This window comes from Macrotis lagotis, chromosome 4 (assembly GCF_037893015.1).
Source record: "Macrotis lagotis isolate mMagLag1 chromosome 4, bilby.v1.9.chrom.fasta, whole genome shotgun sequence".
Lineage (NCBI taxonomy): Eukaryota > Metazoa > Chordata > Mammalia > Peramelemorphia > Peramelidae > Macrotis > Macrotis lagotis.
This window is the reverse complement of record NC_133661.1, coordinates 276,364,289-276,436,377: the sequence shown is the minus strand read 5'-3', so window position 1 is coordinate 276,436,377 and position 72,089 is coordinate 276,364,289.

The following is a 72,089-nucleotide window of genomic DNA, read 5'->3' as shown; positions in this document are numbered from 1 at the left end:
CTTTGAACAAAGTTCAAGGACTATTCCCTTCAATTTAGTAAAAAAAAAGATATCTTATTGTCTGATCTTGTTATCTCGTATACTTTTTGTTTCTTCCTTAAGGATATGATTTCTCTCTCATCACACTCAATTTGGATCAAAGTACAACATGGAAACAAAGTAAAGACTGACAGATTGCTTTCTGTGGGGGTGGGGTGGGGGAGGGAAGTAAAACTGAGGAAAAATTGTAAAACTCAAATAAAATCTTTGATAAAAAAAAGCTGTAAGTATAGAGATGTTCAATGGGGCTATGCTTAGCAATATGTATGGAGACAATATGGTCAGAAGAGCAACATTCAAGAGAGATCCTAAATTGCTATAAATATTTTTTCTTGAGAGTCCTCTTTCTTTCATTATCTTGTATATAGTCCTAGTAGTTTTATCTCTGGGTAAAAGTATCTATAAAGTTTAGTTGCTTTAGGGACATAGTAACAAATTACTTTCTAGAAAGGCTGGAACAATTCACAGGGTCCTCCAACTTTGCCTCAATGTGCTTGTTTTCCTAGAGAAATTTAGTGGGAGGACAATTATGTTCTCATTGGAGCTATGGGATATGGAATATGCCTGAAAAGCAGCTCACAGGACTCATTTTCCTGGACTTAAATCAGAAAATTTCTTTATCTGTGATGGAAGATTTCAGAGACCACCAGAAAAGAAAAACTACTTCTCAAAGGAATCACAGAGACTAAGAGCCTCTATATTATTTGATGTTGATATAGAAAAAGTCTGGGAGTATCCAAATCTGTGTAGTCTATAAGACTTGAGAAAAGAGAATTAAAATGGACTAGTTCAATATGCCAAGTATTCAAGATATTCTTGGTTGTTTACTAGGTCTCTGAGGGTTTTGGGTTGAATTTATACAGTTTATAGCTTTGGATCCTACTGACAGAGGAAGACAAAGAGAAGATGGATTTCCTCTTCCCAGTTGGATTTTTAACCACTTTGAATGTTGTCCATATCCCCAAGAGAAGCAAGAATATTGTTCACTTCTCAATAGTTTTTAATAATAATAACCAGTATTTGTATGGTGCCTTCTATGTGCCAAACTGCACTAAGTACTTTATAAATATTATCTTATTGGATCCTCATGATAATCCTAGTAAAGAAGATGGGGTATTGTCCCCCATTTTATAGAGAAGAAAACTAAGGTTAAGTGACTTGCTCAGAGTGACACAGCTAGTAGAACCTGAGGTAGAATTTGAACTGATTTTCCTGATTCCTGGCCCAGAGCTCTATCTACTGTGTCACCTAGCACTTGTACTTTAGGAAAAAGTAGTGGGAGACATGAAATGCATGGAAGTGTTATTGTATGTGAATGCTCTGATTGAATTTAGAAAGACAGAGTGAGGAAAGTATTTGATCAGCTAGAGGAAGATTTTTAATGATGATAATAATGTCCAATTATATATTACTTTAAAGTTTACAAACTTTTTTTTATTTCACAAAAACCCTAGGAGATAAGTGCCATTTTTATTAGCATTTTTAAGATGAAGAAACTGAGACTGAGGGAAGTGTAGTAACTTACTCAGAGTCATATGACAATGTCTGAAGCTGGATTTGAAACCATGTCTTCTTGCTTCTAAGTCAAGCAGCCTAAGAAACTTTTAATTTATAAGTGCCTGCTTTTCCATAGTTCACAAAGTATCTCAGCAAAGAGTGAACATGGATACAGAAAAGGTATAAACACTCAATCACTGATCAATGCAAAGAACCTTTAAAATAAAGACTTTTCTCAGATTTGGTGGCTATTACTGCAAATCTATGAAGAATTATACTATTATTGTTAAATCACTTAGTGATATATGATTGGATAGAACCAAAAGTAGGCAGACAAGAAAGTTCAGTTGGAGCTAAACCTTCTGAAGTCATTTGAAGATGTTGGTAATAAGAAATGAGAATAAGCTTTTTTAAAGGTTTGATCGAGTTGTCTCAAACATATATCACTGTTGATCCATGCAGACCCAAGCATACTAAAGCTAGTTTAGAAGTCTTGTGAGCACTCCTATACCAAAAGAGTGATTTTAATCACATCCATTGCATTTACTAGTAGGGAAGTGCCTATTCTGTGGTAGACATATGGAAAATATAAAGGATTCAAAACATAAGGGAAAGAAAGATAAAAGACCAACCCTGCTCTCAGAGAGGTTATAATCTAATACAATTAGCTGTCATCAGAAACATAAGGATAAAATGGTGATAAACAACAGATATCAGATCTTTTAGGAGGACTGGGAAAGAAAGAGGGGAGAGATTTTTAACTGTTCATTTCTACCTCCTGATCAAAATCCTGGCAGCTGTTTCCTTTTGATGAAGATGGTCTTTTTCATATCCAACTCTTTATTACCCCATGTTATATTTTCTTATTTACTGAAGTGGTTTGCCATTTCCTTCTTTAGCTCATTTAATGAGGAAACTGAGGCAAACAAGAGTTAATTCATGTGACCAGATTATACAGCTAGTATATGTCTGAGGTCAGCTTTGAACTCAGGAAGAATTCCTAATTCCAAACCCAGGCCACCTAGCTTTTGTCTAGGAACCTCTAATTTACTTCCCTTTTTCCATCAATTAGTTCCCACAAGCAACCTAATTACTATGTTCCTCAACCTACTCAATTCCTATTACCTATTTCTGCTCTTTCCCATTTTAGCTACACACAATGATGATTTTACCAACATTCATAAATGTATTACTTCCAAACTCAAGAAATCCATATTTCCTTTATTTGACCATACCTATTTGACTTTTCCCCTATTTCTTCCCCTACAAAAATATACTTTTGGTCCTCAAAAGGGACTTCTTATCCATGACTAAGGTATAGATTTTGAAAACAAACTATTTAAAGAGTTATTGGATGGAATCAAGAAGTCTAAATCATATCTTCAAAACCTTAGAAAGACTTAGACCTGTCTTAGTATTGTAAGCACATTCTGCTATATATGCTAAAGACCTTGAGGCCACAGGAAAACTCTCATGAAAAGTCAGAACATGGTATTTAGAATGCATTCTTGTAGTGCTACCAGAAATGACACTGCTGGCTTTGTCTCATTTTTTGAATAAGAGCCACACTAGGCATTTTTGTCTTGACTTGTAATGTGGAGTTTCACAGGATGGAGAAGATGAGTATGTCTCTCAGCTGAAAGATCAGTCAAATGAGGAAGTGGGCTATGGTTTCAGTTCAGAAAACTCATATAGACACAAGTAACTACAGGATGCCCAAGTTTATTGTCAAGATCTTTATGAAGGTGATAAAATTATGACAAAGTAATCCTACTAAATGATAGTAGGCCAATGGAAAGTTGCCCTACACAAAACAGTGGAGAATTTGGAATAATTTATTTACAAAGTATTAGAATATAGAATATTCAGGGTCTTTTAGGAACAATGCACTGAAAGCACTTATTGCCTGTTGAGAGCTAGTTGAGCTTTGGTAATGAATAGCCAGCTAAGCAGACTCAGAAAACCAGGTGCAAGAGGCAGTAGAAGCAGGAGGAAGATGATGATTCCAGTGACTATTCCAGGAAAGGCATTCAGAAACTCAAATAATTATTTGCCAGCTCCAGGGTTAGCTCTCTTTAGACAATAGGGAAAGATTAAACTAGGAGTTAGTTTCTTTTCAACCTATTATTTCATTTATGGAGGCTTCTAATGAATAGGGACATCCACAGAAGACTGTGAGAACCAGACAGAAACATCCATAAGCCTGGGATTGGGACTGCTGATTGGTGAGTTTGTGGATGCTGAAATTAGCTTGAAGTTCTGTTTATTCAGACTATGGACAAATGTTAACTATGATGTATCAAGAAAAATGAGAGTACTTATTCAATTGACCAGAAGTTCAGTGATGGAGTGTACAAAATATATATTCTACATCTTATAGTCTTATTATACTTTGTAAATGAGTATTCCCAAAATCTCAGACTTCTAGATCAAGATCTTTGAATACTTTGCATAACTTGAATTTTGCTATTATAGTATATTTTGAGGAACAAATGAGATATAGTTTCTCTTCCATATTTTGACTTTTCCCTTTGTAGCTTTGATATATTATGGGTTGACATAAGTTAAATGAGAAATTTGGGGGAGTGTTGCTGAAGCTACAAATGACATGCAAAGGTCAGCAGATGACACAAAAAAGTTTAGAAATTCAGAAATGCATAATATGTATGCATAGTGTTGTGTAACATCAACATATCTTAAATTTGAATACCATAACAGTTCAGACTTCTCTGATACAAAGGTAGGGTCAAAAAATTTTACAAGGATTATCCAGATCACAGGGGCAATGCACCCCTAATCCCCACAATGTGGAAGGGATAACTGTAATGTGCTTTGCATAATTTGAGGTGCTATATAAATATTATTTATTATTATTTCTGTTTCATTGATATGAATGTAGTATTGATATGTACTTAGATATGAAGTGTTTTGTATTTACAATGCTTCTTTGGGCAGCTAGGTGGTATACTGATTAGATCAGAGGCTCTGGAGTTAGGAGAACCTGAGTTCAAATCCAGCTGCAGACACTAAATATGTGACCCTCAGACAGTCAGTGAACCCTATTTTACTTCAGTTCCTCATCTGTAAAATTATTTGGAGTAACATATGACAAATCACTCCAGGATCTTTGCCAAGAAAATCACAGCTGAGATCATGGAGAGTCAGACATGACCAAAATGACTCAATAACAATATTTCTTTGACTAGTATTCCAATTTATGAGTTTGTACACGTACAAATTATTGCTAACTATAAATACGTGGCATAGCATATGACCAATATATTTACTCAGTATAAATTAAGGAGGGTATAATTTTGGAGTTGTGGGAAATACCATAGTCATGGCAGCTGCAATATAATAGAAAAAAAGGAAGTTATTAAACAGATAGAAAAGGTAAGAGTGAGGGAACTTATATATTCAATAGAATGGGAGGCCCTGTTGAGCAGGAGTGCTCCTAGAAACATGGTTTGATCTGACTGAAGCCTCACTGAGCTGAGCTATAGCAATCTATTTTAATGAAAAAGAGTTCTTTGCCTTGGAACTAGACCAGCAATTGAGTCTTGCACAACAGGTATCCTGCAGTACTTTAGCATTTGAGTGTAATGGCAAATAAAGAGATTCTAGTGGCTGGTTTGAGGAAATAACACTACAAGACTTAAAACAGAAAGAACGTTCAGTATGTTTTTGCATTAAATAAGTTCTTCTGCAGAAGGTGATTTCTGCTACACTACAGAATCCTATATGTTATATGCGGTCTGAATATATATTGTTTTGCACATAGTTGTTTGCTCGCTATCTCACCTATGACTGTGAGATCCTTGAGAGCAAGGACTTTGTTTTACTTTTCTTTGTATCCCCAGAACTTAGCACAATGGCTGGAGCATAATAGATTAATAAGTTGATTTATCTTGACTTGATTTGATGCGTCATGTTTACAATAGAATTATAAATTGATATGTGCTATGATTATGTTCTCTAATGCACTGCATGGATTATATGAGCTATGACTAAGAGTGAGTGACTCTAATGATGATGTCAAGTGTTACGTATTTGCATGTGCTTTGTACTGAATCCAAGTGATTGAACTGTGTGAGCTGTATTAACTAAGTAAATTATGTGATATGCTAATTTTGTTACACAATTTGGGAAAGATGTCAGGTTGAATTCAAATTCTCTTTAGACTTTGACTGACTATTCCTAGAGTCTAGCATGTTTCCCAGATCTTTGTGGACAAATTTTGGAGAGACTTGGCTATCTTTGCTAATGTTCTGCCATCTTGGTTTTTGCCTCTCTTCCAGCACTACTTTTCACTCATTACCACTGGTTTCCATTGGATGTGTTATCTCTGTGAAATAGTGCTTTGCTGCATATGAAAGATTAATCTGATTTTGTGATGTATGCTCCATCAGATATGTAACTGTGAAATTATTTTCCATTTCTAGCTTTTGGCTTTAACTTAAATCTTTTAATATATCTTTCTCATATGAATAGTAAACTTTGATAGTTTTTTTATCTTCTTATTCAAACCCTTGAGGCTTTGTTAGAAAGGAAGAGAGTCCTTGTCTTAGCCACAGTTCCAGCTAAAACCCTGCTTAAAGAAAAAGAGAGGGGAAAAAAACTTTCTGACTTTTTCTCCTTAAGGAATGAGTTTTCAGTTCCTCTCCAGAGTCTTGAACAAAAAAAACCACTTTTGATTTCCAACAAGTGATTCTTTTTCCCCAAATACCAGTCTCATTAAGATATAGAATGGGATCCTCCAAGCTACCTAATGCCCTCAGGCTAAATTTGCCTTCTGAATATGAACATATTGATAATCTGGGTTTGAGTGTCTAAGGGTGACCTCATTCTAGTTTATGATAATCATTCTATATTCCTCCCAATTTTCATCTCCAAAGGCTGGAGTATTCCTGTGCTACTACCAAACAATTCCAAAAACATTGAAGGATTTTGGAGTACTCCAGTTTCTCAACTCCTAACCCCTTCTGCACTTCCATGTATATGAATGGTCACAAGCAAAGTATAGCAACAAAGATAAGCCCATAGGGCAAGCTCACTATTCCTTCTAACTGTCCAGTCACATTCCTGGCTTCTCCTATGTAGGTCTTTGTCAGGAAATATGATAAAAGTGATAGTAAGCTATTTTTTCCACATTCACAAATGGAGATGTCTTTGAACATTGTAGATGGAATGATCACATTGAGCATTGCAGTCCAGGGAGAGACCCTGAACCAGGTCAAGAACAAATCCAAGGTTCAGCATAGAGGTACCTGACCTTGTATAGGATGCAAAAGTGGTACTAATTGGCACTTATTCTCATAACCCAGTTTTGGGTCACAGATACAGGGTAGACTGAGGAGGATACCTATGCTTGGGGGTTGTGTTTCAGAATGAGGAGTGAGCATAACTCTTAAGCTGCATTCAGGTAAAGGAATAAATAGAGAAGCAAACAGAAGTTTGACTTTGACTTCAGGAGTAGAATAGGACCTTGGGTTTCTAGTTCAGTGTGAAATCTATAGTGGAAAAACCAGGGTGGTAATTTTAGACCAAGGGGAAACTGAAGTTCTGGCTGATATTTGCTAAGTATAGTAGCAGTGTCCTTGAAATACATCCAGAAGCAATCCCACAGGTATGGAACTTTTATAAGTTAGATCAGGAAGGCAATGAAATGATTTTGTCCTGGAACTTTGATAGCACTGCAGCAACAGAACCCTAAAGAACACATTCAGATCCAGCATTCTCTCCAGAAGGCCTAGCATAAACATTGTAGTAAAGAAATAGTCTCAAAGAATGAGTTAACAGAAAAGAATCCTAATTAAAAAAAAAACACAAAACTATTGTAACTGGGACATTTCAAGATATAAATCCAAAAGAAAAAAAAACTCCACAATATCTGTAAAGAAAGTTTCAAAGAAAAACAGAAGTTGGATTCAAGTTCAGCTGGAATTCCTGAAAGAATTAAAGTAAAGCTAGGTGGCACAGTGGATAGAGCACCGGCCCTGGAGTCAGGAGTACCTGAGTTCAAATCTTGCCTCAGACACTTAATAATTACCTAGCTGTGTAGCCTTGGGCAAGCCACTTGACCCCATTTACCTTGCAGAAACCTAAAAAAAGAGAATTGAAGTAATAGTTTTTAATGTTTTTTAAGAATTGAAAAATATTTTTTAACAAATGAAATATGAGTACTAGGGGGGAATTTAGAAAAGAAATGAGGGCTATAGAAGAAGGAATTGGAAAAGGAATGAAGTTTGGCATAAGATGTACAGAACTTTTCCTAAGCAATCAATTCCCTGAAAATTAAAATGGAATAAACAGAAATTAATGACTCCATGAGATAACAAAGTCAAAAGACTGAAAAAAAGAAGAAAAAGTGTATCTCATAGCAAAAGCAATTGACCTGCAAATGAAATCAAGAAGAGACTAATTGAAGAATCATTAAATAGCTTGAAATCTATGTGGAAAAGATACTAGATACAATATTTTAAGAAATCATAGAAGAAAACTACCTAGAACTTTTAAAACTAGAAGCAAAGTGAAATAGAAGAAATCCACTAGTCCTGTTGTGAAAGAAACTCCAAAATGAAAACTTCCTGGAATATTATAGTTAAAATCCAACACTTTCAGGTCAAAGAAAAAGCACTACAAGTTTCCAAGAAGAAAGAATCAAATATCAATGAAGCACAGTTAACATCATATAAGTTAGCAGAGAGATTGGAATATGACATTCCAGAAGACTAAAAACATGTTTACTAAAGTCATAATTGAATTTTAACAAAGAGTAAACTGAGGCAATTCTTTGAATAAGATGCCATTAATTCTCAAGGGCATTCTATCCTAATGGGACAATGGGACACTTCTACCAAAGACACTGAACAAGAGGCTAGTTTTCTTTTTAAATGTCTTGAACAAAGAACAGAGCAGGATATTGACATCATAGGATTAAAGGCAACATGATTGGTTACAGAGCTGAGCCTCAAAGAACAATATGATTGATTGGAAGTTTGATGATTTGGGGGTAGCAATGATCCCCTTCCCTTCCCTCATAACACTAAAAAATATTCTTTGTGAGGATTCCAGGGTGAGATAGTGGTCCAGATTTTTGGACATGAAATCAGATACCCTTGAAGGATATCTGGAAGGAGTAAAGATATCAGGTCCAAATTGCCTTTCTGTTCATTTATATACTCCAGGATCAATTAAATTCCTTGAGGCAAGAAAACTGGATTTTTAAATTTAACCCACTATTGAACAGCTGAGTTCAGAGATGATCAATGACTTAAGCAGTTACAAAACAAATCATCAATTAATTATCAATAGGATCAATAAGCAAATGATGGAGGATCACTTTTAATATTCTCAATACAAGAATAATTTATCCAGGAGAAACTGAGTATATTCTACGGAGGGGAAATGGATGTTTAGTGAAATAGAAAACTTCCAATCATTCCTGATGAAAATACCAAAGCTACATAGAAATTTTGGAGTTCAAACATAATAGACAAGAGAACATAAAATGGTAAATGAGGGTAAATAATCATAAGGGTAAATCATAAAGATTAAATTTACATTATAATATGGAGTGATGATATATATCCCCTAAGAACATTATCATTATCAGAGATCATAGAAGAAGAGGACCTGAGAGTGACTCTGATGTAAAAGAAGAGTAGAAAGAGAGAAAGAATATACATTGGGGTTGGGGGAAGGGAGAAGGATGGAGAAAACACATGATAGTGATGCACAAGTAGAAGTATACAAACAAGAAGGAAATAGTGGGGATTCAGTTTCATCTGAACTGGTCCAAAGTAGAGATACACACACACACACACACACACACACACACACACACACACACACACACACACACACAATATGGTACTATCTAAGAGCATGATGTTTCTCCTTTGTTCTCCATGATATCAGGGAGGTGATGCTATGACAAGTACATGAATTGGATTTGAGTGAGGGGGTGCAGTGCTAGGTCACCAGCCCCACTTTTTCCTCCAGAGTCATTGGGGTCCAGTGGCCAGATATGAATCAGGATGGATAGAGATAGCCTTGGATGCAAGGCAATCAGGGTTAAGTGACTTGCTCAGGGTCATACAGCTAGTAAGTGTAAAGTGTCAAGTATATGAGGCTGGATTCAAACTCCCATCTTCCTGACTCCAAGGTCATTGATCTATCCTCTGCATCACCTATCCCTTCCCCCATATATACACACAGAGTTTAGTATAGAAATACATTTCATTCAACTAGGAAACAGGTAGGACAAAAGAGAAGGGAAAGGAGGAAATAAAAGAGAGAGTAGTTTAAAGGAGGGATGAGTTCGGAACAAAATGAGCTCTAATGAAGGATATACATTCAAAATATTCAAGTTAATTTCAATATTCAAAAATATTTATAGTGATTCTTTTTATGGTGGGAAAGAATTGGAACTGGAAGACTTGGGGAATAAATGGTTTTTATATAAGAGTGTGATGGATCTTTACTATTCTATAAGAAATTAGGAAAAGGATGGTTTCATAGAAACCTGAGTACATGTATAAATGGATACACAATGAAATGAGCAGAACTATGAGAACAATTTAGGCAATAACAATAATGTGATAAAGATAAATGACTTTGAAAGATTTAGAATCTCAGGTCAAAGCAATCCCCATCCACAATTCCAGAGGACACATGATAGAACAAGATAGTTCCTGACAGAGAGGAAATGGAGTACAGATTGAGACTCAAATTTTTAAGACTTGACCAATATGGAAACATTTTTAGTTTAATTATATACATTTATATAGTTTTGCTTTTCTTTCTCAATCTGGGCATGGGGACAGGAAGGGAGGTAAGAGGAAGAGAAAGCAATTTCTTATTAATTCAAAAAATAAAATGTAATTTAAAATGTAATTTTAAAAAATTAGGTCTGATAAGAACAACTTACTGACATCACCAGAGGAATCTAGGACCCACAGTTTGGGGGGCATGCACATACTTTGGTCCTAGCTATTGCCTACATTTGGACCTTCCCATTCCTGTCCCCTTTGTCTACTTTTCCATCTGATGATGTTGATTTATGGAGGCATGTGCCTCCACAATGTAATACTACTTTTTCCTCACTATCCTATTAATTAAAGATTTTTGTTTTGTACAAACTATGCCTTTCTACTGTCTATCATAAAGACATCATTAGGTATTTATGAGGCATGGTTTGAGTAGACAGAGACCCATTGTGTATCTTAAATCTGAGATAACCTTCTTTGAGGTAGTGATCCTTTATGTTGAGGGGTTCTCCTAGGTTTTTCTTCCTCTTCTCAAGTCCTTCAATTTATCCTTTTCCTTTCTCTTCAGTTCCTTCTTCTATTCCTCTTTCTCCTTGTTATCAGATCATTTAATTAATTTTAATATTTTATTTATTAATTTTATTACTTTCAATCATCCTTTAATTTGATTTGTTCTTTTATTGAAGACTTTCTCCTCTATTAGATAGAATTCTTTCTCCTTCTTTTGAAATTTCTCTCCTCAAAATTAATATCTGACTTTATTATTTCAAATCTTTCGAAAAATTCAGAATGTTTTTTTTTCTTTTTCAAGATCTTCTATTACCCTTTTGCTCATATAGCCCTTCTTCTCTAATGAAAAAAAATTAAATGAAGTGAATGAAAAAATGTTTATTAAGTATCCATGATGAGCCAGGTACTGTGCTAAGTTCTGGGAATATGAATGTAAGAGTGGCACTGTTCCTCCCCTTAAGAACCTTACATTGTAAAAGAAACACATGGTAGAGGAATCTTGCTAGGGAATGGAGTTTTCATTTCGGTACTCATAAGAGTTGTGATGAGAGTTATAGGAAAATTAGAATGATTACCATTCCTCGTAGCACTGATTTTATTACTCTTCCCAGAATTTGGGAGAAATTTATGTGGTGGCAAGTTAGGACTGGCTTTCTTGGTGGATGATTGAAAGAGATTCAAAGTATATTCGGGTACCAACTAGAAATAGAAGGGTAGATGAGTTTTCCCCTCTCTCATAAAAGAAACCTGAAAAATCTTCCTTCATACTTTCAGTTTTCAGTTCCCTAAAAATCTGCTCAATTTCCTCTGTTTTTCATGGAATTTATTTATGAACCTATACATATAGAAATAGAGTAAATTTCTCTAAGACTTTTAATTCCTTCATTTCCCATTGGCTGCACTCATTCTGGAATTCTTTGACTTTTCCACCAGGGCCCTAAGTTAGGTATCTTCTTTTTCTACCCCTTTCAGCTTTCTTTTGTGTGTTGTATTCCTGATTAGATTGCACACTCTTTGGCACTAGCTTTCTTTATGTTACTTTCTGTCCTTAGACTTAACACATTGTTCAGTTATTTTTTTCAGTCATGTCTAACTCGTCATGATGCCATTTGGGGTTTTTCTTGGTAAAGATACTGGAATGACTTGCCATTTTCTTTTCCTATTCAATTTACAGACAAAACTGAGGCAAACAAGGTTAAAAGTAATTTGGAACAGCTAGGTGGTACAGTGGATAGAGTACCAGCCCTAGAGTTAGGAGGACCTGAGTTCAAATCCAGACTCAAACACTTAATACTTATTTAACTCTGTGATTTTGGGGCAAGTTACTTAACCCCATTGCCTTGCAATTTTTCTTTTAAAAAGTGACTTATCCAGGGTCACACTAGTCAAAGTATCTGAAGTCGGATTTGAACACAAGGAAGATGAGTCTTCTGACTTCAAGTCCAGAACTCTATCGACTATGCCACCTAGTTTGGTATATAACAGGTGCTTAATATATTTTTATTGACTATTAACTGTCTTTGTTTTTATATTTGTGTCTCTACAGACTAACAGTACTTAACACATAGTATGATCATTTTTTAAAATTAAATTTATTTATTTTGAATTTTATAATTTTTCCCCTAACGTTGCTTCCCTCCCCCCACCCCCCAACAGAAGGCAGTCTATTAGTCTTTATATTGTTTCTATGGTATACATGGATCTAAGTTGAATGTGATAAGAGAGAAATCATACCCTTAAGGAAAAAAATAAAATATAAGAAATAGAAAAATTACATAATAATGTTTTTTTTTAAATTGAAGGTAGCAGTCTTTGGTCTTTGTTTAAACTCCACAATTATTTGGATACAGATGATATTCTCCATCTCAGATAATTGTGCCTGATTGTTGCACTGATGGAATTAGCAAGTCCCTTAAGGTGGATCATCACTCCCATATTGCTGTTAGGGAGTGTACATTATTCTTCTGGTTCTGCTCATCTAGCTTAGCATCAGTTTATGCAAATCCTTCCAGGCTTCCCTGAATTCCCATCCCTCCTGGTTTCTTTTTTTTCATATTTTCTAATTTATTTATTTATTTTTTCATATTTTTTATAAATAATGTTTTTTACACATTACTAAAATATTCTCGTTTAAAAGTAAACATAGGGCAGCTAGGTGGTGCAGTGGATAATGCACTGGCCCAGGAGTCAGGAGTACCTGGGTTCAAATCTGGTCTCAGACACTTAATAATTACATAGCTGTGTGGCCTTGGGCAAGCCACTTAACGCCATTTGTATTGCAAAAACCTAAAAAAAAAGAGTAAACATAATACCCCTTCTCCCCAAGAAAATATAGACTCTCATAAGTGATAAAGTAAAGGGGAGACAAAAAATTACAATAATAATAATAATAATAATAATTTTAGGTATGGCCAGGTGGCACAGTGGACAGAGCACCAGCCCTGGAGCCAGGAGCACCCAAGCCCAAATCTGGATACAGACATCCAACAATCACCCAGCTGTGTGGCCCCAGGCAGTCCACCCAATCCCATTTGCCCTGCAACACCCCCCAGAAAATAATAATGATAAAAAATGTGCTTCTGTCTGTGTTCCAACACCACCGGTTCTATCACAGGTGGATCACATTCTTTAGGATAAGTCCATCACAAAAGTTACTTCCATATTTTTCCACTGTTGCCATTGCTGATCGCAACTCCCTCCTTTCATATTTCTCCACTACCATGTACTATATTTTCTCTCTCCTTTCACTCTGTCTCTGTTGTAGGGTAGTTGAGTGGTACAGAAGACAGATCCCCAGCCCTGGGGCCAAGAGGCCCCGATCCCACATACGACCCCTTACCCAGCATCCACCTGGCCCTATGGTCCCGGACAGGCCATCCAAACCCAGCCTCTTGCAAGAAGTAAAAAAGAAAATGTGTTATATCTGACCACTCTCCCCCCATGGTCCATCCACTCCTCCATCACTCACATACCCCCCCTTCCCCCTGTCCCCCTTCTCTCCTTCTTACTACAGGTGTCTATACCACATTGAGTATATATGGTGTTTCCTCTCCTAGTCACCTCTGGATGAAGGCAAAGATTCCCTCATTCCCCCTTGCCTTCCTCCCTTCCATATCATTGCAACAGCTCATTGTAATAAAGAAAAAACCTTATTATATGAAACATCTTAGCCTATTCCTCCTCTCCTTTTTCTTTCTCCCATTACATTTCCCTTTTATCTATTGACTCCATTTTTATACCACAATATATCTTCAAATTCAGTTTTCTCCTGTGCTTCATCTGTAAAATCTCCTTCTACCTGTACTATTAAATGAGAAGTTTCATATGAGTATTATCAGCATCATTTTTCTATACAGGAATACATACAGTTCATCATCATCATTAAGTTCTTCATATTTTCTTCTTCTCCTCCACTCTCTATGCTTTGCCTGAGTCCTGTATTTGAAGATCAAACCTTTATTTTTTTTATTAATTTTTATTAAAGATATTAGTTGAGTTTTCCAATGTTGCCCCCAATCTTCCTTCCCCCCGCCATGAAAGCAATCTGTCAGTCTTTGTTTCCATGTTGTACCTTGATCCAAATTGGGTGTGATGAGAGAGATATAATATCCTTAGAGAAGAGACAAGAATTCTAAGAGGTAACAAGATCAGACAATAAGATATCCGTTTTTTCTAAATTAAAGGGAATAGTCCTTGAACTTTGTTCAAACTCCACAGCTCCTTATCTGGATACAGATGGCACTCTCCTTTGCAGACAGCCCAAAATTGCTCCTGACTGTGGCACTGATGGAATGAGCAAGTCCTTTAAGGTTGATCATCACTCCCATGTTGCTGTTAGGATGTACAGTGTTTTTCTGGTTCTGCTTATCTCACTCAGCATCAGTTCATGCAAATCCCTCCAGTTTTCCCTGAAATTCTGTCCCTCCTAGTTTCCTAATAGAACAATAGTGTTCCATGACATGCATATACCACAGTTTGCTAAGCCATTCCCCAATTGAAGGACATTTACTGGATTCTAATTCTTTGCCACCACAAACAGGACTGCTATAAATATTTTTGTACAAGTAATGTTTTTACCCTTTTCCCTCATCTCTTCAGGGTATAGACCCAGTAGTGGTATTGCTGGGTCAAAGGGTATGCACATTTTTGTTGCCCTTTGGGTGTAGTTCCAAATAGCTCTCCAGAAGGGTTGGATGAGTTCACAGCTCCACCAACAGTGTAATAGTGTCCCAGATTTCCCACAACCCTTCCAACAATGATCATTATCTTTTCTGGTCATGTTGGCCAGTCTGAGAGGTGTGAGGTGATACCTCAGAGAAGCTTTAATTTTCATTTCTCTAATAATTAATGATTTAGAGCATTTTTTTTCATATGGCTATGAATTCCTTTGATCTCCTCATCTGTAAATTGCCTTTGCATATCCTTTGATCATTTGTCAATTGGGGGAATGGCTTTTTGTTTTAAAAATATGACTCAGTTCTCTGTATTTTTTAGAAATGAGTCTTTTGTCAGAATCATTAGTTGTAAAGATTGTTTCCCAATTTACTACATTTCTTTTAAGATCAAACCTTCTGTTCAGCTCTGGCCATTCCAACAGGAACATTTGAAATTCCCCTGGTTTATTGAAAGTCCATCTTTTTCCCTGGAAGAAGACATTCAGTTTTGCTGGGTAGTTGATTATCTGTTGCATTCTAAGCTCTTTTTGCCTTCTGGAATATTATATTCCAAGCCCTATGAGCCTTTAATGTAGTTGCTGCTAAATCCTGTGAGATCTTATCTGCTGCTCTACGATATTTGAGTTGTGTCATTCTGGCTGCTTGTAATGTTTTTCTCTTTGACTTGGCAGGTCTGGAACTTGGCTATAATATTCCTGGGGGCTGGTTTTTTTTTGGATCTCTTTCTGGGGGAGAAGGGTGGATTCTCAATTTCTATTTTACCCTCTGCTTCTAGGACATCGGCAATTTTCCTGTAGAAATTCTTTAAAAATGAGGTCAAAGCTCTTTTTCTGGTCATGATTTTCAGGTATTCCAATAATTTTAAAATTATCTGTCCTAAATCTGTTTTCTATATCAGTTGTTTTTTCGATGAGATGTTCACATTTTCTTCTAATTTTTCATTCTTTTGGTTTTGAAGTATTGAGTCCTGATTTCTAGTAAAATCAGCAATCTCCCTGAGTTCTATTCTTTGTCTGAAGGATTTTTTTTCCTCAGAGAGCTTTCTTATTTCCTTTCCAATCTGGCCAATTCTGCTTTTTAAAGCATTCTTCTCCTCAATAACTTTTTGAATTGTTTTATCCATTTGACCTATGCTGGTTTTTCATATGTTATTTTCTTCAGCACTTTTTTGGATCCCCTTGACTAAGCTGCTGACTTCATTTTCATGTTTTTCCTGCATCTCTCTCATTTCTTTTCCCAATTTTTCCTCTATCTCCCTCACTTGTTTTTCAAAGTCTTTTTTGAGCTCTGTCATGGCCTGAGCCCAATTTCTGTTTTTCTTGGGGTCTTTAGATGCATGAGCTTCTACCTCCGCATCTTCAGATTGAGTGTTTTGATCCTTCTTTGGATCACAGGTGAAGTATTTCTCAATGGTGTTCCTCTTTTTTCTCTTTGCTTACTCATTTTCTCAGCCTGGACCTAGTTTTGGGGTGCTTCCTGAACTTTTAGGACACCCCCACAAGGATCTCAATGTGTGAGGCTCTATCCTCCCTCCTGGTTTGCAAATGACCATAAGCGTCCCCCTCTGCCATGGGGCTGAGGTGGAGGAACCCTGTTGTTCTATGGGGAGGCCTAGACTGCGATCAAGATCTGAATGTGGTCAGAACCCCAGAGTCCTTTTCCAGGGACAGAGGACAGAGCTCTGCAGTCTCTCTTCAATCCCCTCCCTTGGCTCAATGGGCTCATGCCCTAGGGGCTACTGCTTACCAGCTCCACCTGCTTCTGGTTCCTGGATCTGGGCTTTTGTGGCCACCCTGCTCACTGTGTGCCCTGAGGGCTGGGTTTCATGTGCTCTCTCTGGCAGAGGTCCCCCAACTGTTCCCCCAAGTTGTGCCTGGTGCTCTCTGGTGTGTAGATCAGGAAACTGCCCCTGCTGTTGTGAGCTGGGGCTCCCAGAGCCCTGGGGCTGTCTCCAGAAGGCTGAAGTTCCTTCACTCTGGTGGGCCACCCCTCTGGTGGGCCACCCCTCCGATCCTGTGGAGCTGAGCCTTTCCACTCTTTTCCAGGTTACCTTGGGTTGGAGAATTGTCTCACTGGATCCCTCTGTGGGTTCTGTCTCTCAGAAATGTAGTTAGAGTCCTTAGTTTATAAGTTTTGCTCCAGAGCAACTGAGAGAAGGTCCTCTCCTGTCACCATCTTGGCTGCACCACCCCCCCCCCCCGTTTCCATATAGTATGATCTTAACAAATTTTTAAAATTTATTTTCAGTCATATGCACATATATATTTTAAGTTACAAAATTTCTTTCCACCCTCCTTCCCACTCCCCTCCCCTCAGTGGTGAACAGTTAGATTAGCATTGTACATACATATCTTTGATAAACAAAGTTAAAGATTATTTATTTTTGGTATGGGGAATTAGAATTAAGGGAAAGAGGTACATAAGAGGTAATTTTTATAAAGTGTCCATCAGATTCTGAAGGGTTGGGATTTTATGTGTGTGTGTGTGTGTGTGTGTGTGTGTGTGTGTGTGTGTGTGTGTGTGTTTTGTTTTGTTTTGTTTTATTTTGATTGTCTTCCTCTGGATGGGGATATGATTGTCCATAGACAGTCAAATACAATTGTCCTACCTCTCTAAACTGCTGAACAGAGCTGCTTCCATCAAGAATGATCATCTCACAATATTGTTGATGTGTACATATTCTCTTGGTTCTACTCCCTTCCTTCAGTATCAGATCCCATAAGTCATTCCATGCTGCCCTAGAGTTTGACCATTTGTAGTTTCTTATAGAACAATAATATTCCATAGTATTCATGTACCATAACTTGTTTAGCCATAGCCCCCAATTGATGGGTATCCCCTCAATTTCCAGTTCTTTGCCTCTACAAAATAAAGAGCTACTAAGACTATTTTGGAATATGTAGGACTTTCCCCATTTTTTATAATTTCTTCTAGATTTAGACCTAGAATTGGAATTGCTGGGTTAAAGGGAGTGGACAGTATTGAGTGGACAGTATAGTTTTTTGAGCATAGTTCCATATTGCTCTCCAGAAAGGTTGGATCCATTCACAACTCCACTGGCAATGCATCAATGCCCCAATACACCCACAACCTCATCAGCATTGATCATTGTCCCTTTTTCTCATCTTGGCCAATCTGATAGGTGTGAGATGATAACCTTATTATTGTTTTAATTTGCATTTCTCTAATCAATGATGATTTGGAGCATTTTTTCATATGATATATATACATATGTATATATATATATATATATATATATATATAGCTTTAATATTTTCATATTAAAACTCATATCCTTTGACTATTTATCAATTGAGGAATTACTTGTAATCTTATAAATTCTCTAAATATTTTAGAAATGAGACCTTTAATCAAAACTCCTAGTTGTGAAGAGTGCTTCCCAGCTTTCTGCTTTTCTTCTAATTTTGGCAGCAATGATTTTATTAGTGCAAAACCTTTTTGATTTAATATAAACAAAATCATTCATTTTGCAGTTCATAATATGCTTTAATTCTTGTTTGGTCATAAATTTATCCCCTTTCCATAGATCTGATAGAGTATTTCTTGGTCTATTAATTCACTCTTTATGTCTAAATCCTGTTCCCATTTTGACCTTATTTTGGAATAGGGTGTGAGAGATGTGGATCTATGCCTAGTTTTTGTCATACTATTTTCCAGTTTTCCCAACAATTTCTGTCAAATACTGAGTTCTTATCCCAGAAGTTGATGTCTTTGGGTTTGTCAAATAGTAGATTGCTGTAGTCATTTATTGTGGTTTCTCTATCCTAATCCACTGATCTATTATTCTATTTCTTAATCAGGACAAGGAAGTTTTGATGACTCCCACTTTATAGTATGGTTTTAGATCTGGTAGAGCTAGGCCAACTTATTTTACATTTTTTTCATCAGTTCTGTTCCCATTCTTGACCTTTTGTTGCCCCAGATGAATTTTGTTACTGTTTTTTCTAGCTTGATAAAGTAGTTATTTGGTAATTTGGCTGGTATGGCACTGAATAAATAATTTAATTTGGGTAGAATTGTCATTTTGATTATATTATCTCAACCCAACCATGAGCATTTGACATTTTTCCATTTATTTAGATCTCTCTTTATTAGGTAAGAAGTGCTTTATAATTGTGTTCATACAGTTTCTCAGTTTGTCTTGGGAGGTAGATTCCCAAATTTAACAAATACTTTTGGGGTCAGATCCAAAAGAAATAGTTTCTTGTTTAGTAAATCAACATAGGGGAAAGGTTGGCAAGGGATAATTAGAAGCCCAAGAAGAATTCTTAAGCCTCAGGGAACTTGTCCAAGATTAAAGAAGTAGTTAGAGCCAGAATTTGATCCTTTTGTTTTAGTTATATAACTTTTCATTACCTTAATCTACTGGTCAGTGAAACTTTGACAGAGGTAATCTTTGAAGACTCTTTCAGGCATTGGGAGGGGTCTATGGATAAAGAATTTACTGAACCAGAAAATGAACATGGAGACTTAGGAAATGAATCTGGAGTTCCAATAGAGGGAAATTATCACAAATATCACTCCTTCAGTCCTATTCTAATAGAATCCTGGTCAGTAAGAGGCAGTTCAATGAACTTTGTTGTAGCTACAGATCTGGTCCATTCCCTTTAGGACATGGTAGACTACTGTACTTTTAGTCTTATAATAGTACTTAAAGGGTTTGCAAAGCACTTTTTGCAAAGCACATATCTCATTTTATCCTCACAGTGATACTGGGAAGTAGATGCTATTATTATCCCCATTTTTCCATTGAGGAAACTGAGATAGACAGCAGTTAAGTGACTTGCCTGGGTCACAAAGATAGTATCTGAAACTGGATTTGAATTCAGGTCTTTCTCACCCTGGTTCAAGTTCTTTATTCAATGAGCTACCTTGCACAGTGACTGTAAACCTCTTGGGAAAAATGTATGTAACACATTGCGGTTCTTTGAATGATGCAATTTTCCCATTCTATTTTCTCAATATCTTTACTTTTTAAAAGATTTATTTTCTTTTAATAATATTTTCCATTAGGTTACAGGGGTATCAGGATACTGACAAGGGGGAAAGTTCATGCCACCTTTATCTAGTAAATACATCTTTCCAGATAAGTTTTGACAAGTCATGAAGGTCACATCATGGTGCTATGAACATTTCTAACATAAAGTTTATGCTGTCATTGCCAGAAGAGCAACAAACAGAGGCACTTGGAAACCTTCTTTGCTAGGAAAAAAAACCAAAAAAAATATAAAAACAAAACAAAAGAAAAAACAAAACACCAAACCCTAACTCAAGCAAACCATGCCCTTGGGATCAAGCACTACTTGGAGTAGTCTGCCTTATAAATTCATAATTCTCAAGTTGCATTCAATTATAAAAATGAAACAGAGCATGATAATGCTTCTTATAATTCAAAAGAGGTAATATATAAGTCAACTGGTCAACTAGTGAAAATTCAGAGGAATAGATGGTAGGTGCTATCACTTCTGTTATGCCTCATGGTGATATTGAGGAGAAGCCTTTTTGAAGGTAGAGGACAAGTTCTGTGTGAAAGGTCCTACCAAGCCAGAATGTATTCAGCAATGGACATCATCTGAGGGATAATGACTGAACTAAATCCAGGTAATCTTTTTTTTTTAACTATAACCCACAAAATAGGTAAAGTTTGGAATGTAAGTGATCAGTACCAGTAAAGGAATTGTCTATGCTAATGAAATTGAATGTCTTACAAAATTTCAAAGATCAAACTAAGGGGAAAGAGACTCAAAGCCTTATAAGAATGTATGGAGTGCTGACCATGGATAAATCACTTAATTCCTCTGGTCCTCAGTATTCCTATCTATAGAATAGGGAAAATAATACTACTAAGACCTACTGCATGGGACTATTGTGAGAATTAAATGAAATGATGTATTTAGTGTACTTTATAAACCTTAAAGCCCTATATGAATGTTAGCAAGGCATTATGGCATAGTGGATAGAGAGCTAGCCTCAAAGTCTTCTATGACCCTGCATTAGTCACTTCACCACTCAGTGTCCTAAGCAATTTTCTAAGGGCATAATTTGCAAAGAAGGTGCCGAACTTCATTGGTAGAGAATACTTTCTTTCCTGGAAGTTCCCTATACCCTATATATGTCAGTTGTTAATATTATTATTATCATTGGGCATTCTTGTAGAGTAGAACAATCTGGATAATCATTATAGAATACCATAACCATCAACTGAGGGGATATTTAGCTCCTTCAGATATACTGATTTGCCTTTTTTAAAAAATTCCTAGTAATGGATAGAATTGCTTTCTTCCTTTTTGGTCAGGATGCTGGCAGGTGAGAGTTGGTATTAGGCTATTCAGGAAATTCATCTTTCTAGACACCAAATGTTTTGGGTTTCACATTTTAAATATACCTGGTTCCAAAGTGATGTCATTAATTTTATTTTATTTTAGTCACTTTTCCAACTTCCCCATGTATTTATAGAATTTCTACCTATATATCCAGGAACATTTTGTTCTTCCAGGCTCTTGGCAACACTAATTATTATCTTTCTTCTCTTTTCCCCCTCCTATTGTTCTCCATTTCTCCCTTGAATGCCCAGCTTCCTAGCAGAACATTACCTATACTCTCTTACTGCATTAGGTGTCACCATTTTATACCACCTGGTGCTTCATTATTACTGAAGACCATCCCCCTCCTTCTTAATTGTTAGCCTACTCCAAAATTAAGCTGGCGTCTGTCAAAACCTCTGCCAATTCTGCCAGGAAAGGATACTGTGAAAAGAGAAAGGATGTTTCATAACCCACTTTCCTGTTAAAATGGATATTAAAAGGATAAATAGAGACTAGAAGAGGAAAGATTTGCAGTAAATAAAAAATCAGGGCTCACATTGGCTAAATCTCTGTCTCTTCAGTAATAAGCCATTAGACTCTTTAAAAAATGCAGATTGCAGCAGCTAAAATAGAGCATGGTAAATGTAAAACATTATAGATGATGGAGGAAGCATGGTACATTGGAAAGATTGCTGAATTTGAAATCAGATGATCAGGATTTGAATGGAAGTTTAGTTATCCTGTATTACCTTGGGCAATTCACCTATAATGTGGTACTCAGTTTCTTCCTCTGTACAATGAAGAGGTTGGATTTCTAAGATCCCTTTTAGGTCTAAAATGATATAATCTAAAATGCTCAAGATCAATTTTATATGACTCATAAAACAGCCATCTCCATTTGCTGACTAAACACATTAAATGGCCCAGGTCATATCTATTTAAATCTTGTTATTAGAGGCATACTTTTCCAAACAGTCCTGAATACAAATTGGCTAAGAACTCTATTACCTTGTGCCCCAAATTACTGGATATACATAAAAATTCCCACCATAGACTTGTTAAATGAATTTAACCTTCCTTTACTTCAATTTTACCTTTGGTGAAATGTGGATAATAATTCTTCCCCTTTATGTTCCTGACAGAAAAAGAAAAAATGGTACCATGGATAGAGAACTTAATTGGACATCACAGGACCTGGGTTTGAATCCCAATTCAGATATTCTTTAAAATAAGTTTTTAATTATTTTTTTTATTTTAGCAAGGCAATGGGTTAAGTGATTTGCCCAAGGTCACACAGCTAAGTAATTATTAAGTGTCTGAGGCCAAATTTGAACTTAGTTCCTCTTCACTCCAGGGTTAGTGCTCTATCTACTTTGTCACCTAGCTGCCCCAATATTTTGAATTTCTTACACCACCATATGATCCAATATAATCTTCCCCTTCCTCTCCCTGAAAGCCATATATTTGACAAAATTTTTTTAGAAGGAAAAAAGAAGTTATCACAACATTGAAAAATATCAAAAACCTGTAATATATAATATCTGTGGACCACCTATCTCAAACAAAGAGGCAAATCACAGTTGTCTTTTCATCTGTCTTCATTCAAGTGTGATTTGATCTTTATAATTTTATATTATTTTTATTTATATATATTTATATTTTATTATATTTACAAATATATAATATTTATGTTTATTATACATAGTAATAAATATGTTATATTTGATGTGTCATTGTTCTTTCCATTTGAATTGTTGTAGTTATTATGTGTATTGTTTTCTTGGTTCTGTTTATTTTATTCTGCATGGAGTCATATAGATCTTTCCATGTATTCTATACATAAGGTCTTAAAAATTGTAGGATTTTGTTTTCTTTTCCAATCTGTCATTTTTTTCATTTTATTGGATTGTCTAATCCATTCATGTTTAAAATGATAAGATTTAGTTTTATATGTTCCTCCATCTCTTTTAAGTTTTGATTTTCTCCATTTCTGCTGTAAGCACAATTATTATGTTCCTTTTCCTTTCTTCCTTGCCTCCCATCTTTTTTCATTTGTTACCTTTTTCCCTTTAGATTTTTATTTATCTGTTCTTTTTTCTGTTTTTACCTGATTTTATATTTTTCCTCCTTCTTTCCCTCTCAGTTAACAACTTAAATTCCCTTTCCCTCTCCTCCTCTTAAACAAGTCTTGTTCATTAATTTTTAAATATCATTTTCTAGTGCCCCTTTCCAAAAAGAATTTCTCTCAATCTGCTTATTATCCATCTTTCCTTTCTATTTACTTGGCCAGAATTCTCTAATTCATGTCTCCTATAACCATCTGATTGATCTCTTTTTCCCTCTGTATTCATCATACAATCAAAGTTTTCAAGATATTCATTCTACACTTTGCCTTCTTTTCTATTACTTCCTTGGAGGACTTATTACTAGGATTCCCCTCTTCCATTGTATTTCATTTTCAGAAGAAAGCCAATTATTGCAGGTGTCAGAGAAGACACAACCCCATGGTACTACAATTATTCTCCCCCACTGATATACATATACATATACATATACATATACATATACATATACATATACATATACATATACATATACATATACATATACATATACATATACATATACATACACATACACATACACATACACATATACATATACATATACATATACACACGCAAACGCACACACACGCACATACATATACATATACATATACATATACATATACATATACATATACATATACATATACATATACATATACATATACATATACATAAATTTCTTTTTTCCCCCTATATTTGCCTGTAAATCTCTTCCCTGTGTTCATGCTCTCCCACTCCTCCAGTTGCTACTTCCAAGGGTTCTACCTCTGTCACTCTCAGGGCGAGCATGCTTTTGAGGCATCAAATTTCCTAGGCCTTATGCAGTGTAAGATCCTGTTCTCTCTTCATCCATAGGAGAACTCATCAGTGAAATCTTCAACCACCTTCTTTGCCTTGCCTCTTCAATCTTTCCTCACTCCCATATAGGTTATTCTTTTTCTGAGATCACAGATACCATCTTTCCCTTAGCACTCGTTCTTGATTTACTTTAGCACATCACTCCTCTCTATCTTCCCACTCCCTTCCCTCCTTTATGTTGTCTTGCATGTGGTAATGTAGTACCACAAAAGAAGCATTTACCCATAGGTATGTGTCAGATTCTGTCTACAATGCCCCAGTCTCAACCTCTCACTTACCTCTAACATATTTCTACTTTTACCTCTGTCTCCTAGTATACTTTACAAAGAAGTCTCCTATTGGTCATGTTATTGTAACTCCTTGGGTATCTAAATTTATTTGTTCTTGCAATTCTGTTGTTTAGGGTATTTGCAAATCAAATAATCTGTTTATTTCTGGTTTCCTTTTTAAAAATATTTCAAAATCTTTTTATCAATTTATTCTGTATGAATAAGCTCAAATTTTCTCTATAAGTCATTCTGGACTGCATCCTGAGATCCATGCTCTATAAGAACACATTATTCTTTTCCCTCATCCTTTTCCTAGTGGATATGGAATAGTCTTGCATTACTTGGAAATCTTTTCCTTTGTATTTGATGGTCTTTCTCCTGATAGTTGACAGAACTTGTTCCTGAATTGAATTGTTAAATGTAACAATCATTTGTCTTGAAGCAGCCTTGGAGTTTGATTTTTTTCCATGGAGATAATCTATGACTTCTTCAGTTGGGATTTCATTTTCTATTTTCAGAAGATCTTGGCAGTCCTTTTCTCTTGTTTCTCTCATTATAGTGTTAGAAATGTTTGTCCTATCATGTTCTTCTGGGAGATCTATAATATTGAGGTTGACTCTACATATCCCATCTCCAAGATCACTATGGTTTTTTTTTTGCCTTAGTAAACACATTTTCTTTTTTCGTGATTTAGCTTTTTGCTTCTGTTCTTCTAAGTTGTCCTTTACTTTTGTGCACCTTCACTCCTAATATATTGTTATTTTTTGTGTCTTTGGTGAAGTTTGCCTTTGAATATTCAAGTTTTTCTACTCTGCTCATTGTTATTGTTCTGTAGGACACATATATACATACATGCTGTTAATCTCTAATTACAAAAATGAATTCCTCAATTGTATCAAAGGTCAGCTGGAATCAACATTCTGGAGGAGAAAGATTTACATGTTTTATGGAGGTCTTAACTACAGTACAAAGATTTTGCTGGAATCATTCCTCCTGGACATAACTATTATCCCTTTTCTGATACCCTGCCCCATCTTGAATTGAGGGCCATTCCCTTAAAGGACAAAGTTACCAAGTAGCTTTTCAGTTCCTGCCTTCTCATAGCATTTACCCATAGGTATGTGTACTCTCTCCAAAACTTCATTTTGGGGACCTGGTTTTCTAGAACCAGGCCCCCATGTGTAATCAATGAATTTAGAGAAATATTAATAATGTGTATGCTAATTCTGTTTTGCTCAGTCTTGAAGCCAGTCTCTGGTGATTAAAGTTTGTCTCTTATTAGGACAAACTCAGAAGGTTAACAGATTTTTAATGCTATACTCAATACACACATATACATTCTTCTTTCATAATTCTTATTTCTCTTTTAAATTTCTCACTAACTTGTTGTGATCCCATGTTTTCAAATTCCACATGGCCCTCTTGATTCTGAGGAAAAATGTAGCCAACTAAAATGCAGCAGAATATGAAAGAATTCATGTAAAAGACCAACTCTCACCCAGAGGAAATTTTAGGAACAAAAAAAGGTTTATTTAAGTATTTTTGTGGTTAGCAGAAGCTAAAGGAAAGAAAAAAGGCAGTTGAGAGCCACTGAGCTACTAAGAAGGTTAGCAGCAATAGCTTCATGAACAACATCAATGATAAACTGCCATAAGAACATGAGCAGTAGGGAAAGGTGTAAGAATCATAATCCCAAAAGCAGGCTAACTTCCCAAACCTAGAGGAGTTACTCAACTGAACAGGGAGAAAGCTTTTAAAGGGGCAGGAAGATGAGATAATTATGTATATGCTGACAGAGGCAGTAACTCAGAAAGCAGAGATGAGATGAATAGGGATATATAAATGAGAGATGGTAGCTCCAAGACTTAATCCTTTCAGCAGGGATCCATTGTTTTGTTGATAAGGGCTTATCTTTTGCCTGGGGGCAGGGATTTATTGAGTCCTTGTCAAAGAGGGGCAAGGTACTTTACAGAAAAAGTTCATTGACCTCATCTCAATGGCTGGGACAATTGGGATAGGGGGAGGGAGGCATCAGTGTTAATGTAAGAGACATGGTCAGTGCATGGCATAAGGCATATTTTTCTGTTTAATATTTCCTCTACTTTACTCTGTCTGATCAAGTGTTGAATCACTTTCCTTCATTTTTAATATTTAATTATAGATGCTCAAACTCATTTATGAGATCTGGAGATCATATTTCCTCTAGTTACTATTTTCCTGTTGATGTGTCTGTATTCAAGGTCTTTGAGATTTATTTTTCCTGAAATCTTTTGATTTTCAGTCTTCCCTTCTCCTCACCCTTTATATTTCTTATCACCTATTTTTTACTCCCTCACCTCTGTAGTTTTCTTGGGGACTGGATCTTAAAGTCTTAGGTTTCTCCTATACCGGACAATTCACATTTGATGAGCCTAGGTTTTTGCCACAACTTGAAGCAGGAGAAATATTGGAAAGAAAAATATGTTTTGTAATTAGTCTGTTCCTTCTGCACTGACATAGGTCTTACATTTACCATTGCTCAAGGTAATCCTATCCCACTCCATTATCCAATTTATTGAGATGAGGTCAATGAATCCTTAAGTAAAATGCCTTGCCCCTTCCTGGCAAGGACAAGCTCCTATCAAGGAAACAATGGATCCCTGCCCTAACTTGAAAGGATTAAGTCTTTAACCTACCTGCCCTCCCACCTACATAGACATCTATGCTTCCCTATGTTACTATATATATCCCTTTAAAAGTTACCCTCTACTCAGTTGAATTGCTTGCCTTCTGGTGAAGGTAGCCCTGCTCTTGGGGAGTGAGATCCCCAGGTAACCTGTCATGCTCCTATACCTCTCCTTAATACTTATCCTCTCATGGTGGATTAGATTACTTTGGGATCAGTGGCTTCCAACTGCCTTTACTATTTCTCTTCCTTAGCTTACAAGTCAATTAGTAGCTGTTTCTTCTTCACTGAAACTTTATTATCTTCTTAAAAAATTCACTTTTAGGGCAGCTAGGTGGCTCACTGAATAGAGCACCAGCCCTGGAGTCAGGAGTACCTGAGCTCAAATTTGGTCTCAAACACTAAATAATTACCTAGCTGTGTGGCCTTGGGCAAGCCACTTAACCCCATTGCCTAGCAAAAACCTAAAATAACAATAACAACAACAACAACAACAACAACAACAATAATAATAATCTCACTTTCTTTACCTTACTGAACTCCTAAAGAACTCTGTGAATGAACTTGCAACGTTTGTGTTAATTAATATTTATGGTTTTTCTTACCCATATGAGACAGAGAGCCTTGTGATTTCTTCACTGACAAATGAACCCCCACCTATCCTTGCAAGCCCCCTCACCTAGGTACTTCACCTTGCTTCTGGTTTGGTGCCAACCCAACATGGAGCTAGTAGGGATTCTCCTAGTTTCCCTAGTTCCCCTGAATCAAACTGATTTTTTGGGAGGTTAGATCTGCCCCCCACCATGCTGTGCTCTTTCCATAGGCTTAGGAGAGAGCTACATAGTCTCCCACATTTAATGTGTCATGTCTTCATGACTGATCCCACTCCTTCTATTACTTAGGTTTCTGGTCTGGCATCAGAGCCTGATTTTTCTGTAGAGCTCTCTGATACTGGCACAAGATATTCAGAAACTCAGAAGGTAGTACTTCAGAGTTCAGGCTGATGCTCTTGATGGACTACGACCAAGCTGGCTGATGAAAGCCTGAGAAGACTTCTGGATACTGAAGCTGTATTCTCTATAGTACTAGAAAAAGAAAGAGTAGTGCAGAGAAGAAGAGGAAGGGGGCACAGGGGTGAATTTTGATGTAAGATTGTATAATGTCCTTGGGTTTATTAGTATGACTTTGATGCAGTAGCATAGGAGATGGTATTGGGGTATTGAGTGAACGCAGTATCAAATGCATCAGCTCCTGGGTTTGAAGTCTGGGAGTTTACCTACTTTCAGATTTTAGGATTACTAGACAGAAAGAGTTTAAATTGCTTTATCTTTGGTTTATAATTTATTTTGGAGAGGTTTGAGGTGTTATGAGAATTGGAGAAAATGTCTAGTCTGCCATCTTATTGCTTATATAACGTGGATATCCCTATTCTGCTATTTACTACCTCCATGAATCTTGGTAGAGTGCTTAAACTCATAGATTTTTCAATTTCTTCTCCTAGGAAATTAAAGTTTTGGATACATGGAAGGACACACGAAAAAAGATGCTATCTGCAACTAGAGAAAGAACTGAGAAATAAAAGTATGTATAGAATAATTTTGTGTGCGTGTGTGTGTTTGTGTGTGTGTATGTATACAACTAATAGTGTCTATCTCTAGGGCAGGGTAGGGGAGGAAAGAAAAAAGGAAAAAATTAAACTTACATGATAACAATATATATTTAAGAGGAATGGGAAATTGTGCATAGTAAATTTGTAATTTCATTGCAATGATCTTTTTTCATTATACTATGCTATGAAAATACTTATTTTACTCCATAAATTAAAAATAAAATAATTTTTTAAAAAAGATAAAAACTGTTGAAGACAAGGTTCAATTCAATTTAATGAGAACTTATTAAGTACTTTCTCTTGCATGATACTGTGCTAAATCTTAAGATGATAAAAATAAAATAAAAAAATCTGCCCTCAAGGAATTTACATTTGAATTCTAGATTACTATAAGTATGCCCTCAAAGTTGCTTCTGGTAAAGTTCAGGATTTGTATGACACTTAATGAATCTCTTTTAAAAAGTAGTGCAAACTCTCCAAAAGGTTAGTGTGAACCTCTAGGCTTACTCTCCCAAACCCAAATGGCATAAACTTGATAAGTCACAGAGTGATTGCCTAAGGGTATAGAGGCTCTGTTTTCTAATACCATTGCTCACAATTACCCACCAAATGTGTTACTCCCAATAATGATCAGTCAGTTGAAACTGATTAACTTTTCATAAAAAGGAATTTTACTGAGAAGATGTAGCAAACAAAGAAATAACTAGCAATTCCCCCAAAGCAACAGGTACTTTCTCCTAGGGAAAATAGATACACACACAACCACACAACTACACAACCACACACACACACACACACAAAACCACACAGCTACACAACCAAACACACACATACACACACACACACAAAACCACCCTCACACAATCTCTCTCTCTCTCTCTCTCTCTCTCTCTCTCATTCCCTCTCTCTCTTTAGGGAAAGGACTTAAAGACCAAAGGCACCAATGCAAGGAATAAGTAGATTTCAGAGTACTTTAAAACTCCTGGCCCTGTGAATCATTTTCTTCCTTCTAGGAATCAAGTTCACTTTGGGAAGGGACATTGCTAGCAGGTGAATTGCTCCATTGCTTAACTTGGATGACTTCTTTCAAGAAATGATTTTTGCTGGATTCTTTTGTAAATAGAATTGAGATTAAAACATACTGACTGCTTTTTTGTTCTACTGCTTTCAAAGATTTTATTTGGAAGAATGTGGATAAAGAGACGAAAAGTTTGCAAATACATATAATATAAGGTTGTAGTTGATAAATACCAGAGTACAGGGATGGCTATGTGGTGCAGTGGATAGAGCACCAGCCCTGGAGTCAGGAGTACCTGAGTTCAAATCTGGCCTCAGACACTTAATAATTACCTAACTATGTGACTTTGGGCAAGCCACTTAACCTCACTGCCTTGCAAAAACCTAAAAAAGAAAAATGATTTCTCAGCAGATGCATCAATCCTCTATTGGACTGGATCAGATATGTTGATCTTTGGAAAAGGCAGACTCAGTTACTGCTGATGCTCCAGGAGTCTGTTACTAAAGCTGATGCTGAAGGAAACTTGGATAGCTCCACTGATATTTTAAAATGTAAAAAAGTCATATCCTGATCCATTTTTTTCTCCAGATGCTCATTTCCCCATGATTACAAAATAATAAGCAAAGAACATAGGCTACCAGATGTACAGAATGGAGAGTTACAGCTGTGGTTAGTGGCCCCCTCCCCACCTGAAGGTGTAACAGAAGTTCTTCCTTGAATGCCACAAAGGAAAAAAATAAAAAATTACCCACTTAGATCTCTAGTATACACACTCAATTCTCAGTCAATTTGAAGACTCTTTGTCACAATATTGCCAGGCTTTTGGTCATTCATGACCTTAGCTCACCAAACTTCCATGAACTTAGTTGAAAACAGGTGGGCAATAATGATGGCTCTAAATCACCTTTCAGAAAGGACTTTTTGCCCTCTTCAATGCTCTAAAGACTGAGCTCTCATTGAATAGTCTTCCATTCCACTAAGCAACTACTGAGTGATGAGAGACACATGTTTCTGTACCCTTCTTTCAACATTTTAGCAATAACTAGATGTCACCCTGTTCTAAGATGTATCACCATCCAACATACCCCTATGTGGATTCATTTTATTTGAGTCATTTCACCAATATTTCTAATCTATTTAATAAATCAAAAAGAAAAATGTTGGGAACAGATGGCATATGTTATAGAAATGTCCTATAGCTATTTGACAGATGTGTTGTACAGAGAGGATTCTTTTCTAGACTTCATCTGGATTAAGTGGCCTTTGTTGTCATTTTCAACTCTGAGGTGGTTTCTGTCCTTGAGCCTCAAGAAGCATCTTAAATCAAAGTACTTATTTTTGGACTAGACATTTTTCATAATTTTCCTGCATTATTCTCATTTCTGTTTTCCATTTTTCTTCTTCCTTTCTTTGGTTTTTAAATTCTTTTTAAAGTTTTTCTATGAGCTTTTGGATTTGAGTCCAATAGACTCTTTTGAGACTTCCTCTTTGAGTGATTTTCACTGATTTCTTTTTCCGACATGGCACTGTTATAGTAGTTAAAATAGTTTTCTATATTGAATTCCCTTCTAGCTTTTTTTTTGCTCATCTTTGTTGTTTTAGGTCGGTTCCTGGGGTATAGGGAGTATAGATCTAATATATATTTCTTTTTATTTGCTGGAGCTGGGGTGTCATTGGCCAAAATGTTGCCTATGCAGTCCCTGCCTTGCCTTTTGCAGAGGTTTGCTTCTTCCTTTATATCCAGGTTTAGACTTAATAGTAGTTTGTTCCCAACCCAGTCCTGTCTTTTGCCCCAATGTTCTCAGGGTTCTCTTTTTGTTTGGGATTGAGATCCTTCCTGCTGGCTTGATATCTAGCTGCCAGGACCTCTGCTGCTGTCAAACTGAAAGGATCTGGACAGCACTATAGCTAAAAGCATTCCACTAGCTTTCCACACCTCCTGCAAGGCTTTACTTCCCCTTTTCCCCCATTAAAAACTTCTTTGGATTTTTTCTTTTTTTGGTGGGATCTGTAGCTTGAATGTCATTGCAGAGGCTTCATTTATCTTTGGTAGGCAAAAACTTCAGAAGCGATAGCTTCATGCAGCCGTCTTGGCTCCATCCCAGAAGCTATTGGACATTTTTCTTTAAATTAAAAGAAAATTCCTTTAAAATAACAGCTGTCCTTTCCTCTAGTAACATACTAATCTGCTAACCCTTTCCCCATAATCCTTGTGACATATTTATTTGGTATAGAAATGTTAAGTAGGTTAATGTCAAGGCAGTGGAAGATAAAGTAACTGACATATAGTGACTACATTATTCATACTATTTACTTCAGTCATACTGTGGTCTAAACCCATCCATTTCTACTTTTTTGGTCTTCTTATCTATAGACTCAGGGAGATGTCAGCAAAAGGGTTAAAGATTTAGAAACTTCAGGAAAGGGTAAAGAGGAAAAGTAGGGAACATACTGTAAATTCAAGGTATCTGATTAGATAGGAATCTAGATTAGATAGTTGATTAAGAAGATAAAGAAGTATTGAGGATTGGTTGTAGCATTCTCCAGATTGTTCTTCAGTGGGAACAGACACTTTGAGGCACATCTTACTTCTACTGAATAGAATTGATGATGCATAACAACCAATTAATTTCTGTTACATATCTGTTAGTTAATTAAAAATATTTTCAGGTCCCAAAAACCTGTTATAGAAACAGGACTAACTCAAGAAATGTGCTCTTATAAAAAAGAACTCATATTTAACTAACTAATCAACCATATAATTTGCAACCTTTAACTTTAATAGGATCAGTAGTTTTGTGTTCATTAAAGACAGATTGATTTCTACCCAGATTTGTTGAGATTTCATACAGATTATTATGTTATAATGGGACAGTCATTAAAATTTGTGCAAATATTCCTTTAATAGGCAAATTATATCATTGAGAAAATAAAATTACTAAAAACTGGTACAATATAGAGAGGAAAGAAATTGAAGTTAGGAGATGTTGGAAGGCAGCTCAAGCAGCGCCTTCCATAATTAATTCACAGAAAAGGACAGCAAATATCCATAACAGATTGTATTTTTAAAGACTCATAGGAATGATTTTAATAAATTCTGGACAGTGAAGGAGGATGCTAAGACAGGTGATATCCAAGAAAGGGTAGAGGATGAGCTAAGAGTCATGAATAAAATTTGTCAACTCCATCTGTCCTTCCCTGAGAGAGTACCCAATGAATGGGGTAAAATCAATTTCCTTCTGTGACTTAGCTTCATTCTCTTCCAAAGTCATAAATTGTGCTATTTAATCCTCATCAACCAGGGAACAAATAGACATTGTTGATTGTTGATCTAGTCTAGAAGGACTAGATTAGAGCATGCAGCTTTCAGAACCATTGCCATATCTAGATGATAATGTACCAGGAGATTCATCTTTTGAGACATGATGGTACTTGTTAAAATACATTATCTTGCCCTAAAAAGACTTGCCCTTAAGAAGAATTGAAGAGGATGCTTTTCACAAAGAAGGTGGTATGGTATAATAGAAAGAGGCTACGTTTGAAGTCAGAAGAGCTAGGTTCAAATCCTGATGCTGTCTCTTGTTACTTGTATGACTTTAGGCAAAGTCATATAAGTTTTTTGTACCTTAGTTTCCTTTTCTGTGAAATGAGTGCATTGAACCAGATAGCTTCTAAAATTCCTAATGACTCTAAATCTATGATCCTATATGGACAAAGAAAGAGGACAACAGAAATGGGGGAATCACTACAAATCCAAGAGAATCTTTTTACAACATATATGCTCAGATGTAGGTTAGCTTTCTTGTAGTAGGAACTACAAATCTTTCTTTCTTCAGATAAGTGGGCTGATATGAAGGAAGAAGAGGTGACCCAGGTCATTTGAATAATCCTGCTTTGGAGGAGATAAGAATAGAGGGGTAATATGGAAGATCTCTAGAATGCCCCACCTAAGCCTCAAACTTAGTGAAAAGTACTGACACAAGCAAGAAATGCACCAACCAGCTGGAGGAGAAAGGTGGAAAATAACAAGGAGTTACTGGAAATTTCCTTGGGATTGGAGACTGACTCATTTACTAGGGAAAAGGAAAAAAAAAAAGTAGTCCCAAACTCCAAGAAGCCTCATATATAGAAGAAGCCTAGAGACATATGCTAACATGGATTGTAAATGAAAGTTTTAAAACATCATTCATAAACATATCTAGAATTTTTTACATGCTGACCAGTTGTTGGACAGCTCCTTTCTTTAGAAAGTAACAAGTGTCATTTTACTGAGAATAGCAGACTATTGAAGATAGTAATGGAGATGGCAACATAGCTATGCTATCTGCTGGGAGCTATGGAAATATTCATACAAAGAGTTATGGTGAGGAACACCAAATAAAAAAAGCTACTTTTGACTTTTGTTTGCTGAAATTCTGCTCAAAGAAGAACTATAAATAACATCTCCCAGGAGAGAGGTTATTCTTTGGTAGGTATCATTATTTTTTAAAATCTGTTCCCATTAATTAAAACTGCTATCTAGGTTCACCTTTTAAGCTGTGAGTCTAAATGCTTAGAAAGGGGACTATTCTTTTTTTTTTTTGGTTTTATACATAATTTTTTTAAATTTATTTTTTTATTCTCATTTTGTACAAATGTTTTTTTTACATTAATAAAATATTCTTTTTTACAAGTAAACAAAATACCCCTCCCCGATGAATATAGATAGACTTGCTTGGGAGAAAGAAGTAAAGGGAAGAGAAAAAAATTAAATTTAAAAAAAATAGTAGTAATAATTGTAGGTATGGCCAGGTGGCGCAATGGACAAAGCACCAGCCCTGGAGCCACGAGCACCCGAGCGCATATCCATCCTGTAAACCCAACAATCACCCAGCCATGTGACCTGCAAGCCACACGATCCCCACTGCCCTGCAAAAACCAAAAAAAAAAAGACCCAAAATAAAATAAAATAGTAATAATAGTAGGGGTGGCAGACAGAGCATTGGCCCTTGAGCCAGGAGCACCCAGGTCCAAATCTGGCCCCAGACACCCAAAGATCACCCTGCTATTTGGCCCCGGGCAGGCCACCCAGCCCCACTTGCCCTGTACCCTCCCCCCAATAATAATAACAAAAAATGTGCTTCAGTCTTTGCTCCAACACCAACAACTCTGTCACAGGTAGATCACATTCTTTATGATAAATCCATCATGAAAGTTACTTCCATATTTTTCCAACATTGCCATTGCTGATAGCAACTCCCTCCTTTCTTATTTCTCCACTACCATGTACTATATTTTCTCTCTCCTTTCACTCTGACTCTGCTGTAGTGTAGCTGAGTGGTGCAGCAGACAGATCCCTGGTCCTGGGGCCAAGAAGCCCTGAGCCCCCATACCACCCCTTAGGCCCAGAATCCACCTGGCCCTATGGTCCTGGGCAGGCCTTCTAATTCCAGTCCCTTGCAAGAAGTAAAAAAGAAAATGTGTTATATCTGACTACTCTCCCCCCATGGTCCATCCTCTCCTCCTTTATTCACATCCCCACCTCTTCCCCCTGCTCCCCGCCCTCCTTCTTACTCCAGATGTCTATACCCCATTGAATATATTTACTGTTTCCTCTCCTAGCCATCTCTGATGAGAGCAAAGGTTCCCTCATTCCCCCTTGTCTCCCCCCTTCCATATCATTGCAATAGCTCATTGTAATAAAAAAAATCTTATTTGAACTATTCCCCCTCTCCTTTTTCTTTCTCACATTCCATTTCCCTTTTTTTCCTATTGACTCCATTTTTACACATTTTATCTTCTAATTCTGCTTTCTCCTGTGCTTCTACTATAAAAGCTCCTTCTACCTGCTCTATTAACTGAGAAGGTTCATATGAGTATTATCAGTGTCATTTTTCTATGCAGGAATACATGCAGTTCATCCTCATTAAGTCCCTCATATTTTCCCCCTCTCCTCCAATCTCCATGCTGCACCTGAGTCCTGTATTTGAAGATCAAACCTTCTGTTCAGCTCTGGCCATTCCAAAAGGAACATTTGAAATTCCCCTGGTTCATTGAAAGTCCATCTCTTTCCCTGGAAGAGGACATTCAGCCTTGCTGGGTATTTCATTCTTGGCTGCATTCTAAGCTCCTTTGCCTTCTGGTATATTGTATTCCAAGCCCTACGAGCTTCCAATGTAGTTGCTGCTAAGTCCTGTGTGATCCTGACTGCAGCTCCATGATATTTGAACTGTGTCCTTCTGGCTGCTTGTAATATTTTCTCTTTGACTTGGGAGTTCTGGAACTTGGCTATAATATTCCTAGGGGATCTGTGGATTCTCTCCATTTCTATTTTGCCCTCTGCTTCTAGAATATCAGGGCAATTTTCCTGTAGTAATTCTTTGAAAATGATGTCAAGGGTCTTTTCCTGATCATGACTTTCAGGTATTTCAATAATTTTTAAATTATCTTTCCTAAGTCTGTTTTCATATCAGTTGTTTTTTTCAATGAGATATTTCACATTTACTTTTAATTTTTAATTTTTTTGGTTTTGAAGTATTGATTTCTGATATCTGGTAAATTCATCAATCTCCCTGAATTCTATTCTTTGTCTGAAGGATTTGTTCTCCTCAGAGAATTTTCTTATCTCTTTTTCCATCTGGCCAGTTTTGCTTTTTAAAGCATTCTTCTCCTCAATAACTTTTTGAACTGTTTTATCCATTTGACCTAAGATGGTTTTTAGCATGCTATTTTCTTCAGCATTTTTTGGATTTCCTTGACTAAACTGCTGACTTCATTTCCATGTTTTTCCTGAATCTCTCTCTCCTTTCTTTTCCCAGTTTTTCTTCCAACTCCCTCATTTGATTTTCAAAGTCTTTTTTGAGCTCTGTCATAGCCTGAGCCCAATTTCTGTTTTTCTTGGAGTCTTTAGATGCAGGAGCTTGTGCTTCCTCATCTTCAGACTGAATATTTTGATTCTTCTTGGGCTCATTTGCAAAATATTTCTCAATAGTCTTCCTTTTGTTTCTCTGCTTGCTCATTTTCCCAGCCTGGGCCTGGTTTTGGGGTGCTTCCTGAGCTTTTGGGACATTCCCACAAGGGTCTCAGTGTGTGAGCCTCTGTCCTCCCTCCTGGTATGTGAATGACCATAAGCACCCCCCTCTGCCATGGGGCTGAGGTGGGGGGGCCCTGCTGTTCTATTGGGGGGCCTCGACTGCGATCAGGATCTGAATGTCCCCAGAGTCCTGTTCCAGGGACAGAGGACAGAGCTCTGCAGTCTTTCTTCACTCCCCTCCCTGAGCTCAATGGGCTCATGTCCTGGAGGCTCCTGCTTACAGGCTCAGCCTGCTTCTGTTTCCAGATCAGGGCTGCCAAAAGGCCAGCTGCTTGCTGTGTGCCCTGAGGGCTGTGCTCCATGTGCTCTATCTGGCAGAGGTCCCCTGCTGTTCCCTCACTTTGTGCCCGGTGCTCCCCAGGGTGCAGCTCAGGAGACTCCCCCGCTGCTGTGAGTTATGGCTCCCAGCGTCCTGGGGCTGCCTCTGAGAGGCTGAAGTTCTTTGGCTCTGGCGGGCCACCCCTCTGGCAGGCCGCCCCTCCGAGCCTGGGGAGCAGAGCCTTTCTGCTCTTTTCCAGGTTACGTTGAGTAGGAGAACTGCCTCACTCGGTCCCTTTATGGGTTCTGTCTCTTGAAAGTTTAGTAAGAGTCATTAGTTTCAAAATTTTATCAGAGAGCTCCTAAGACTGGACCCCTTCTTGTTGCCATCTTGGCTCCACCCCCTGCTAGGCTTTTTGGATAAAAGAAATGTATGATCAGAGGTTTTTGGTTGAGTTTCATGTGCTTCCTTCTTTACCATGGTGAGTAGAGGTAAATGCATTCAAACTGGTCATAGAAGACTAGTTATTGAGTTAGAAAAAACCATATATTCAGTAGTCTTTGAATGAAATGACTTTACTCTCTGCAGCTCTTTCTTCTTCCTCTCTCTCTATTATGTGGATCAGGTAACTTTCTGGGACTTATAATAGCATATGAGGAGGGGAACCTTTCTCTCCACACCACTTCCTACCCCCAGCAGACATGATAGCTATTTATGTGGATGATAGAGCAAATATTATTCCAAGTGAGCTCAAACCCAGATCTTGGATGACTCTTATGCTTTGTATTTCTTTTCCTTGAACAGCAATCATGAGACTTAGATTTCTGGTCTTGGAGACAAGCTTGAAAGTTCAAGAAGTGTGTATGTGTGTGTGTGTGTGTGTGTGTGTGTGTGTGTGCATATGTGTGTTTATGTGTGCATACGTGCATATGTGCATATGGAGGAGTAACTGACTAATGATACCAATGTGACCATTGTTAGACTTTATTTTTTTTAATATTTGGAAAAGATTGGTTGATTATTGTCCTTTGATCTCAAAGAGAACCAAAATGACATACTATGTCAAGTTACAGTCTATTTAACCGTGGATGATCAGATCAATATGAGGTAGGAAGACTCTACCAGAGATCAGGCACAAAATAGTCCATATAAACATTTGGAGTGGATTTTCTAAATTTGCACACCTTGCATATCTTTTGAGCTACTTCAATTCTGCTCATAGAACATAGTTTCTTCTCTCATGAGAGCATGCAATATTGAATTGTCCTTTTGCCAGGGTCTACCATGTCATGCAATCAATTCCAAACTTGTGAAAAGAAATCTTGAGAGCATCCTTGTATTGCTTTTCCTGATCACCATGTGAATGCTTACCCTGTGTGAATTCTCTATAAAAATATTCTTTTTGGTAACCTAAATTTGGTATTTGAACTATATGACCAGCCCATTGGAGTAGAGTTTGAATCTGCAGTAGAGTTTGAATGATTTATAGCTTAGTTCAAGAAAGGACTTCAGGGTTTAGTATGTTTATACTGGCAGGAGATCAAAAGAATCTTTATAAGACAATTCAAATGTGGGTGATGCAACTTCCTGGTTTGGTGCTGGTATAATGTGTAGGCTTCATAGGCATACAAGAGTGATATCAGGACCTTCTCTACCACATTTTGCATTTTGTATAAATCTCATTATCAATGTGTTCATCCCTGGAATGTATGCTGTCAAGGTAAGTGAACTTATCTATAGTATTCAAAACTTTTCCATTTTATACCCAATGTTTCACATATGGATGGAGTGGTGTTAACTGATGGAGCACCTCAGTTTTCTTGGTGTTAATTGTTAGGCCAAAATTAGCACAAGCAGCAGAGAATCAATCCATATTTTGTTGCATCTCAGCTTCAGAGGCTGCATTGAGTGTTCAATCATCTGTAAGTAGAAAATAATGTACCAACACTCCCTCTTCTTTGGTCTTGGCTTATAGTTTATAAGACTTATAGCCTTTTCCTGTTATCTGTTCCACTATCATCAGAGGATGTGGCCATTATTATAACCATGTTACTTGTTACTGTAATAGTAAAAGAATCAAAGTCCAAACAACTTAGTATCTACAAAATATAGGTTTAATATACCTAGATTTTTTCAAAGGTTCCATAGTGTTATAAGGGAAAATATGGAGAGATGTAGGCCAACAAGTAGTTGAATGGTCCATGTTGTCTTCATTTGATGTAGACTTAGGAAAGAGGTCTCCTGTGGTATGTCTCAGAACATTGGTGTTTCAGTTAATCATAGTCAAGAATTCTATAGGAAATTGTATAAAGGCATAACAGACATGTTTATAAAATTTTCAGTTGATATGAAGATATGAGGACTAGCTAACACACTCAGTGATGGAGTCAAGTTGCTCTACCATCTTGACTAATTAGAATTTTGGACCAAATCTAATAATATAAAATTTAGTAGAGTTCAAACATATCTAGGTTCAAAACATCACAGATAAAAAAGTTTGGAATTTTTAATAGACCAAAAACTTTAAACAAATTATGAGTGTGATAGAGCAGCTAAGAAAGATGATTTGATCTCAACTTGTGTTGAAGAGAATTACTTTCAGGAAAAAGTAGGAGATAATCCTACTGGACTGCTCTGACCAAACTCTTATCAGAAGTATTGTTTCTTGGCACCAAAGTTTAGGAAAGGTACTGATAATTTGTAATCATCTAAAACTGTACAACTACTTTGACAAAGGGCATGAAGACTGAATGAGGGAACAAGAGATATTTCAACTATAAAAGATAAAAAGAAGAGGGGTCAGGTTAATGTTCATCAGTTAGGAAGTTAGTCAAGACATTTTTTAAATGGTTATTATACTTCAAGACTGTGCTAAATGGATTCAAAGAAACATAACATTGAGATTTGTGTAAGGGAGTGAATCAAGAGGAAAGACATTACATTCTCTCTTGAAAATCATTTTTGTGTTTTAGAACTTTCAAGATACACAGTTTAGAAAGGAGAGATGAAAATCTTGCTAGGTGGGACAAGTAGACATGGAAGAATGCTCACCCAGCAGAGAATGAATGAATGACTGTTGGTTTAGAGAGGTACCAACTGTGACTGTATCAGTGACTGATGGTTACAACTAGAAAATATGTAAATAAAAAATAGAAAAGAGATAAATACAAACATGCACACAAAGAAAGAGAGAGACTCAAAAATGGAGTTGATCAAGTTTGCAAAGTTGAATATTCAGTCTCAATGTTAAAAAAATATTTGTAACAACAACAGCAAGAACAACAAGGTGTTCAAATATAGGAGGGGCTGCCTTGAAAAAGATAGGTTTTTGTCACCCCCAACCAATCAAGTAAAGACTAGATGATGATTTGTTGAGTAGGTTGCAGTGGAGATTCTTTTAGTTTAAGGGATATATTAGATGGTGGTTTAGATCCATCCTAAATCTTGAATACTGTAGGGAAGATAGGAGATAGCAATTTGGGAATGAATGACTGGAGAGGGTCATAACTGTTTCACCTCCATATCATTGTATATTACTCTATTTTATTAAATTTCTTTGATTTAAATCTGTTGTCATCACTCAACTTATAAACCACAATGGGGTACTTGAGCAGTAAATACCTACTCAAACAGTGCCACATATCTGAGAAGAAACTCCAAGGAGCTACACATGCTTTATTAGGTCTGTTAAAGCATGACTGACATGTTCTTTTCGATATTTTGGAAAGTTTTAAATGAAATTTTTTCCTTCTTTCACATTTTCCTCTTCTTTGCTTTAATGGAAGGCTATCTGAGAGGAAGTGGGAGAAGGAATTGAGTAGGAAATGTAGTTGAAAAACACAAAAAAATATAATTTTTTATTTTTCAATATAATTTAATTTATTTTGTTAAATATTTCCCAATTACATGTAAAATTTTTTTAACATTTATTTTTAAAAATTTTAAAATCCAAATCCTCTTCCTCCTTCCTCCCTGTCCCCTATCCCTTGAGGAGGTCAGTAATATGACATTGATTATACATGGGAATTCATATAAAACTTATTTCCATATTAGCTCTGTTGTAAAAGAAAACATAAATGCACAAATAAGAAATCCAAAATATAATTTTTTTTTAAAAAGTGACTGCTGTGATTTATTTCATAGTATTATTGTGGTTTTAATGTGTTTAATAATTTATGAGAACTTGCTTCCTATGATTTTATAAATTTAAATACCATTCTTTCTGAGGCTGCTGAATGACTTAGTGGCTAGAGCAGTGGTCCTAGAGACAGGGAGATCTGAACTTAAATGTCACATTATGCTTTAATTTAGTGACCCTGAGCAAGTCACTTAATCTCTTTCTTCCTCATTTGTAAAATGGGAATAATATTAGTACTAGCCTCATAATATTTTTGTGAGAATAAAGTGAACTAATATTTGTAAAACACTTAGCATAATACTTGATTCTGGGGAGGTTCTTAAGTGCATGTTCCTTTTTTCTTTCTTCCCTCCTCTTGTGTCAGGTAGTAAGGAAGATACAATGAAATAAAATTATTAAAAAAAGACACAATCCTTGTTTTCAAAGAGTTTACTATTAATTTGGGGAGACATGACATATATTTTGTCCTTACAGCTAAAGGATCTATAGCTAAAACAGTGACTTGGAGAGATAAACAATAGGTGCCCCCCCCACACTCAGTTCCCCAGTATTGTGACTTTCCTCTCAGGGGCTGCTGTGATAAGAAGTTGGAACATCTAGAAAAGCCTAGAGTTTAGATTTAGAGAGAGAGAAGTTGTGAAAAAGAGAAAAAACTGAGAGGAGCTGATCCTGGGGGTAGACTTCAATTATAGAAAATGGGTCCAAACTATCTTTTCTTCAATTTTTTATTAAATTACTTTATTATACTGCCTGAAACTCTACCAATTAGAGATTTATTAAAGTTAACAAGCATCTTCTTAAAAATGCAAACATCTGGTGGCTTAGTGTAAATTACTTAAAACAAAAGCTTTCCTCCTTTACTGAAAAATAATGGTAGTCTATTTTTGAAGAGGATGTAAGTAATTTAAGAGTATAGAACACTTTGAGTGAAGTTAACAAAGGGAATGTCTTAAAGCTGCTAGCAAAGATACTTGGAGAAGTATGTGGAAAGGGAGGTGGGAGATAAACTACTTATTTAAAAATTGTGGCTAGGGTCTTCTGATTGAGAATGGAAAGGAAAAATGTTTTCCCCTACTCTCTTTACTGCCTTCTTGTTCCCTGATCATCCCTGCTTTGTCATTTTTCAGTTTCTCTAGTCCTTTCTTGCTCCTTATAAACATAACCATTTCTCTCCTACCCTTAAAAACCCCTTACTTGATACAACCACCTCTACTATAACTACTATTTTATTTCTAGTCTTTTTGGCTAAACTAGTTGTTTATATTAGATGCTTTCAATACCTCTCTTTGAACCTTATCCCCTCTGCTTTTTGCTTTCTGATCTTATCATTCAAATGAAATAGCTCTCTCCAATGTTACCAATGATCCCTTGATTGGAAAAGCTAATGGTCTTGAATTGATTCTCATACTTTTGACCTCTCTGCAACATTTAACCTGGACCAGTTTCTTCTCCCTGAGTAATTAGGACACTGCTACTTCCCAATTCTACTCTTCACATGATTCCCAGATCCATTTATCCAGCTCTGAGCCGCATATCCTCTCCTGAATTACAGTCCTATATTAACATTTGTCTTTTGAATAACTCGAATTGAATGTCCAATAGATATTTCAAACTTCAAATATCCAAAATATACATCTTTATCTCATCCCAGCAACCCTCCCTCTTCTCATCACTTTTCCATTCTCACCCAGTCACACACAAACTTCATGCCATCCTTAGCTCTTTACATACAGTTACCTGGAACGATCCAAACTATTAAAAATCTTGTAATTTCTGACTTTATACTACCTTTCCTATATATATCTCTGTCTCGATGTCTCTATCTAGGTAGCTATCTTGCATCTATCTATCCTCTTCTTGCTACTTATACTATGACAGTCCTTGTAGAGGTTTTCATCACTTCCTACATACATGATTAGAATAATCTTCTAATTGGTCTCCTCACCCTAAATGGACACTTTTAATTAGTCTCTGTCTATTCAGATCTATTCTTCACTCAGCTACTAAAATGATTTTCTTATTCATTGTCTCCTCCTTTCTAAATAAATTCCAATGATTCCCTATTGCTCTAGTATCCATATAAAGGATTTTTTTTTGGGGGGGTGTATATTAAAAGTTCTTCATAACCTAGTTCCTTCCTAACTTTTCAATTTTCTCACATTTTTCTGAATTCAACATACTCTAGTTAAATGGGCCTACTTTGTATTTATAATATATCTCTGGCTTTTGGACTTTCCCCTTTCCTCATTCCTGAACAAAGGAATTCATAAGCTGCGTTTTGGAGACAGACTCCCTGGAATTAGCAAATTTGTTTACAGTGTTATGAAAGATAGATTTACATATTTTTAGAAAGATTTTATTTATTTTGAGTTTTACAATTTCTCTTGCTTCCCTCTCCCCACAGAAGGCATTCTATTAGCCTTTACATTGTTTCCATGGTATACATTAATCTAAGTTGAATGTGATGAGAGAGAAATCATATCCTTAAGGAAGAAAAATAAAGTATAAGAGACAGCAAAATTACATATTAAAATAATGATTTTTTTTCTAAATTGAAGTTGATAGTCTTTGGTCTTTATTCAAATTCCACAATTCTTTTTCTGGATATAGATGGTATTCTCCATTGCAGATGGTCCAAAATTGTCCCTAGTTGTTGTACTGATGGAATGAGTAAGTCCATCAAAGTTGATCATCATCATTGCTTTTAGGGTGTACAATGTTGGCTGTCTCTCAGAGTTTTGCTTTTGAAGATCCTATAGGCTTTGTTCACTTGGCTTATTGGTTCCAAGGGTCGACCACTAGGGGAGCACTGGTTGCTTTCTCTGGAGTGTTTGGGGCCCTTGGCAGCAAGGTTTGAGTTGACCTTGAATAATGTGCTGAGCCCTGGGGGAGGGAGTTAAGCTCTCTTTCAGTAGAGTGAACTCTGTTGCCCACCCTTAGCCTGAGGGGGTGGGGGGTTGTTTATTGTTTGTTCTGGGCAAAGTGTTCTGCTGGAAGTATGGAGCTCAGGTCCCTGGCCCAACTGGTTGTTCTTCAGGCATGGCTTTGAAACTCTGTGCTAGAACTCACCTTCCCTTAGCTCCCCACCCCCTGGCCAAAGACTGAGAAGCTAAAATTGGATCTCACACTCGCCACTCACCAAAGTATCTATAGCTGAGGCTGGCCCTCTGGCTTCTCCCAGCTGCTGTCCCCATGCTGAACCCTCTGCTCTTGTCTCCCACTTCACCCATAGTCCCCTGACACAGACCTTCTTGTTAGGTGTTCTTCCCCTAGCTCCTCTTTCTGGGTTTTGTGGATTGAATTTCTGTTAAGAGGTTTCTTTTCCTAGCTGTGTGGCCTTGGGCAAGCCACTTAGCCCCATTTGTCTTGAAAAAAACCTAAAAAAATAAAAATAAAAATACAAAAAAAAGGTTTCTTTCATGTTGTTTTTGAGGGGAAAGAGGAGCACTTAAAACAGTGCCTGTCTTCTCTCCACCATCTTGGCCAGATGTCTTAGATTTACAATTTGAATGTCAGGCTAAGATGTTGGAATTGATTTCATTTCATTAAGAATTGAAAGTTTATGAATTGGGTAGAGTCAATAAAAATATAGCAAAAGAGCAATATAGGAAAATTAATCTGGCAGTAGTATGATGTCACTAGAAGTGTAATGGATAAAGGAAACGAAGGTTGTTGAGGCAGTACTGTAGTAGTAATGAGAAATCAGTTCAACAAATATATTAACTACCTACTTTGTGCAAGGAACTGTGCTGCAAACACAATGAGAGCAGGTCCTGCCCTCAGAGAGCTTAAATTCTATTGAGGGTGATAAAACTAGTACACAGACAAATAAATACAAAGAATGAGCAGATCTGCCATAACACAGATTTAAAAACTCAAAAACTGCCCCAGTTTACAATAATTTCCAAGCCACAAACCTAATTTCATGGCCCACTTTCATGAACAAACAAGTTCTCTGTCAAGGTAAAGTGCCATATTTATTGTATATCTTCTGATGGAATAGATATTATGGGTAGAAAAGGACTGGACCACACCATACCCATCTCATGTTCACCTTCATCTTACTCTATCTCATCCCCACTCCCCACTTCATCCCCCATCCCTTCTACTGTGATCCAAGGCTGGGTTTCCAATTTGCTCATGTTAGCCCAATGTGCTGGTCTGTTGTGTTTCTGCTAGCTAGCTTATCCTTTACTGAGACTTGAAGAGGCAGGACACAAAGATGAAATTTCTCTATTTATTCAACCATAAGCAAGTGTTTAAATACCCTTTTACACTCTCAATCCTGAGGCATTCTCTAATTACAAGTCAAACAATGCCCCAGTACTTTCTGACAATAGCTGTTAAAAGTTTGCAAACCTCTTACACTGGTCAAAGACTTAGATACTATTTATTGTGGTCTTTTTGTAATTCTTAATTATATAATATGTACAGAATTGTGCTACCATTTTTAATTCAGTTCCTATTATTTAAAAAACTCCATTGGTGGAGGTTTTTAGCCCCTAACTCAAACTTTCCCATGAGTTCCATGGTTTTTATCACATCATTTTGCATATTGCAATGCTTTGGGGTGTTGGATATGTTTAAATACATCTGAACTGCCTATATAGAGAAATGATTTTTTTGACCTTTTATTACATGTAATTTTTATTGCATCATGATCTGAGAAGTGTGTATTTATTATTTCTGCCTTTCTGAATTTGATTACAAGGTATTTGTGCCCCAGTACATAGTTGATTTTGGTATAGGTGCCATGTATTGCTGAAAAAAAAGGCATATTCTTTTCTATCCTCTTAGGTTTTCTCTAGGTCTATCATATCTAAGTTTTCTAAGATTTCATTCACCTGCTTAGCTTCCTTCTTGTTTATTCTGTGGTTAAATTTATCTAGTTCTGAGAGAGGGAAGTTGAGGTCCTCCATTATTAAAGTTTTGCTATCTATGTTTCCAAGTCAATCAGTCAGCTTTTCCTCTAGGAATCTGGATGCTAATACCACTAGGTGCATACATATTTAGTAATGATATAACTTCATTATCAATGGTACCTTTTAAAAAGATGTAGTTTCCTTCCTTATCCCTTTTTTATTTTAATGTGGAATAATTTATTTATTTATTTTATCAGTGAAGGATCTAGATTTATTTATTTTATATTATTACAATAATTTTGTTATAAGAGTAAACATCCCCCCCACCCAAGAAGATGAAAAAACTCAAGAATAATGAGAGAGAGAAAAAAAATGTAAAAAATGTACTTCAGTCTGTGTTCAGATTCCAATGGCTCCATCTCTGGGGTGAGTTGCTTTTTTATCAAAAATCCACCAGAAAAGTTGCTTCAATATTTTCCCCACAGTTGTTATTAATAGCTGTATTTCCCTCCATGCTATTCCTTCCCACTCTCATTTATTCTGTTCTCTCTCTCCTTTCATCCTGGTCCTGTCCAAAAGTGTGTTGTATCTGTGTACCCTCTCCCACAATCTTCCCTCTCTTCTATCACCTGTTCCCCTCCTTCCCTCCCCCCATTTCCCCTTATCCCATTCCTTTCTTCTCATTTTTCTCTAGGGTAAGATAGATTTCCTCACCTTATTAAGTGTGTATGTTATTTCCTCTCTGAGCCATTTCTGATGATAATGAAGGCTCACTCATCCCCCCCCCCCCTTTGCCTTCCCCATTCCACTCCATTGAAAAAGCTTTTTCTTGCCTCTTATGTGAAATTTCTTAGCTTCTTCTTCATCTCCTTTCCCTTCCTCCCAGTACTTTCCTTTATTACCCATTGACTTCATATTTTTACTATATTATACCATTATATTCCACTCCTTCCAGTCTATATATGCTATTCCTAACAGCTCTTATAAATGAAAAAGTTCATATAAATTATCAATATCTTCTTCCCATGAAGGAATACAAACAGTTCAATATCATTAAGTTCCTCATAGTTGGTCCTTCTCATCCACCCCCTCTATGGTTCACCTGAGTCCTGTACTTGGAGATCAAACTTTCTGTTCAGCTCTGGTTGTCTCCAATAGGAAAGTTTTAAAGTTCCCTGTTTCACTGAAAGTCCATATTTTCCCCTGAAAGAGGATGTTCAGTTTTGCTGGGTAGTTGATTCTTGGTTGTAAACCAAGATCTTTTGCCTTTTGGAATATTATATTCTGATCCCTATGAGCTCTTAATGTAGATGCTGCCAGATCCTGTGTAATCCTGACTATGGAGACTTGGTAGTTGAATTGTTTGTTTCTGGAAGCTTTTAGAATTTTCTGTTTGATTTGAGAATTTTGGAATTTGGCTCTAATATTCCTTAATGTTTTTCTTTTGGGATTTCTTTCAGGAGGTGATTGGTGAATTCCCTCAATTTCTATTTTACCCTCTGCTTCTAGGATCTCAGGGCAATTTTGCTGTATTATTTCTTGAAAAATGAAGTCTAAGCTCTTTTCCTGGTCATGACTTTCAGGTAGCACAATAATTTTTAAATTATTTCTGCTGGATCTGTTTTTGAGGTCGGTTATCTTTTCCAATGAGATATGTCACATTTCCTTCTAATTTCTGGCTTTTTTGGAAGAGTTTTATTTCTTCCTGATTTCTTGCAAAGTCCTCAGCTTCCTTTAGTTCCGATTTGCATTTGAAGGAGTTATTTTCTTCAGAGAGCTTTTTTTATCTCCTTTTTCAGCTGGCCAATTCTGCTTTTTAAGGCATTCCTCTCCTCTTTTGCCTTTTGTTTTGCTTTTTCCATTTGGCCTGAACTGGTTTTTAACATTATTTTCTTCAGCATTTTTTTGTATTTCTTTCATCATGCTGCTGATTTGATTTTCATGGGTTTTCTGCATGGCTCTCATTTCTCCTCTCAATTTTTCCTCTACCTCCCTTAATTGCTTTTTGCCCCAGGTTTTTGCAAGGCAAATGGACTTAAGTGGCTTGCCCAAGGCCACACAACTAGGTAATTATTAAGTGTCTGAGACTGGATTCAACCAGGTACTCCTGACTCCAAGGCTGGTACTTTATCCACTACGCCACCTAGCTGCCCCAATGGCCTTAATTGCTTTTGAAAGTCTTTTTTTTGAGCTCATCCATAGTCTGAGTCCATTTTCTGTTTCTCTTGGAGGTTTTAGATAGTGAAGCTTCGATTTTGTCATCATCTGAGTATGTGTTTTGATCTTCCATGGGACTAAAGTAATTTTCTATGGTCTGATTCTTCTTTTTCTGTTGTTTACTCATTTCCTCCGCCCAAGACTAATTTACAGCACTTCCAAGGCTTTGGGTTTTTTTTTTTTTGTGGGGGGGACACCCTCCAAGGTCTTATGCTCTCTTGCCTGTGCTTTGATATGTAGATGACCAAAGCAATCCCCTCTTCCCTGGAGCTGTAAGCCGAAGCCTTGGTCAACTATCTTAGTATGGAAGCCCAGACTGTAACCTGGATCTGAAGTGTGGGCAAACAGCACAGTACTGCCCCCAGGGCAAGCAGAGAAATTTCTGCAGTCTCCCCTGACCCCCTTAGCATCTGTAGACTGTGCTCTGGAGGTACAAGCTAGTTTCTCCTGATTCTCGCTGCAGGTACTGCGGCTGGTGCTCCTCACTCCACACTCATTCTGGTGTAGCAGAATTCTGTCACCTCCCTTTCAAGCTGTTCCTGGGCTGTGCTTCGACCTGAGCTTTTTCCAACTCCCAGTCCTGGTGAAGCACACCTTTCCTGCAGGAGTTCTAAGTTATCTTGGACTGGGAAAATGCATCACTCAGTCTTTCTGTGAGTTCTTTCCCTCTAAATTTTGGCTAGAGTCATAATTTGACAGCTTTTGGAGCTTTTTGGGGAAGGAGTTCACAGGAAATGCTGCCTTCATGCTGCTATCTTGGCTCTACCCCTGAAATGATTTTTAATATGGAGAGATCTCCAAAGAAAATGGGAGAACCAGGAAAGGTTTATGTGGCACCTGAGTTAGGCTTTGAAAGAACCTTGGAATTCTTAAGAGGTGAAGGGGAATAGGTAGGGAAGAAAATTTAGGCTAGGGAGATGGAAATAGGAGTTGAACAAATTACCAGTTAGAATGGACTTATTGAATTTTAGAATATTAACAGTTAGAAGGAATTCTCAGAGATTTGCTTTCAAACTATAAGCCTTAACACTGTTCTGAAGATCTAATGAGCTCTAGGGAAGTATCCATATACATATAAACTCTGATTTCTTACTTTTGGTATGGCTATCATACAATGCTTTGGCAATCTAGTGAAAATTTATGTACTCCTCAGAATAATGTCTTTAAACTTAAAGATACAAAGAAAACTATTTAAATGAAGATGTAATTTTTTTTCTCCTTTCCAAATTTATGGACCATCTAAAATCTATTCATTGACCTTTTAGAGATCCAAGGACCCCAGTTTAAGTATCTCTCTTATCTAAAGCAGATTTCAGACCAGAGATCTCAAACTGGAGCTTGAAAAACCTTCATAGTGGGGCTCAATATGTAACTGAATTTGTTTAACAAAATAGACAAAAGTACTATGTAACATGAATAATGTTAATTTGTGGTAAATCAATAAAAATTGTGCAGTTATCTCTATTTCTTTGGTATTACTGATCTAAGCTATGGAAACCAGGGAAACTTTTTTCAGTGATGTTCTCTGCCCTTAAAACCATCATTTCCCTGTATTACCAATATAGGTAGCATGGTAGAGTGGACAAATCCTTAAATCTGGAATCTAGTATCTTAGCTTGAATCTTGTCTCTATACCTTGAATATGTGACCTTGGGAAAATCATTGCCCTTCTCCAGGTCTCATCTTTTTAATTGTTGTTCAGTTGTTTTAGTTATATGTGACTCTCTGTGAACCAACTTGACATTTCCTTGGCAAAGATTTTGTAGTGGTTTGCCACTTTCTTCTTTAGCTCATTTTACAAATGAGAAAACCAAGGTAAATAGAATTAAGTGCTTTGCCCAGGGTCACTTAACAAATAAGTGTCTTAATCATATTTGAACTCAGGAAGATCAGTCTTCCTGAATCTGGGTCTGGCATTCTATCCACTGTGCTATTTGGCTGTCTAGGCTTCATTTTCCTCTTCCCTAAAATGAGAGTGGTTGACCAGATGATTTCTGTGATTCCTCATAGTTCTAGATCCTAGGATAAAACTACAGACATGTCTTCTTTATCCTGAAACCAAGAATATTTTGGTTTGACTATTCAGATTTCTTCTTCAGTGATTTTTTAAGCCTCTCAGTCATTTGCAGAATACAAGAATTTGACAACATCTCCCTGACTGGTTTTGATGTTAATTACATCTTTTTTTCTTAATGACCTTACAATTCCCAGTGGCAGTGTTCACCATGTTCTGCTGGGTGATCAGAGGAGCATGCTGGCAGCCGGCGTGATCCTGTCAGCTATGCCTGCATGAGCGGCCTATCGAGTCTAACGTCTTAGATATACAAAACCAACTTGCTACAAGAAACAAAACCTACACTCATTAGACATTTGTTTGTGTTTTAACTAAAATTTCCCCAGGGAGTGATTTTTATCAATGATATTAATTCATATTTTATTGAAAATTCAATTCAATAAATGTTGATTAGTTACCTAAGAAGAGTAGGACTGTATGATAGTCCAGGTTTGTCATGAAGCTATAAGGTCCAATGCCAGAAGAAGAAGAAGGTTCTGAGAGACTATCAACCCTCTGGGGTTCAGAAACTCCCCAGAACCTTTGAATCTTTTGAGTCAGTCCCCAATTCTTCAGACATGTTTCTCTAATGAAAAGAACCCCCCCACACACACATACAAAAAACCAAATACAAACAAAAACTAGGATTTGTTATTAAGAAATCATCTAGTGTATCTATGTTAAGAAATCTGACGTACACAAATTGCTCAGAATTAACTTTAGATATGATTCCTGGAATTGGATATGATACCTGATGATGAATCCTCATTTTAATAGGCTGTTCTTAAAAAAGAAGAAATTCTTAGATTAGTGACTAATTGGAAAAGGCAAACTATGTGGGGTACTAGAACAGACTCTGGGTACTTGAAGATAGTGGACTGCAGTGCTTTTGAGGTTCGGGTCAATCTTTTGTAGCATCTGAGCCTTAGTCTAAAGGGTGCTCTAACAAGCAAGATGTTTCCTTTAAGGAAAAATGAAATGCTTTAGGTTCCTTTATGGAAGAATAGAGCCCACTTTGGTATCTGACACAGGGATTTTTGAGGGACTTGTTAACCTTAGTTTTCAGTGGGGATGATAAGTCAGAACATCTAGCATAAGAAATAAAAAATACCTCCACTGACATAGATTAATAATTATTCATTAATCTATAGGATTGGGAAATTGCTTGGGGTCATTGAGAAGTAAATGGCTTGCTCATAACCATACAATTTGAATGTTTCAGAGGTAACTGGAACATAGGATGTCCCAATTCCAAGATCATCTCTCTGACTATTAAATCAATAACATCTCTTATAACGGTAGTGTTTTTAAGACAGTTCGAAGGAACTGTCAGCTATATGACTTTGACTGACCTTGTGATATAGTCATTATCCTCCAAATTTGTCTTTCTGGGCATAAGACTTCAGATGAATCACAGCATAATCTGGTATACAAGAATTCACCTAAAATATGGGTGTGGCACCTCAGGTTGCCCTCCAAAATTCTGTCTCAAATTCAGGTTATTTGATGGGCCTATATTTGTTCATAATAATTCATCTTTATTGTTTGATTTTTTTAGTCATGTCTGATTCTTTGTGATCCAATTTGGGGTTTTCTTTGCAAAGATATTTGAGTGGTTTGCCATTTCTTTCTGCAGTTCATTTTACAGATGAGCAAACTGAGGCAAGCAAGGTTAAGTGATTTATCCAAAGTCACAGCTAATCTGATACTAGATTTGAATTCAGGAAAATGAGTCTTCCTGATTCCAGGCCCAACATTCTATCCACTGTGTACCATCTAGTTGCCCTTCATTAGTCCTTCTGTTTTCACATGACATTTATTTCTGAATATCTCCCTCTCTTTTACCCACCCAGCAAGCTTTCCCTTATAACAAAGATTAAAGAAGAAAAAAATCAGCAAAACTAACCAAAGCAATGTGTTTGTTTTTGCTATTCAGCCAGAGGATACAATTAGTTCAAAGTGAAGGCATTTAATGAAATAGTATGGCAAAAAAAAAATAATAAGAAAAGCAATGAAACACTTCCCTCATAAACCCAGTTGTCAAATACACACATTATCAGTAAAAAGAGTGAATAATGTAGAGAATGTGTCTGGGGAACATACACAGGGTGCACATATAAAGAACATATGTGGCTGACCCACATCCAGAAAAAGAACTTTGGAATCTGATGGCAGATCAAAGTGTATTATTTTCACCTTTTTAAATTTGCTTTTTGCTTTTTCTTTCTTGTAGTTTTCCCCTCCTTTATTTTGATTCTTTTTATGAAGTATGGATAATATAGAAATATGTATAACATGATTCAACATGTATAATCTATTTCAAATTATCTATTATCCTAGGATGGGGGAAAGGAAGAATGATCTGGGGAAAACTTTACAGAAATGAATGTTGAAACTATCTTTACATATAATTGAAAAACTTTTAAAAAAAGATCATATATGGCTGGAATACATGTCAAGGCACAGAGGTTTCATATATATAGAGGGATATATACAATGATCCCATCCAGATAAAAATGATGCATACCAGGGCAACTTAAAGCTTTGGTTAAGCAATAGGTCATTTCCCATGGTTGTCTCTATTGGCATACCAGGTGTGAGCATGGTCAGGAGTATAGACTCTGAGACACATAGCTGGCTTAACTAGAATTTTCAGGCTTAAATCTACTTTTGAACCTCTGACTTCTTATTCATTCAGAAACAGGGTCACTAGAAAGAATCTCTTGCTGACTTAGGGTCAAGAGAGTGTATAGAAGTAGCTGCTTATTTTTTTCATGGGGATCTTGGGCTCTCAAACCCATTTCAGAAAGCTCTGTTGCAGAAATCTATGGATCTGTGTCAGTTTGACCTATTGTTTTTTTAGAAGTCCTCATTTTCTTTTGCTCTTACATGCATCTAAATGGGAGAGAGAAAGAAATAAGAACAAAGTTAGTCCTAGGAGCAAGATCATTGTTTTCTTACCTGGCTGACTTTCTGACATTATAATATTTTATGTGGTTGGCAACTTTCCAGGCTAGGAGCCTGCCCTATGTATGCAATGCAGGAGAACAAAAATCTATCTACAAAGAAAACTTCAGCTCTAAAAGCATCAGTGTAAATGGATCAGTTTTAAACAGTAACTGAGAGTAACTTCCTCAGAAGTGTGCTGGAGGCAACTTGCATTTGCTCAAAAGAGCTGATTGTTAAATTTTCAGTATGAGCATTTTTTACCTTGGAAATCAGAAAATGCTACATATCAGGGCTATATTTAATGTTTCACTGATCATCTAGAATCTAGATTTTAAAAGTGATGGAGAAATGTTAATAATGCAGATTAAATTGAAAAGTATGCTGTAGAGATAACAGTTTTTTCCTCTTCCTTTGTAGAGTGAGTTTTTAAATATTTATCAGATGCATAGACTCACTGACATACTTTCCTTCTTCAGTTCTGCTCATGGCATCAGTGTTCATGGTCTCCTTCCCTCAAACATGGTTTCCTTCCCTCAAGATTATGCCATTCAGAGATCTTAGTCTTTAGTAATTGCTATCACTGGCTTCCAATACTAGAATTCCCTTATGGAAATCAACTCAGGATCTAAGGAAATTTCTGGTCAATTATACAAATGGAGACCAGCTTTTTTCCCTTGTTCCATTATGGCCCTACTACTGAACACTCATTCACTCTAGCACTTTGGTAGTTTGGGCTAGGGTTTTGCCTAGGGATCCATACCTAAACCTTGCCTCTCCTCCATCACACACACATTCTCATTCAAGCTTTCTCCCCTTAAGGAGTCTCACCACTAATTTTTCTTTCATGCTAAATACTCTCTATCCTTTGTACAGAATATGCTTTGCCACAAAGGAGGGGTCTAGTTTCTTGTGATCATAATATGTCTACTTGACTTTTGACTCCATGGACACTGACACTCACATTCTACTCCTGTTCTCCAGCTCATAACAACTGTCCCACATTCCATCACAAACTACAAGGTTATATCCCAAGAATTCAAGCATGCCTCCATCATCCATCTCTATAAAGGTCAAGGGAATAGATTGCCCTGTGACAATCACAGGGATCTTTCTATTTTAGACATTGCTGGTAAGATTCTCAATAGGTTGATCCTTCACCCGAAAGCTGATCACCTCCCTGAAAGCCCATTCAGAAAGGGTCAAGGAACAATTCATATGGTGTTTGCTGCCTGATAACTCCAGGAAAAATTCCAGGAATGGAACATAAGTATGTATACAACATTTGTAGATCTGACCAAGGCTTTGATTTCATCATTTGTGAGGGTTTATGGAAAATTATATACAAATTTGTTTGCCTGGAGAAGTTCATTAGTATTGTACCTCACTTCCATAATGGCATGCTTGCCTGGATTCTAGATAGTAGATGATACTCTTGAGATTTCCTAATCACCAATGGAGTAAAACAAGAATGTGTCCTTGCTCCCATGCCACACTGATGGTAAATTCTTCAACTCGAAAAGGCTACAAGCCAAGATCAGAGTAGGAGTTGGTGTGTGATCTTCTGTTTGCAGATGATTGTACACTCAATGCAGCCTCTAAAGCTGAGATGCAACTAAGCATGGATCAATTCTCTGCTGCTTGAGTTCATTTTGGTCTAACAATTAACTTCAAGAAAACCCAGGTACTCCATCAGCCAGCACCACACCATCCATATGTGGAACCATCGATTACATTAAATGGAGAAGTTTTGAGCATTGTGGACAAGGCACAATGACAACGAGATTGACATTCACCAAGCAAGCTCAGTATTTGGGAGGAACCAAAAGAAAGTGCGAGAGAGAAGAGGTATTAAACTGACCACCAAACTGAAGGCCTACAAAGCCATTGTGGTGACCTCATTACTATGCCTGTAAAACCTGGACAGTCTACCAGTGCTGTGACAGGAAACTGAATTGCTTCCATTTAAATTGTCTTAAGAAGATTCTGAAGATCACCTGGCAGGAGAAGATACCAGACACTGAGGTCCTTTCTTGAGCTAAGCTACCTAACATTTCAACATTGCTACAGAAAATGCAACTATGATGGGCTAGACACGTTGATAGAATTCCAGACATATTGCCAAAAAAGACTATTCTATGGAGAACTCACACAGGGCAAGTGCTCACAAGGAGGTCGAAAGAAGCAATACTGAGATACCCTGAAAGTCTCAGTGAAGAACTTTAGAATTGATTGTACAGCATGGAAGACATGGCACAGGATCACTCAGCATGGTATGCCCTCATTGGTGAGGGGGCTGCTCTCTTTGATGAAGACTCAATTGAAACAGCTCATAGGAAACATAACATTCATAAGTTTAGAATAACTACCCCAGGTGTTCACATGGAATATTTATGCCCAACCTATGGTAGAGCATTCTGAAGTCATATTGGTCTGATTAGCCACAGTAGGACACAGTATAATTTGTCTCAAACTTAGTGATGTCATTTTGGGCTTCGATAACAAAGGACAAGAACCAACCAAGAGCCCTAATAGTCAAACAAAATTTATTAAATACCTTCTATATGCTCTGGGATACAGAGGGGAAAAAATGGAAGTATCTACCCTAAAGGAGTTTACATTCTATTTAGCATGTACATATGTATGTAAATATGCATATATTATACATATATAATGATATAAAATACATATCTATCCTTTCTCTAATTAAAAAATAATAACAGTCAGCATTTATTTGTTGTTTTAAGGTTTGCAGAATGCTTTATATATGGAAATTCATTTGAGCTCCAGGAGAAATATTACCAGTGCAGGTTCTCAGCAAGCTGAAGGTGCTCTAAACAGCTATTAGTAGAGGATGCTGAGGTCCCACCAAGTTAGGGGGAGCCAAGTAGTTATGTAGATGCAAATAATCATGGAGACAATAACTGCTAAAAGCCAATCAAGCGGAATCAGTGAATGTCTTATTGTATCATTGGGGATCCAATGGAATGCCTCTTTGCTTATTCTATTCCTGGGAGCTCAGCCGGTGGAAACTACCACTTATTTTCCCCTATTACTTAGATGTCTTAGGATAAAGTGAGGAGATAGGGAAAGAGAATGAAAATGACTTCAAAAACTTCCTGACTTCCTTCAGTTAAAAGTCTGTTCCTTTTAGATGCTTTTTTGTGTTTCTTCTTAATTTCTAATTGCCATTAAATTGAGATCATTTGGTAAGATTTATCCAAAGTTTTAAGTGTAGGATTTCAAGACTGAGAAGAAGATCACCCCAAAGGGAAAGAGGGTTTTCTTTTTTTCCCTTCTTTTAATATTCAGCTTAGTTTCAAACAGTCAATTAGATAGAGAATGTATATTAATTTAAATAAGTTTCCAAAATGCAAACATTTTTTGCATTCTACCTTTGAGATAGCCTTAAAAATAAAAAATACTTCAGTGTAAGAATGTTAGGCTTCAGCAATAAGAGAAGAAAAAGAAATTGAAGGAATTGAATTGGGAAGGAAAAGACAAAACTCTCACTCTTTGCAGATGACATGATGGTATACCTAGAGAATTCCAAAAAAATCTTCTAAAAAACTACTAGAAATAATTATCAACTTTAGCAAAGTCACAGGTTATAAAATAAACCCTCATAAATGCTCAACATTTCTATAAATGACTAGCAAGAAGCAGCAGAAAGAGCTAGAAAGAGAAATCCCATTCAAAGTCAGTTCAGACAATATAAAATACCTGGGAGTCTACCTGCTAAGGCAGACTCAGAAACTTTTTGAAAACAATTACAAAACACTTCTCACACAAATAAAATAAGATTTAAATAACTGGGCAAATATCACCTGTTCATGGACAGGCTGAGCTAATATAATAAAAAATGACAATTCTACCAAAATTAAACTACTTGTTTAGTGCCCCACCAATCAAAATTCCAATAAATTATTTTAATGAGTTAGAAAAAAATTGTAAGCAAATTCATATGAAGAAATAAAAGTCAAGTATTTCCAGGGGTTTAATGAAAAAAAAAGTGCAAAAGAAGGTGGCTTAGCCCTACCAGATCTAAAATTATATTATTAAGTATCAGTCATCAGAACTGTCTGGTATTGGCTAAGAAGTAAAGTGGTAGACCAGTGTAATAGACTAGGTGCAATAGCAGGAAATGATTATAATAATCTGCTGTTTGATAAACCCAGAGTCCAGCTATTGGGATAAAAACTCTGTCTTTGATAAAAAACTGTTGGGAAGATTGGAAGTTAGTATGGCAGAAACTTGGATTAGACCAACACCAAACACCCCATACCAAGATAAGGCATACAGGATTTAGACAAAAAATGGATACAGTATTTAGACATAAAAAACCCAAAATTATAAGCAAACTAGGAGAGGAAAGAACAGTTTAACTGTCTGAACTATGGAAAGGGAAGCAGTTTATGACCAAGGAAGAGATGGAGAACATCATTAAAAACAAACTAGACTATTTTGATTACATTAAATTAAAAAAGCTTTTGTACAGACAAAACCACTGTAACCAAGATCAAAAGAGATGTAGCAAATTGGGAAACAATTTTTACAACTAGTATTTTTGACAAAGTTTTCATTTCCAAAATATACAGAGAACTGAGTCAAATTTTTAAAAAATACAAGCCATTCCCCAATTGACAAATGGTCAAAGGATATGCAAAGGCAATTTACAGATGAGGAAATAAAAGTTATCAATAGTCATATGAAAAATTGCTCTAAATCACTACTTATTAGAGAAATGCAAATTAAAGCATCTCTGAGGTACCACCTCACACCTCTCAGACTGGCCAATATAACCAGAAAGATTTGGGAGGGATTTGGGAAATCTGGGACACTAATGTATTGTTGGTGGAGCTGTGAACTCATCCAACCTTTCTGGAGAACAATTTAGAATTACACCCAAAGGACAACAAAAACGAGCATACCCTTTGATCCAGCAATACCACTACTGGGTCTCTACCCTGAAGAGATGATGAAAAAGGGTAAAAACATCACTTGTACAAAAATATTTATAGCAGCCCTGTTTGTGGTGGCAAAAAATTGGAAATTAAGTGAATGTCCTTCAGTTGAGGAATGGCTTAGCAAACTATAGTATATGTTTGAGATGGAAAACTATTGTGCTATTAGAAATCAGGAGGGTTGTGAATTCAGGGAATCCTGGAAGTATTTGCATGAATTGATGCTGAGCAAAATGAGATGAACCAGAAGCACATTGTACACCCTAACAGCAACATGGGGGTGATGATCAACCTTAATGAAATTGCTCATCCCATCAGTGCAACAATCAGGGACAATTTAGGGCCAGCTGCAATGGAAAATACCATCTGTATTCAGAGAACGTATTGTGGAGTTTGAACAAAGACCAAAGACTATTACCTTTAATTTAAAAAAAAATGTTATCTTATTATGTAATCTTGCTATCTCATATTTATTTTTGTTCTTAAGGATATAATTTCTCAGCACATTCAATTTAGATGAATGTGTAGCATGGAAACAATGTAAAGACCAGCAAACTGTCTTCTGTGGGGGTGGAGTGGGGGGAGGGAAGCAAGATTAGGGGAAAAATTGTAAATTCAAAATAAATAAAATCTTTCAGTTAAGAAAAAAAAGAAAAGAAAGTTAGGAAAGTAATTAGCTATAGCATCCTGAAGTAGGGGAAGAAAGGGTCATGCAATTTTTGCCTGAGTGCTTTTGCTGAATGTTAAAGGTTGAAGCAATGACTGCTTTTTTTATTTCTCTCACTTTCTTCTTCAAACTTCCAAAAGATTTCTGGCCCAATCATCCTCAGGATTTTCTAGTGATAGCCTCAAGTAATACCCAATAAAGGGTGCATCAATCCCTTAAAGGCAAATTCACACCACACTAACCTCTATAGATACTAAATAAAAACAAGATATCACATCCTTTCCTCCCCTTCTCTTTGTTTCTTCTGATGAATAGGGAGGGAGAAAGGATCTTGACCTAAAAGACCTGATAAAAAGAATTGTCACCCTTTCCAAGAAAATATAATAATCTAATAATGTCTGAATATGATTTTGGTATTGTAAAACCCATATTAATTTTCAAAATCCCTATCCAACTTTCACTCCCAGAGGGTGTCTATATCTACTCAGGGTTCCAGGAATACCCCAAGGGTCTCTTCTAATGCTACTAATTTCTTCTAATGTTATCAGCTTGAGTTTCCAATGGAAAGTTTTACCTTTGATATCAATCAACCACGAATATTCTCCCATGATTATTTAATCAGCTAATAGCCTCCTCAAAAAATAATGAAAATCAATTAACATTTGCAAAGGGATTTGGGGGGCAGCTAGGTGGTATAATGGCTAGAGTGCCAGTCCTGGAATCTAAGGACTCATCTTTGTGACTTCTAATCTGACCTCAGGTAATAGCTATGTGATCTGGGCAAGTCACAAAAATCCTTGTTTGTCTCAGTTTCTTTATTCACAAAATGGGCTGGGGCAGAATTGACAAACCACTCCATTATCTTTGCCAAGAAAACTCCAATTGTTATCACAGAGAGTGGGACATGACTCAACAATAACAAAAGGAGTTTTTACTGAGAAGATATGGTAATAGCAAAAGTACAACACATCTCCCCACTCTCCATCATTGTAACCAACGAGGGGCACATGGACTTGGGAGGTTATGGACATGGTGCAATATCAGAATTTTTCACCATGGAGGTATAATATTTGAGGTAATTTTGAGATATAGGATATAGGATATGACTATCCCTTTGTGTGACTAAGTAGTTCAGGAATAGATCATGAGATCTGAGGAAACAAAGGAAATTGAAGGATAGTATGCTTGATAGAAAATCAATATCTATATTGCCATAATAAAAGGGCAAGAATTGAGCAAGTTAAGAGGAATGCATTTAAAATCAACCTCAATCAATTTTCTGAGGATGAAACTTTTTTTTTAATGGAAAGAGTATAACTGGAGAATAGCCAATGGAGAACTATAAAATAAGTGATATCTATTCTCAATGTTCAATGTCTTTCCCTAAACCTGGTGCTTTATCAGTCCCTTCTGCACCTCAACTGACCTAATTTTCTTAATGTGGTAAGTCAGAGACCCACTCTAAAAAGTCACTTAAGGAGTAGGGGGGGTGGGAATTGAGACCTAAAGAAGAGCACAAGCTTATCTAAAGTCATGACTTAGTTATACCAGTGTTGTTTACTGTGATTAGAGGTAGCTATACTAAGGGCAAGACTCTTTAATTTCATAACAACAGTGACAACAATAATGATAGCTAACATTTATATAGCATGAAGTTGGACAGATTGTGAGAGATAGTGGAGAACAGAAGGACTTGGTGTTCTATGATCCATGGGACTAGGAATAGTTGGACATGACTGAACAACAACTAAAAAGGTTTACAAAGTAATATCCAAAAATTAATTTCTTTGATATTCACTATAAACCTGTGGGGTAAGGGTCTTTTTTGTCCTTAATTTAAATATAAGGAAACTAAGTTGAGAGATTAAATGATGCAAATAGGGTCACATAGTTAAGTAATCAAAAGAGACTCATGAACTCAGGTAAAGTCCTACCTTTTTCAAGAAACCTTTCTTGGCATTAATTTTAATGTCTTCCTTCTGAGACTCAAATTTATTCCATATATTTATAAAACTCTTAGGGTCAGCTAGGTGGCACAGTGGATAGAGCCCCAGCCCTGGAGTCAGGAGGATCTGAGTTCAAATTTGGCCTCAGACATTTAATAATTACCTAGCTGTGTGACCTTGGGCAAGTCACTTAACCCCATTGCCTAGCCAAAACCAAACAAATATATATCTTTTGTTCATAGTTGTTAGTATGCTGTGTCCTCTTTAGACTGTGAATTTTGGAGATCAGGGACTTTTTTTTTTTTAACTTTTCTTTGTAGCCTCAGTGTGTATTACAGTGCCTAACAGAATCAGCATTGTAAATACTAGTTGACTGACTAACTGAACAATTGTCAGGGAAACTGCCTCCTGCTCATAGCTCTTTTAGGCAAGTGCCCCCATCCATCTGAATTCCAACACTGAATGCCTACTATGCTAGATGTTGAACCTGATCACACTAGTAGGATTTACTTGCAGAATTACATCTGTGTGAGAAAACACTAGGGCATTTATTCCTTTATCTCTTCTGTTGAGAAACTGTTCTAAAAGCATCCAGTGATCCAGCCTCCTGCCCCAACATTTTCTTCTTCAATAGCAAACTGGAAGGGATGCAAATTGAAACAAAGGTCAGCAAGAGAAACTCCCCTTTTGGCAGCTGCATGTAGTTCTGTGGGGCAGGAGGGATTAAGAGGCAGGTCTTGACCTGGACAAGTTACAAGGAATCAACAGCTGCTGATGAGAGTTGACCTCAACCTAGATACCTGCATGAGTGTGATTTTGAGACGTCACCTGGACCTGATAGGAAAGGCAGTAACTAGAGAAGAAATAATGCTCTCTTAATGGAAATGTAGAGGATACACACTTCTAGAAACTCCTGACTCCTTTAACATAATGGGATCTAATGGAAAACAAATTTCAAATACAGTGAAAACAACATAGCTTAAGTTTTCCCCAGAGGCAATTAGTTTATGATGGAAGAGAAGTTTGTCTTCAACTTTAATAGGGGAAATCTCTGTAGAGATTTATGAAGCTTTCAACTCTTCTGATCTTTTGTTCACTTTTGGATTTGGTGACCCTGGGACCATTCCTCAGTGTCTTTACAGCACTGGGTCATGTGAGTTAATAACTTTCAAGAAACAAGTTAACAAATAGATCCAACTCCTGCAGGGAACTCAAGACAATTTTGGCTAAACAAATTGCACACAGTGGGTGCTCAGTACTTAAAATCAGCTTCTGGGTCCCTGTTGTTAAATTGCCTTGTGCCCCCCCCGCCCCACATGTCCATCCCCTAGGTACTACCCTGAAAAGGAACACTGAGACAAACTCAGCAGTGTCCTCGATTCATACAAACTGCATTAGGGGAAGCCAAAGTAATCCAAACCTTGATCTCAGAACACTTTGCTCTAACCAATGAGTAGGTTGGAATAGATATCCTCTAAGGTCCCTTCCAGATATCTAGGATTCTAATTGTTATACTGCACTGGTAAATTGGGGATGGGAGAGAGAACAAGTTACTAAGCCCTGATTCCTAAGCAAAACAAAGACACGTAAAGCATTCTTCCTACACCTCAGATACATTTCCCTCATTCCTAACATCCTGATGGCCAAATAGAGGAAAGAGATCTAAAGCAATTGCTATAGCATCTTTTCCATTTCCCCCTATATGTACATCTTTAGCCCCTCCTACATCCACTTTTCATATACCATTATGTATACAGATCATAACTACTAACTATCCTTTTATGTCCTATCCTTCTTTGTACCCAGAACAACTTCTATTTACCACTAGTCACATACTATGCTTACTTACTCCCTGAAGACCCTAAATATTTGTCATTCTTTAGAATTATAATAAATCAATTCATTCTTGATGGGAGAGGAGTCATGAAAAGGGTGGTGGTAATGGCGATGGTGGTATTTTCTTGATCTTATGTGTTTTTTTTGCTTTGCCAATGCTGTAAATGTCGTCACCTCTGATACTTATTCAGATGGGCTGTTGAACCTCACAATTTGAAGGAACATAGGAGACCTATTAGAATCAATTTTACCACATCACTGACAAGTGGGAATTCATCCTGTGCTTGAAAATCTCACCTGAAAGAAACCAAACATGGAGGCAACCTGACCTCCTTTGGCATGTCTCTTTTTATTGGGAAATTCTTTTTACTGTACCTTCTGTTACTTACATAAATTGTTTATAGTTTTTGATAGAGCTTCCTCAAGTGAAGAAGCTGGGAAGCTTGTTTCCAGTCAAGTTATGATGACATGTAAGGGAAGCACTTTGGCGAGACTGTGGAGTATGGATAGGCATTCTGTAACTGGTTCTAGTTTGTTATCTGCATGTTGGGAGGTGTTTGGTGTTTTTTTTTTATTTTTGGAGGAAGGGAGAGTTGCTTTTTCTATAAATTGGCTGCAAACTAAGTGGAAATTACTTTCCAACAAAGACAGGATTTTTTTTAGGGAAGAGCTATTGGGGAAAATATTTATGTTTATTTGTGCTATACCTTTTAAGGAAATATCCTTTTTTAAAAAAACTAAATTGATGTAAAGTTATTGAATGGAACTGAGGTGCTAGTTACTGGTACAATAGTGAGGGGAGGAGTACAGTCAGTAGAGGTTCAAGTCAATAGTAGTAGAGCAAAAAAAAAAATAGTAGTAGAGCAAAGACGACTGATATCTCTCAGAAGCTGATGAACCTAGCCCAAATGTAGGAGCAAGGACAAGGATCATGCTTGCAACAAGGAAAAAACATCAATGCTAAACAATAGAACAATGCAGGGTTTCTCACTTTATTCCTTCTCTTTCTAGAAAGTACTCTGCTAACTTATTCACCCAATGAAATATCTAGGGTGCTATGCAAACAAATAAACCAGACAGAAGTGTGGAAGGAAAAAAAATCTGAGAATTGCAGTGAACCATAAACTGAATATGAGTTAGTGATTAGAGTTAACTAATGTGACTTGGGTAGATTAAGAGAGATAAGTTATGAAAAAGCTGGAAAATAAGCCATCTGTTATACATAGCATTGGCCAAGTCTCTATTAGACTGTTATGATCAGTTTGGGGCTCTGCATTTCAAAAAGGAAATGAAGAAACTGAAAAATGTCTTGAGAAGGTAAATAGATACATTTAAAGGAGTTTGATATGGGGTAGTTTTTTGAGAGAAAAGAATTAATGCTGGTTAGACTGGAGAGGAGATGGCTGAGTCATATAAGAACCTCTGTTAAGTATAAACATTGTGATGAAATTAAAAATACATCATCTAAAAATTATTCAGTGGAAAGACTGCCTATCCTGAAGTCAGGAGGACCCATCTTCAGGCTTCAGACACTTACTACCTGTGTGACCCTGGGCAAGTCACTTGACCCTATTTGTCTCAGTTGCCTAATCTGTAAAATTATCTGGGGAAAGAAATGACAGAACCCTCCAGTATCATTGCCAAGAAAATCCCAGATGGGTTAAGGAAGACATGACTGAACAACAATTCAATTCCTAGGCAGATAACTCTAGAATTGAGTCATGGGTTTGCTGCTAATTAGTTCTGTGACCCTACATCATCATCATCATGATCATCATGATAATAATAATAAACCATATATATGAAATTTATTTATATAGCATTTTACACTTTAAAATGTTTTGCCCCACAATAAAGCAGTAAGGTATCGTAATATAAGCAAAATGGTCTTCATTTTACAGGAAAAAAAAATTAAGCTTTAGGGAAGTTGTGACTTGTCCAGTATCATATAATTAGAAAATGTTTACAGTTGGTATTTGAACTTAGACCACATGATTTTAAGACCAATTCTATTTCTGTTATGATACATGCTTTTCTCAGTTCAATGGCCATATCTCATTTCTAAAAATAGGGAGAGTTAGGGTCCATTGCTGAGACTAAAGAAACTTTTGAAGAAGAATCACAATAGCTAGTTAATGTTGAAAGCTTTTTTTTTTGTTTGTTTGTTTTTGTCTGAGCTTGTGCTTTCATTGCCATGGAGAGTTTAGGGTGAAGAACTTCTTTGTGATATTGCAGATCAGCAACTGTTTTGATAACTTACTGTCTCAGAGTTGCTGGGAGGTGAGGGATTGAGAGATTAGGTGACTTTACTGGGGTCACAAGAGATGAAAGTAACAGGTCTTCTTTTTTGACATGTTCAAGGAAAGACCAACTGGCTTAACTAAACCCTACCAAGGTCATTTAGAAAGGGAAGCAGAGATAGCAAAGGAAGACTATTAAAGCTAACTCTCCAAATTCCCTCACCTTAAAGCTGGGAAAAACATCTCCAAAATAGGAATGGAAAAGGATAGGGATAAGACTCAGCCAAGGATGCTGCTGCTGCCAAGGAACCTTGGTAATCTTGAACTCATTTATTCTATACTTTAGGGTAACTCAGAGGTCAGTATCTCTTGAGTTGAGGAGTCCTGCTGATGTGGGTCTGATGGTCTTAGTGAGGACATAGGCATATGCAATCATTTATCAGCTAAAAGTTTCTAGTCTGAATAAGTTCATTCCAAATTGGATGGAGCTGGGTGAAAAGGTGGAGTACAGGGTAGAGGAGGAAGAGAAGGAAGGGAATAAGAGCCTCCTATGTTCCAGACACTGCACTAAGCATTTTGCAAATAGTAAAATGGTTTTTGGGTAGAGAGAAAAAAAGTGAGAGGTTTTTTTCAAAGAGCAAAAGTGGATGGGAACAAATGACCTCTTCCCACTAGTACTAATACCGATTCTATAATATTGGAGTGTTTTGAATAGGGCTCCCTTGGTTTCTATAGAAGGTCAAAAATAAGAGAGACATCAAGCATGATTTCACATTTTGAAATGAAGTCATTGACTTCCTGCTCTCCTGCCATTTCTTTTACCACCTCTTCACCTTTACCACCTTTTCACCAGCTCATTGACCCCACCAGACCATGTCCTGAAGGAACCTCTGCCCTGGGTCTCTCCCAGAAAAGTATCAGGAAAGACTGATCTTAATTCTGCTCTAGCCACCCACTCTTCATCCTCCTTATCCTCTTCATCCTCCTCAACAATAGGACCATATTTTTTCCTTCCCTATCCCCAATCCCCATCTCCAATTTTGCATCCATGAATAATGTTCAAATCAACTCTGCTATTGTTCTTAGGTAGTGTGATTTAATGATTACTCCCAATAACTCTATTTAAAATTCCCTAGCTTTTCAGAGCAATGGTCTCTCCTTGGCCTCCATTATCTTATATGTGTTGTTTTTCTCTTTAGAATGTAAGTTCCCTGAGGTCAGGGACTATCTTTCTTTTCTTCTAAATATCTTAGAATGTTTGATAGAGTTATCCCTTCCTCATCACAGCATTCCCCATCAGTTTTGCTATATCATGGGTTGGCATAAGTAATCATATGAAAATTTGGGGAAAGTTTTGCGGAAGCTTCAGACAATATGTAAAGGTCAGTAGACTATAGAAAAAGTTTAGAAACTCAGAAATAGGGATGGCTAGGTAGCCTCATGGATACAGCACCGGCCCTGGAGTTAGGAGTACCTGAGCTCAAATCTGGCCTCACACATTTAATAATTACCTAGCTGTGTGGCATTGGGCAAGCCCCTTAACCCCATTTGCCTTGCAAAAAAAAAAAAAAAAAACCAAAAAAGAAACTCAGAAATACATAAAAATTTATGCATAGTATTGTACAATATCAATGTTTTAGCTTTTAATACCATAATAATTCCAACTTCTTCTCCTGCACTAAAGGAGGGCCAAAAAATTTTAAGTGGATTTTTCCAGATCACAGTTAGAGTTCCCCTAACCTCTGTGATGTAAAAGGGATAATTGTATGTTTTTGTTCTTGTACAGTTGTTTCAGTCATCACCTCATTTGGAATATTCTTGGCAAACATATTGAAATGATTTGTTATTTCCTTCTCTGAGAAAGCTGAAGTAAATGGAGTTAAATAATTTGCCCAGGATTGCATAATTAGTAAATGTCTGAGGCCAGATTTGAACTCTTGAAGATGAGTCTTCCTGATTCCAAGTCTGGTGCTCTCTCCACTATACCACCAGCCTGCTGCCAATTTATACATAATTTAAGCTAAATGCATTTTATTTATCCATTCTTCATTCAAAGAACTTTGAGAATATTATCTCATAAAATATCCTTAACATCTTTATTTCTTAGATCAGAAGTATTCCCATAATAAGAGTCCTCTGTATGTCTTTTTCTGTATTAGGAAACTTGTGTTCTCAATATGCTAAATCTTGATAATTAATATTAGCCTTCATATTTAAAAATAGGTACAGTAAATTATAGATATTAATGCTTAAATATTCATATAATCAAACTTATATCTCACAGAAAATGGACTGACTCATAAAAGGAAAAACATAGTATATAAAATATTTTTTTAATTAGAAAACTTTTCCTCTAATAGATCCCTGTGGCAATAAGGTACCTATTAAATCCTACATAGAAAAGGTCTCCAAAGGGTTCCTATCAATAAAAAGAGCATCCTCAGTAAATCCTAGATGTACCTCTATAATGTAATATCTTTGCAGAAGACCTGTCTTGTAATTTCACAATGAATTTCCATCTCTCTCTCTCTCTCTCTCTCCCCTCCTTGGACCCCCTCTGCCCCCATCACATTCATTTATCCTAACATACTTTCACACTGGCAAGTCGAGGTTCTGGAGAAGAAAATTCACCATGTGGTTATATTTCAACCTCAACATCCTAGGGATGACCCTGTTGTAGAGAAATAGCTAAATGGCCCAGTGGGTAGAATGCCAGACCAGGAGTCAGAAAAATTCATCTTTGTAAATTCAACCCTAATCTCTTACTAGCTGTGTGATCCTGGATAAGTTACTTAACCCTCATCCCTCAGTATCTTCATCTGCAAAATGAGTCAATGACAAGTTTGGCAGCTGAAGAATTTCTCTCAACTGATCTCTCCTGACAGCTAGCATCTTCTCATTCAGTCTCTGCTTCTCTCTTAATTGTTAATATTCCTATTCCTTTCCCTTTTAGTTTTCTCATTATTTTCAAGGATTCAAATTGAAGCCTATTGGTACTCAGTGACTCATCTTTCTCTTATGAGATAAAAAATTCCCAAATCCACTTTTCTGTTACCAACAGTCATTTAAAAATTATCTTATAGTCTCCAAACAGTTACTTGAATTACATCTTGGCAAGTTTTTTTTAACCTCTACCTTTTACCTCTAAAAGTACATAGTTACACACAAAGGAAGTTCAGCTATAGATATCTCACCATTCTCAAATAGGTCCTCTCAGTCATCCTACTAGTACACTTAACTTCCTACTTTACATTTAACAGTAAAACTTTATCTTTTCACATGATTTTAAAAGTTCTTCATGCATAAAAGTTCTTTTACTGCCCCTTTTGGAACCAAACTTCACATATGAAAGGAGTAGTATCTCATATCCTTTCCAAGTTGATTTAATTATTTTATTATACAAAAAAGTTCATTTTTTTGTTTCCAAAGTTTATTTTGTCGCTTTCATCAACCAAACTTCTCAGAAAAAAAAATTAACTTATAATAGTATAATTTCTCAATATCTTTTCTTTAGTGATCTAAGAACTTGACTGATAAGTTTTGGGGTTTTTCTCAGGAGCGTAGTAAATTGGATTAGAACTCTTGTCTCCTAGTTTTAGCTTCTTCTCTTTTGTATCACATTGACAATCCCTCAAAATATATTTCTTCAGGGAATTTTAAAGTCCAAGTGTTTTTTTCCAATCAAGTTCATTCCTTCCCCTTCCCAAACATGCACATAATCATGTTGTTTGTCCTTTTCAAAAAAAGATTATGACATCAGGGAAGTGATGTCATGAAATACAAATGCCTTGGCTTTAAGTGAAGGATAGCTGTGCAAAATGAACAATCCCACTTTTTCCTCTGAAGTCATTAGGTTAAACAAACACATTTTATGAAAGAAATATCAGCAGGACACCAGAGGAAAACTGGATTAGAAACCCTCCAGTACCACTTTCTACCTCTGATCATGGGATGTCATTTACTTTTCTGCAGCTCATTTTTCTCATCTGCAAAATAAAAGAGTTGGATTAGATGACGTCTAAGGTTTTCTCCAGCTCTAAATGTTTTGTTAGTTCCCCTTTTTCTCCCCCTCCCACTCCCCATCCCCTCCCTCCCCTTTTCCCCTTTTAATACTTGAAAGGTAAATTAAGCTTCTTAACAAGTGTTTGTATAAGTTAACTTTAAGTCTGATGAGAGGAGGATTCAGGTGGTTCTCACCTCCTCCCTTCTTCTCCTCTATTAAAAGAGGTCTTTTGTACCTCTTAATGTAATGAGATTTAACCCATTCAATCTCCTCCAACCTTCCATTTCTTTACTGTCCCCCTTTTTAAGGAGGTTTTGTTTTTATTTATTTTTTTGTAGGATTCTGGTTTTTAATCCACACTGCTATTTGCTTACATTTTAAGGAAGAGTTCATCCCATTTACATTCAAAGTTATAATTACTAACTCTTTATTGCCTTCCATGCTATCTTCCCTCTGTTTGCATTTCCCCCCTTTTCCTCCTTCATCTATATTCCCCAGTATTTTGTTTCTGAATACCACTCCCTTCAGTATGTTTGACCTCCTATATCCAAACCCCTCCCCTTTCTTTCCCCTTTCCCTTTTTCCCTTTTCCCTTCCCTTCCTTCTGTTAGTTCCCCCTTTTTCTCCCCATCCCTGTCTCTGTCCCCCCTCCCCTTTTCCCCTTTTAATACTTTGAAGGTAAGATTTTTTTTAAGTTAACTAAGTATGTGTGTAAATTAACTTTAAGCCAAGTCTGATGAGAGGAAGATTCAGGTGTTTCTCATCTCCTCGATTCTTCCACTATATTACCTTAGGTTTTTTGTACCTCTTACTGTAATGAGATTTACCCCCATTCAATCCCCTCTCTCCTCTCATCTCCTTTCTGTCCCCCTTGTTAAGGAAGAGGTGTTTTTAAATAATTCTATCTGAGTCATAGAAAATTCTGAGTATCCATCACTTCTAAGTATATTCTATCTAATAGAGTTAAAATTCTTGAGAGTTATTAGAGTCTTTCTCCCAAGTAGGGTTATGCCCAGTTTCATCCCATTGAATAGCAGTCTCATGGATAAGTCATGAGTGTCCATCACTTCTAGCTAGGTATATTCTCTCTGTTAGAGTAAAATTCTCAAGAGTTATGAGAATTTTTTTCCCATGCTGGCATATAGCCAGTTTCATTTTATTGGAGAGCAGTTTTTTTCTTTACCTCCCCCTTTTTTTACCTTTTCATGTGTCTCTTGAACCTCCTGTTTGATGTCCAAATTTCCTATTTAGCTCTGTTCTTTTCATCAGGAATTTTTGGAATTCTTCCATTTCATTAAATGTCCATCTTTTCCCCTGAAAAAGAAAGCTTAGCTTTGCAGGATAGTGGATTCTTGGCTGCATTCCAAGCTCCCTCACTCTCCAGAATATCTTGTTCTAGGCCCTACAATCCCTTAATGTTGATGCAGCCAGGTCATGTGTAACCCTTACTGTGGCTCCTTGGTATTTAAATTGTTTCTTTCTGGCTGCTTGCAGGATTGGCCACAAAATTCCTTGGTGTTTCCATTTGAGGATCTCTTTCTGGAGGGGATTGATGTATTCTTTCAAAAACTATTTTGCCTTCTGGTTCCATGATATCAGTGAAATTTTCTATCAATAGATCCTATATCAAGTCCAGGTTTTTTTTTCTTAAGTGTTTTCAGGAAGTCCAATAATTCTCAGTTTGCCCCTCCTTGATCTATTCTTGAGGTCAGTGGTTTTGCTGATGAGGTGTTTTACATTTTCTTCTAATTTTCATATTTTTTTTAACAGGCTCTTTCTGTCTCATGAAGTCATTAGTTTCTGCAGACTACATTCTTTTTTTAGAGAGGAGTTTTCTTCATTTACCTTTTTGCAACTCCTTTTCCAATTGGTCAATTCTATTTTTGAAAGAGCTTTCCATTTGACCAATTGAGGTTTTGAGAGAATTATTTTCTTTTTTGCATTTGCCCAGTTGAAGATCTGAGAGAATTATTTTCATTTTGTATTTGTCCAATTAAAGAATTGAGAGAATTATTCTCATTTTGTATTTGTCCAATTGTATTGTTCAGTGATTTGTTTTCTTGTTGCAAGGTGTTAATCTTCTTTTGGGTTTCTTTTCCCAAATTTCCCAACTGATTTTTAAACTCCTTCCTTATTTCTTCAATAGAAGAAATGTGCTTGAGACCAGATCATATTCTCCTCAGAGGTTCTAGGTGTCTCTAAGTTTGGGGCTTTTCCTTGCAAGAAGTTTTCTATGGATCTGCTGACCTTTCTTCATTTTTGCTAAGACCTTGAGTTGGGTAAGGGTTGATTCACAGAGGTTTGGTGTTGGGATCCCTAGAGGCTTTAGTCACTGAATACCACATCTCCAGCTGGCCAGTAGGGGGTGCTGGTTACTTTCTCTGGCTTATCTGTGACCTTGATTGAGGCCCTCTCCCTTGGCCTGGAGGGAGTGATTGAAGCTGTTAAATACTTTTGTCTTCAATCAATGGTGGGATTTACTGTGGGGTGAAGTCATCCCTCTCTCTATTGTCAGCTGGGGTGGTTATCTCCTGCTCACACACCTTTGCCTGGGGCAGAAGGTCTGTGTTTGTTCTGGGAAGAGGCTTCTGCTGAAATGGAGGCATGGACTCTGAGTTCCTCAGACCAGAGGAGCCCAGGAGTGATGTCTGAAGCTCTCCTGCACTGGATCTTTCCCCCCAGCCCTGTCAGCAAGCTCTAGATGGTCAGTGCCAACACCAATGCCTCTGCTCCCTAGTTGACCTACACCCCCACAGTCGACCAGACTCTAGTCCTGCTGATCAAGCAGGTCTGGCTTTCTGGCTCTCGTACCCTCAGGCTCCCAGGTTGATCCATGGCTAATCTGTCCTCTGTACCTGGACTCACCCACGACTGCAGAAGACAAATTCTGAGGTAGATATTCTTTCTCCTGGCTTTTCTTTCTGGGTTTTGTTGATCTGATTTCTATTAAGAGGTTTATTTCATATCATGTATGGGGAAAGATCAGGAGATTTTAGAACTGTGCCTGTCTTCTCTCTGACATCTTGGCTGGAAGTCCC